Source organism: Pogoniulus pusillus, chromosome 20 (genome assembly GCF_015220805.1).
Source record: "Pogoniulus pusillus isolate bPogPus1 chromosome 20, bPogPus1.pri, whole genome shotgun sequence".
Lineage (NCBI taxonomy): Eukaryota > Metazoa > Chordata > Aves > Piciformes > Lybiidae > Pogoniulus > Pogoniulus pusillus.
Window position 1 is genome coordinate 14688959 of NC_087283.1, and position 72089 is coordinate 14761047.

General features: G+C 37.2%; 1 protein-coding gene across 3 annotated transcripts; it reads right to left on the minus strand.

Annotated features, from left to right (window-relative positions):
- Window positions 1-17381: 17381 nt before the first annotated feature.
- N4BP1 (NEDD4 binding protein 1) lies at window positions 17382-30906 on the minus strand. Of its 3 annotated transcripts, none has more exons than XM_064160334.1 (7): window positions 30410-30906; window positions 26651-28416; window positions 22666-22796; window positions 22159-22255; window positions 20387-20494; window positions 18843-18950; window positions 17382-18265 (listed from the first exon to the last, which is right to left on the minus strand). In XM_064160334.1, the coding sequence occupies exons 1-7, from the start codon at window positions 30641-30643 to the stop codon at window positions 17929-17931; spliced, it is 2781 nt and encodes a 926-aa protein (XP_064016404.1). In that variant the 5' UTR covers window positions 30644-30906; the 3' UTR covers window positions 17382-17928. The 3 variants fall into 3 exon arrangements, with proteins under 3 accessions (XP_064016404.1, XP_064016405.1, XP_064016406.1); XM_064160335.1 differs by having other exon boundaries at window positions 30527-30905; XM_064160336.1 differs by lacking the exon at window positions 30410-30906 and adding an exon at window positions 29069-29172.
- Between the last annotated feature and the right edge of the window lie 41183 nt (window positions 30907-72089).

The window sequence follows — 72089 nt, forward strand, 5'->3', positions numbered from 1 at the left end:
AAATTAAAGTACATAGCTGATTTGCATTCCCACATCATCATTTAAAAAATAAACATAGAACTGATGTTTTAAAAAATAATTTTCAGAACTTTTCTATTCATTTGTATGTAACCTTAATCCCTCAGATAAGCACAATGCTCAGATTATAATAATTTACATTATTATTCCTAAATAGCAGGACTGTCTGCATACTACTTGTTATCTAGGTCTTCCTGTTGATTACACATATGCTACAAAGCAGATCTCAAAAATAGAAGCTTCCATTTAATCTGCTGTGCATTGCACAGAAATATTTGGCACTTGTTCATAATACATTAGCTTGTAAGTAACATAATAATAGAGCTAGCTGTCTGACTCAAGGCTATTTCTGAAGCTGCTAATTTGATTTTTTTCCAATAAACAGAAAACTTTCCCCATCATATATACCATTATGTGGCTTTTCTGCTTGCAATGAATTATCCCAGATAGCTACATAACTGGATAATGTGATAAACCAAATTTTGTTTGTTTCAAATAACCTTCATTCAGAGCGCCCACTACATACAAGGATTAATGTAAAGTGAGGATATAATGACTTTTTTAATATGCTCAGGGACACATTGATGCAAGTGCACTGTGCAGAGTAGTTCTAGGTTAACATTACTCTTACAGGTACGTTTATTTATATTTTAGCTTCATTATTAGTCATTGCAGACTCTTTCAGAACATTAAAGACTGAATTTAAAATTGAATTGATGCAACTTTGCTTAAAATTGTTTTTAAGACTGGACTAACAATCATACACAATTTGGTGAATGCATTGCTATACAACAGACTTGGTGCTAAACTTCTTTCAGTTAAAAAGGATTTTGCCAGTAGGGGTGCAGCTTTACCTCTTCTCCCTGCCCCCAAATTGTCAAAGATCAAATAACCCTAGAGTTAGTAGCTCATTAAATGACATAGATTGCATAAACAGAATGTTTGATTGGGTTCCAGTTTCTCGTAGATGGAACACTTGGGCTGCTCAGTGGAGATTACCCAGGCTGTGTGCAGTGACACGCATTTTGCCTTTTAGATAGCCATAGATCAACAATGTGAAGTTTTTCATAAAAGCTTTAACTACTATAAATAACATCTCAATTTACTTCCTGGTTCAGCTGATACAAAAAAAAAATTATTTTTACCCTGAATATTCAAAATAATATGAGGATTTACTTGAGTTTGCTGATCCCACATCTCAGATTTTGTTAACTACAACCACACTATTGATTTTTCAAAGTATGAATCTGAACAATTTCTGCAGAGGTCTGATGTTATTTTTTGTCAGTCCCTTAGGAAGTTCACAAAGGTCAATTAAGAAAGACACTCATATTCTAGTCATTCCAATCCAAACCAAACATAATCACATAGTGAATCTGAATGAAGTGAATTATATTGGTATAATACTGTGTTTAATTTGATGATAATCTCTTTTGGTGTGAGAGAACTCACCAGATAAAACCAGAAGTTTTTATCTGATTAGCAACTTAAGATTTGGGCACAATCCAGATATTTGGAACAAAGTCGAAAAATGATTCATGGTTTGTGTAACAAAACAATAGAAGTGATGATGACAATGCTAGTGGGAGCAGAGAAACAATGAAGAGAGTAAAGACCTGAGAAGAAATATTTCTATAGTAAACGCTTTCTGGTGGAAGCATTTCTTTGTTAATATTGCTGGCACAGAGCCCAATTCCTAAATATGACAATTCATATGTGCAGTAGTTAGGAAACTTCCAGTACTGCTCTTTTGTGGAGAAGGACTTTGGCAGTCACAATTAGAATCCTTAGATTTTCTCCAACAATTTAAATAAGTAATATTTAAATAAATATAATTCTTTGTTTCACCCTTTGTATTTGCTTCCATGAATGGAAAGCAAGTAACAACCACTACAGACATCGTAATAGCAAGTTTCATATGATCTCACATAAGTTATTCTGATTGCTGCCTTCTTTACCACCAGTTATTTTCAAAAAGACCAATCATGCAATTACAGCTGACAATGGTGGAGACACGTGTAACTTTAGCTCTTTCTAAATCTCCAGCTCCTAGCTGGTACCCAGAGAAACCCTGCATTTGTAAGAGGCTGGCAACATTGTTCTTTCTGGGCATGAAATTTTAGTGGGGCAGTTCAGGGACAGGACTCCATAAATATCAGATTACCTCTTCCAATTCCCAAGGAGACTTAATTTACACATTTCTCCTACAGTTCTGTCTTTTGTTCTATCACCTAGAAGATATAATAGTAATATCAACATATATGCCACCTTTTAATGCAACAGCCCTCATATTTACCTTAATGACCCTAAATTTTTTATCTATCTATCTATCTATCTATCTATCTATCTATCTATCTATCTATCTATCTATCTTTTTAATATATATTTTCACATGCCACAAAGCAGTGTAGGACCTGGACTGCACACAACAATACCACCCATTGGCTGCTTTGGAATTTTTGACCAAGCTAAAAGGGAGAGAAATTTCTGAAGGGACAGAGACATGCACAAAGTAATCAAGCGTCTGGAGATGAGTAGTGTACGTTATAAAGGGAGTTGAGGAATAATAGATTGAAGATTCTTGTTAAAGCAAGAAGAATGCATGCCTTTAGGCTGCAATAAAGAACAAGACATCCTCATTGCCATTGTCCTTAAGTAACCACTGCAGCCATCTCCACAGACAACATATTTGTGGCATTAATATCATGCTGTTATTCAGGCCTTCCTTTCCCAAGTACACAGACTAAATCTTCTAGTTGCAGGTTTGGTCACCTAAGCTTTCATAAATAGAATCATAGAAGGCCAAGTCAGAAAAATTAAACTGTCAGAAACTAGTTTATTTGTGTTAAGGCCTTCAAGAATTGCCTAGTTTCCATACATTTCTTCAGTATTGTATCAACAAGAATTCTGTTAATAACAGACAAAGCAGCTTTTGTGTCATGAAAGGAAAAAAAAGCAACCATACAACCCCCACCAAAAAACTACAGGTACCCCAAGTACAGAAAGATCAGGTCAAGAATCTCTTGTATAAGATTTATTTATTTATTTGAAAAAAGAATTAGTTATCTCACAAATTGGGCAGAAAACTGGAAGTAGTTTTAGTTCTAGAAAATGCCTTGAAAAAGATCCTTTCAGGCTGGGGAGTTATAAACCATGTTATGCAAGCCTACTGCTCCAGAAGCCAAAACTCTGCCCCGTCAATTGCATAACCAGCTCCCAGGGAGATCTGAGCCCTGCTCCTTTATGAAGGAGCCTCCATGGAAATTCAGCAAGTTACCAGCCTTCCCCAGGCAATAAACAAGGCATTTACTGTCACTTGGTATTTACTGGAGCCAACTGTGCACGACTTGATTTTTTTCTCCTTTTCATTTCACAGTGTAAACAAAGAAATAACTTAGCTAAAAACAACCAACCAAACAAAAAAACCCTACCACTAGGCAGACTGCCTCCTGTTGACACCATTCCGACCTGGGAATCATATTGTCCCTTTGAAATGCTGAATAAGCCTGTAGGCTGCTGGTACGATTTTGAAAGGAAGTGGGAGAGGCCAAAGCAAAACAAGATGCTCTGCAATGGAATGCACTAAAGAAAACCAAATATTTCAACCTCTGGTGTAGGACAAAACCAACTGATCTCATTCTTTACAACTGAAACCGCTAAAAAAGGGCTGATTTATATAGACATTACAAAAATGTCATGCTTCACTGTGTTAGCAAGAGACACCTTAACCATTCAGTTACCATGGTTTTGTTGTACAATCCTTTCTTGTAGCTCTCAATCCCATTCCACGGCATCTCCATCTCTGGAGATGAAAATGGTACAGAGACATATAGCTGAAATAACAACATAACATCCATTTCCCATGTATACCTCAGTATGGATCAGCACTAATATTGTTCTTCTCTGATGCATGTTGTTCTCAACTTTAATGGCTTTTGAACTGATTTAACAGCAGGATGCTGCACTATTGCTTTTCCATTACAGTAAAAGGCAAAAGGAGAAAAGAATGATAGAGTCTGTCTGAGTCTTGATAGCCCATTGGGCAAGTGTGGTCAAAGGATGGCATTTTCCATAGCTAAATCCACACAAAGAACTCTCATGAGTATTGTAGTCTGTGAGCACTTTCCCTTATTTCTTCTTCCATTGTCCTTCCAATCTCATTGAGACTGGAAAGGATACTTAAAAGTTTCACTCAGACACCAGGATGGAATTCAGAATGTCAAATGTTGGAACAGACATGTAAAGTTTTTAGTTTTGCACGTTTTGTTTTACAAATAAAATTCTTATGGCTAGTGTTTTATTTTTCTAAATACCAGATTTGTTGACTACTGCTTAGTACAAACTATTTTTGTAGAACAGTATGTAAATTTATGTCAATTTCTCTACAGCAGCAGTTTTCAAACAATGTCTCCTGGAAAAACATTCTTGTTATTCATAAAATATATTGCTTTGTCCATACTTTTCCTACAATGTGTTCAGGAAAACTGAAAGATCTCAAAAAGTTACATTTTCTTAATAAAATTTACAGACTGAGATATAGTAAAAATAACTTCTGTGTTTGAAGAAAGCAGCTGCACAGTCACCCAAAAGAAAAATTTACTCACCATTTTTACATCATTGTGTGTCACGTTTTTCTTGAAATTATTAGCCACCATGCTAAAAATTTACTTCAGTATTTCTAAGCAATTAACTGTAAAAAACAAAGCGATCTTGCAGCTTGCAATATGAAACCCATTGAAGATCTGTGCATTAACATGAACTGCTAGAAGAAAGGCCTTTTGAGTTTTTGGTTTCTAGATTCCTTAGCAATGATTTGTAAGATTAAAACTAAGTTCACAGTCAGCACAAATCTCTCTTCCTTGAATCAGATTGCTTAACGCAAGTCATACAGGAACATATCCTAGCTACCTTTCTGATATACTCTGTTATCCTGGACATGGCTCAATGTGGACATTTTTATAAACAACTAGATAAACATAAAGATAAAAATTTTGTGAGACCTATTAACAGGCACTTTATTCCACAGGATAACACAATGTCATTACTGAGTATATGCAAAGCAGCTCTAAGGAAGTGGCTTTTTTTCTCTTCACAATTAAACCACATGAGTTTAGAGGAAGAGAAAGTTTTAACTATAGGCTAGCCTTTCATCCACCTCTCTGCTCATCTATGTGTTTAAATATACTTACTTTCATGAGTGCAGGTGTTTATATGGTCCACTGGATCCAGATAACTCTGTCTGTGTGTTCTTATGGTTGTGCTCTGTGGTAAAGGGTTGGACTTGATGATCTATGAGGTCTCTTCCAACCTTGGTGATACTGTGATAATTCTCAACCTAATTGCCCCCACAAACTCAATTACATAGGCCAAGTTTAGTTTCCACTCAGGCAACTTCAGTGAAATGAAAGAATTTACAGCTCAATCTACTTGCAGACAGGATTTGCTTAATGGTTATAATCTAGGTCATCTTCTCAAGCTTTAAAATATTATTAAATGAGTGGAAATACATATATATTCAGCTTAAGTATATTCATAAGGAAATGATAAAGAAGCAGTTTGAGCTGGGACTTTATAACTACAATTAATCTATAACTTAACAGTAGGTAAGAGTTTGTGAGTGAAGGTATTATGTGTGCTTCTCACCAACTACTACTTGTTTTGTCTTAGTATTTCCTATCAGTTAGGTTTCACTATTTTTCATGAATTCTTTTATCAGAGTAGGTGACAGAAAAATCTCTCACTCTGCCAATTACTTATCAATAGATGAGTCTTAATGACATACTGTCTCCTCATTCTCTGCTTGCAGCATTTAATCTCCCAGAATGCAAAAAAGATGGACTCGTCAGCAAAATAAGGGTATTTCCAAGATAGATTTCCCTTAAATTCTCTTTGTTACTACCAACAGTAGCACTTTGAGGCACAATTTTTTAATAAAGTAACTTGCTGCATCATAAAACTGACAGAGCAGACTTTCAGCAGATGGAGTTAATTAACAAACAGCACACTAGGCAGGCAAAGGTTGTCTCAAGAAGTTGGAGTTAAAAGCAAAATGGTAATACATGGTATGGAATTGATCAGTGTTCCATTTGCTAATTGTGTTAGCATTAAGCAGATTTTATCGCCGCCAGATTTACCTTAATGGCCAAAGAAGCATATAATATGTGAAATTTATACTCACTGTGCTAAAAAAACCCAATGGTTTTCTGTTGGAAACTTCTTCATGGGTTACTTCCTGTTTATTTGTTCTACTTAGGTATCCAGCTAGTTTTCATTGGCAGGATTTTCTGTTGCCATAGGACTGGAATTTTGAGGCTTTTACATTGATATGCAGGTTTTTTTCTGTGTGTGATCTGTTTCATAGCCTGGACTTTCTAAAAGTGCCAAATTAAACTGAAATCACAGAATCATGGCAGGTTAGGGGCTGGAAAGGACCTCAAAAGATCATCTATGCTAACCTCTGTGTCAGAGCAGGATCACCTATACCAGATCACACAGGAACACATACAGACAGGTTTTGAATGTCTCCAGAAAGGAAGACTCTGCAACTGCCCTGGGAATCATGTTTCAGTGCTCCGTTACCCTCACAGTGAAAAAATTCTTCATTGTGTTTACATGGAACTTCATATACCTCAACTTCCACCCATTGACTCTTATTCTGTCATTTGGCACACAGAGAAGAGCCTGACTCCATCCTCTTGGCACTTGCTTTTTACATATTTATAAACATTGATGAGGTCAACCCTCAGTCTCCTCCAAGCTAAAGAGCCTCAGCTCCCTCATTCTCTCTTCAGAAGGAAGATATTCCACTCCCTTAATCATTTTCATGGCTCTGCACTAGACTCTATCAAGCAGCTTCTTGTCCTTGAACTGAGGGGCCCAGAACTGGACACAATATTCCAGATGTGGCCTTACCAGGGCAGAGTAGAGGGGGAGGACAACCTCTCTCGACTTACTGACTGCAGCCCTTCTAATACACTCAGAATGGCATTGGCCCTCTTGGCCACTATTGCACATTGCTGGCTCATGGTCAGCCTTCCATCAAGACCCCCTGGTCCTTTTCACCTTCGCTGCTTTCTGCCAGGTCATTTTACTTTAAGAAAAAACAAAAGGAATAAGCATATTAGATGCTGGCTTTACTCCTTTGAAGACAAACTGTATAGGCATGATGTGGTGATATTCATGGAAACAAGAATTTCCATATCAAAGTTGATGTATTTATACATGAGGAATTATTTCTCCTATCTTACTCGCCAAAAAGTGGTTCTGGAAAATCATCTTGGCATCTGAGATCCAAGCTTGGAGCCTTATTTTTGCTTCAATAACAGAAAGTTTTTTGCAGTTACTATGTTTATGGGGAACCTTGAATCCTAATTTGCATTTATACCTTTATGAAATCTACCAACATAGAAGGATCCCTAAAGCTACACTGTGTTTTACTTCGACACATGAATATTCAAGGACTCTACAAAAGTATTTGAAGTTAAGCAGAAATAAGTTATGATAGGCTGGAAAAACAACTTATCAAAGAGTGACTTTTGTTTTAATATTTAGAACTTTACAAGCAGTGAACAACCATGGATCTCTACATGGATGCTCTGATTTAATAATTAAATTATATTCTTTCTTAGTTTGTAATTCAAGAGGTTATGTTTGACATTGTGTAGACAAACAGTGGGCCAGACAGAACTGATGTACAGAATCATCACAAACATTATCAGCATCTCCAAAAATACATTTAGTGGAAACAGTTCAGTCACTGGGACATATTTTTCCAAACTTACTAAAACCCAAACATGCAGGTAGTCCTTGTAAGATCCACTGAAAAAAAAAGCTGCAGGACTGGGTAGCCAATCTAGAATATTAAAATCTTAGAGCTTCATATAGACATTGCTAATGAAACTCACAAGGCTATAAGCAACTTCACTGTTGTGTAGTTTATTTACAAAGATTGCCTTTGTGGTCAATGATTTTATTTTATTCCTGATCTATTTTTTGAGAGGAAAAAAAAATCATTAAATAGATTACAATGGCACCTGAGCAGCCTAGCTCAAATAATAAAGTCTTACTGACTCCCCAGGTACACACACAGTCTTCCCCTTCTGACTCTTACATGTATCCCATAGATAAACTAGCTGGGAAGGTTCAGCAGCACTACACTGAACACTCTTTTTCAGACCATATGCTCCTTTTAAGACCATATGCCCTTTGTGACAGTCCCAGATTAACCCAGTTTGAGTGTACTCAAAACCTAATACATGGCACTTTTGCAGGCCATAAGAGTAACTCACAAAGCCCGTTTCTCTCTCAGCATTCTTTCTCCCCACCCCACAAAAGACAACTCCCTAAAAAACTAACAAACCTACATCCTCCCACCAAAAAATTACACCCTTCCAAAAAAACCAAGCCAACAACAAACAAAAACTAGCCACACAAAACATTTTTTCTCTTTTTAACATGTACTACAGATTTTCATTATGTAGATTTTTTGTTTGTTTATCCAGGTGAAACCGAATTGAGGGCAGAAATGTTATAACCTAAAACCCCAAATAAGGACACTTTCAAATTATATACAGACTGTAGAACATTTACAGTGCCACTAGAGCTTAAAAGGACATACTTGTCTGCAAGCTTTTTCTTCTTTAAATCCACAGCTGGCTTTGTTTCATGAATGAAACATACTACTTATTAGTGGTATGTTCAATATTGCAATTGCATTGGCTCTTGCAGCTCAATTAAATGCCTCACTAACTTCACACATCCAAGTGTTTCTGCGTGGTTGCTTCATATTAAACAATTCACAGGAAACAGAAAATGTATCGCAAAACAGATCTGTAATCAGATACACCATTATACTATAAATTATTTTTGTGTAATAGAAACTGTGCTAATAAATACAGAGGCAGCTGGTAGAGAAGCCTTTATGGTTAAAGGACCATCATCTCTTTAGCACTGGTTAAGCAGAGGGGAATTCCTAAGGAGACAAACACTTGTAAGAAGCTTACCTCCCAACTGTCAGGCTAGGAAGATTAACAGCACTGTCAGTCACACCAAATCACCGTGATTGTTACTTCACTTTTATAGGAGCATTCTGTTACTTGCTACTTTTATATTTTAAACCCACAACAACTTATTTAAAAGAACAATAAAAAAGCACTTGTGTACTGAAGTTTCAAGTAAACATTTATGCTTACTTCTATCCTGAGCAGCAGTCACAAAAGTATTTATGGCGGAGGCTGAAATAAGGGCCTAGAAACCACCACCAGAACAAAAGCTTACAAGAGGAGATATGGAGTTTGTCGAGTAGTACTTTCAGGTCTGAGATTAAAGCATCAGTACATTTAATGTGCTAGACATTCAGAATGGCTCTGTGGCATACTTCATACTAGAAATGCTCTTTCTACTGTGGAAGACACTGAAGTATGCTGTACCTTCTATGAAAGCATTTCCATGTGTCTTAGGACTTACAACTTTCTTATGGGCTAATTTGTTTTAAGCACCAAGCACATGACTGTCTAAACCAGTCTTGACCAACTACTGCATTCCCCACATACTTCAATATCCAAACTGCTTGATCCTGTGAGGCTGCTATAGAGCAACCTGATTCATGTTTATGCCTCTAGCCTTGTTCCTGCTCTTCGATCCCTTCCATCTTCATGAAAACAAGTTTAATAATAATCAGAAATGGAACTACATTCAGTAAATTTAGTACGCCCATGGTTTCATTGCTGAGAAGTTACTGTTCTTTTTCACCTCTCAGACTACAGCAGATCTTACAACAACCAGCAGCCACAGTATTTATATGTCATTTTTCCTTCTGAAATATGCACAACAGAAAACATGCACTTATTCCCAACACGTTTCATTAGCATAGTGCCAAAGCAATTAGTACAACACACAGTTCTCATCAAGGTAGTTAACACAGAGCAAATGTACAGAAGGTATAAAGTTTTAAGCCTGTTAAATGTGTATTGCACGGTAGGATATGATTTGATACTTAGATCTTTTCACCATTGAAGTTTGTAGAAGGTAAGACGAGCATTTTCTATGGCAGTTTGGTAAGTTGTTGTGACTCACAATCTATTCTAAAATGTAAACACAGTTTTCAATTATGCTCCCAGATTTTTACTCAGAAGATACAGCTACTCAGTGTGTTTTGGAGACTTCTGGTGAACATGCTTATCGTATTTCCCACCATTCTACATGCTGATATCTGATCAGACCTTCTGCTCCCTGTCTGCATTCTCTAATCACAAGACAGTCTTAAATAAGTTTCTAACAGACAGAGTGTGTTCTTGTTTCTTGACCCAGCAAGAAACTGGAAAGAAACCTCCAGAATGTCACATTTTCACAATCTTCTAAAAAATTATTTTATAGCAGAGTATCAGACTATTCATTTTATTGTGTAAGGATGTCATTCTTTGGACTGAAAAGGCCTTTCTAGATAATTTAAAGTCAGACTCCCATTTTTTCCTTCTTACTATGCATCACTCACTGTTAGTGAATTATGACACCAACAAAAGACAAGCAATGTCTATCACTGAGGAAAGAAATAAAAGACCATAACATTTTTATAGGAACATTACAAACTTATTTAAGCTGCTCTATTATTTGTATATAATTAAATATAATATTAAAAGAAATCATAACCTCCCCTCCCAAATAGCTCCTCAAGCAGCAATTACATTCAGCTCCTACCAGAAGCATTTGAATAATGTCCCTGAAAGGCCTTAAGACTAAACCCACCAGATGGGATAGATGAGATATCCTGGGCTTTTGCATGAATTATTTCAATCCATCATAATTTGGAAGACTCGTAGCTGTTGTAATTCTGGAAAGCTTAATTTGATTTCCATTTAGAAAGCAGGGCTTTGATGGATGCTATAAACCAAAAGATAACCATCTAGCTACTGTATCTTTGCATTTTTGTTGACAACAGAGAACTGAGGGCTCTGACTCATGACCTGCAGCAGTTTAAACCAATATGCCAGCTGTGACAACTGAGAAACCAACATACAGCAGTCCTGCAGTACCAAAGCTAGCTGAAATGAATCTCCTGCAAACAATACCACAAATATTTTAGGCCTCTACAACATATACTGCTTATGAATCAAGGGCCTAAATAATTTTTAGTCCAAACTAATATATCGAGTAATTTAAGCCAGAAATAATTGTGTGCACACACTGAATCAGTAGAGACCCTGCAAATTAATTTCCTGATCACATTAGGACTGTCTTAAATAATTTAATTTTTAGTGCTATCTCCTTATTAACTTACTTAAAAGTCAGCTTCTGGCTCAACCCTGAAAGACAAACAAGTTTGAACACTGTGAAACTGAGTGTTGATGTTAGATGTTTCACACCAAGTAACATTCAGCCATGGAAATTCCTCTTCAGATTAGGACCTACCAGCCAACAGACACACATGCCAAGAGAATAAAAAAATTGGTTAAAAGTGAAAATATAACAAATTATATTTCCCCATTGTAAAGAATCATTGGGCACCTCTAAATGCAATACAAAACATGAATTTGTTAACAGTGAATATAAAATATTACTATTTTAATGCCCCTTCACTTCAGAATGTCAAGAATGTCCCTACCCATATTCTTGGTGTTCTGCCAGCAGGGGATCTGGCAAAGGACTCCAATGTGCTCTTTTTAATCCAAGGCTCTTTGCTGCAAAGATCTCCCACAGAAACATATTTATAAACCACAATGTATCTTCTCTGCTCAGAAAATACTGCCAGACCTTTACGACTCTGCCTCTTAAATATTCCCAGTTTTCTTCTGTCTTTGCAAAACACACACAACTGATTTAGGTTCATCTGGATTTGAGGAGGACAAATGCTCCTCACATTAAGGAGTCAGACTCTGACTGGCTTCAGTATCATTCAATTGCATGAGCTCCTAAGTCACTATCCCAGTGAAAGGGCTGTGACCTTCCCGCCTCTGCTTTTGGATTCTGCTTTACTGTTCACCCATCAGCTCTGCTTCTTTCCTGCTAGTCAAGTCTCTGTTTTGTTTTGGTTTTGCTATTTTTTGGGGGGGTTTGGTTTTTTTTAAATATAATTTCTCATTGTGGTGTTTTGTCCCTGGTGGGGGGCCAAAAGCAGCTCAATCATCCCCCTTCCTAGATGGACAGGGGAGAGGGGAAAATACAACAAAAGGCCTGTAATAAGATAGAAGCAATTTCATAAATGCAAAGCAAAAGCAAAGGCTATGTGTGGAAGCAAAGCCAAATAAAGATGTTATTTTCTACTTCCCTCAAGCCAGACAGTGTTTTGGTCATTCTGGGAAGCCCTGCTTCAATACATATAGCAGTTGCTTTGGGGGACAGTCACCACCAACAAATGGCCCCATACTCCTTTCACTTAGCTGATATATCTGAGCTGATGTCACATGGCATGTAACACCCCTTTGGTCAGTTTGGGTCAGCTGGCCCCTCCCAATATCTTGCCCATCCCTTAGCACACTCTCCAGGCAGGGAAATGCTGGAAGAGCACAGCCTTGGTGCCTGGTTCAGCAGTAGCCAAAACAGTGCTGTGTTACCAACACCCAGCTACAGCACTGCAAAACACAGCACTAGAAAGATGCTCTAGAGAGAATTAACTGTGGCTCAGCCAAACCAAATACACTTGTGCACTGCTAGCTTAACTTCTGGCAATCAGAAATGTCCAAACAGTGTATTTATGGTTTCAATTTTGAATTCAAGAAAATTCATATCAAAGGTAAGCATGCTACTGCCAATTTCATTTGCATCTCAAACCTAAACTCTTAGCCAACAGATGTACAATCCCTGAGCCAAGAAGCTAATAAAACCTAACATACAGCAGTAACGATACCCATAAAAGTCTAAACCGATATAACAAGACATTGAAGTGCACTTCTGCACTAAATCAGGGTAACTGAGCAAACACTTAACACATCATCCCGTAATATTCTTCTTAAGACCAAGCATAGAACTGCTTACCTTTAAACCGAAACGTTAACCAGTGGCTCCCTCTACTGTTACGACTATGTCGGTACTGGTATTTCTTTCCAGAAGCAGCTTTAAAACTGTTTTGAGACCAAACCCATTATACGTAGCATTTAAGGACTGAAACGCTCATAATTTGTATCAATCTTCCCCACTGTTTTTTGAAAGGGGAATGTGTGTATTTCCATACCGAAATACACGCAAGACGGCTTTTCAAGTTTTGCTGATAGCCTCTGAACAGTATTTTGCTTAGCAAAACTTGGTCTTACAATTACTAAGACTCAATACTTCTGATATTGTATGCTCATTCACCATTTAGGGAGGAAAATAACACCTGACTTCACATTTGAATCACAGACAGCAAAACTTGGTTTGACATACATAGCTGCAGAGTTTCAGTAGTACAATGGAGTCACATTCTAAACAGAGCTGCATACACATACAAGTTAAGAAAGTACATATTTAAAATTCACTTGTTTTTTAAAAAAAATCATCGTCTCTCTGTGCCTTTTACTTAAGCATTGCAGTATTTCCCCTGGATGCACAGCATTACGTACCAACTGTTACATACAGAATTGAACACAGGCTAGCAGTCAGGGGCAAAATTACTTTGAATAGGATTAGCTGCACTGCTTTAAGGCCCTTGGGTTTGCACTCTGTGATGATAGAGAAATTGAACACAACCAGAGGCACACCTAGTTTTGCAAACGAACCCATCCAAATGCTAAAACACCCCACCGCAGGTAATAGCACTTCTCTCAGCAGATGAGGCAAAGTATTCACCATTTAAAACTGTATTTGTGAAAATAACAGGTCCTATGTAAGAATTACAGCAGAGCTGCAATCTTCCCAACAAAACAGAGCCAGCTAGAATGTAAATCAGGCCCAGATCTAAAAAATAGCATTGGATGCAACTACAAAAAATTCCAGCAAGAATTTTAGATGTGTTCCAGTGTGATCTGGTATAGGTGATCCTGCTCTGGCAGGGGGGTTGGGCTAGATGACCTTTCAGGGCCCCTTCCCGCCCCTAACATTCTGCGCTCCTGTGAAAGGCATTCATATCAGACTGACTGCAGGCTTGTAAACCAGAAGGAAACAGTCAGTTTTAGAAAGACCTTGTATCATCCAGTGTTTTTCATGGAACTTTCTCAGGCACTTTCTTCGCTGTTGCAAAATGCAGTTCAGAAATGCTCTTCCAAACAACAAACTATCCTTATATGTCACTGAAAGAGAAAGGAAAAACAGCAGCAGTAGCACTGAATACTAGGAGTCATTTGTAGCTTTGCCTGTTTGCAACCAGAATAAAGTAGTTTACATTACATAATGACTACCTTAAAACCTAGAGAAAAACAAAACAAAACAAAGAAAGAAATGCCAAACCAACAAATAATTTCCACATTAAACTGTTGAATTTATCATGAAAATCTTGTGTTTGTCCTCACACCAGGAACCAGCGTTCAAAGCCCTTGGACTTTTTCCTGGAGACAGATATTTTATAAAATGTTAAAGGGAGGGAGAGGGAAAGGTGATGACACTCCTAAGGGATGACCCCTATTATTTTTCACTCAAAACACTGCACTTTTTTTCAGAAACTAAGGTTTGAATGGCATGAAGCATGCTTAAGGAACAGATTTTAGATAAGGAAGTAAAAAAGACAACATAAATATGTGCACACATAAATACATATTTAAAATCCATCTGTACATCACAGCAGCACCTAAAAACTTAATATGTACACAACTAGAGTATACATAAGTGAAAGGATACAAGTTCTTTCAGAAGCATGTTCACACATCACAGGATCCAAGCAGTTTAAGGAAGCTTATAGCTAATATCAGACTTTCTGCAAAGAAAACAGTGCTGTTTTCCTTTAAAACCAAACACGACCAAACAAAACCCAAAAATCACACTGGAGTTCTGTCTGCTTGATTAAGTAATTGTGTGACATTCAAGTGATTTATCTATTCTTGATTAAGTCTAAGCATGAATATTTATTTTTTGCATAAAACCGTAATACTTAACATTTTTCACATGTAGCACAATCCTTCAGGACAGGAAAAACAACCCTCAAAAACCTCTGCCATCACTTGTAGTAAACAATTCGTGTGACCAGAAGCCTTGCTATATACTGAGGTAGAAAGACTGAATCTCATCCCTTCTGCTGCAGTATTCACACAAGCAAAGGCATTTATACAGCATTTGTAATGTTAAATCATAGCCCCAGCAGGAAACTTATTTGATTGTTTAACAACTATATAAGAACAGAAGTACAACCCTGACCTCTCTGACACGCCTCAACTTGTATGCAGGCCCTTCAGCACACTGTGCTGCCTGCAGTTTGCCGTCTTGGTTTAATACTGTATTTTGTCAAGGCCAGTAACGCAGGTGAAGCAGTGAGATTTAAGCTACCTAAAACATATGCCTGCAGCACAGCTGCCTTGAACTCAGCTAAGGATTTCTCTGTTACCACAGTCTGCTACTGACCGGAGGTGTAGCTTGTGCTCCCCGAACCCTATTGCTTCCCCACCAGTCATTCTCCCCCGAATGTCTCATGTTCATTTGCTCTCAACCTGCCTGCTTCAGCAGCAAAATCAATCGGGCCAAGGCACAAAAGACCAGTACAGGTGCTGCCTAGGCTACCACAGAAGCTCACAAAGAACTTCTCTTCAACACTGTGCCAGTCACCTCCCAGCCTTCACGTTTCCTCAAGCCCCTTTTCCTTCCCTTCCTGCCACAACTCACCTGAGGTGAAACAAGATGGGTGCCCCCAGAGGCCTCATTTTCCACAGATGCAGGGCTGTTTTGGTGCTGCTTACAGGCTGGATGAAGGCTGGAGTACTGGAAAAAAAAAATCTTCATGTCATCCCTAGACATCTGCCTAGGCAGGATAGATCTTGTGAGGATGAGGATGAGGGATCTCTGCCTGGGCAGGATGAGGTAGGATTTACCAAGGAGTTCATTGCTGCAGTGAGTCTTAGGAGCCCTTCTACATACTATGGTGATACCTGGTGATGATGTAGCACTAAGTAGCTAAGCGCAGCTTCTTGACAAACATGCTGGACATAATGCCACCTAACTAATGAATTGCCCACTCATTTATAGAGAAAAGAAGATATGTCTATTTCTTCATCCTTGTTCGTCTTTTTGAGGTGCTGTTCCTAAAGTTTTTCTTTCGCTCTTGCTACAACCATCTTCCAGTTTGCTCCTGTTGAGAAGAGGAAGATTTTGCCTTCCAATTCTGACTTCATAACACACACGAAACAGCCAGGCAAGACACCAGACTCAAATGCTCATTTCCTCAATGTATTTCAGTTATTTTGCCTTTAAGCAAAGAGTGATTTCAGAACTCAAGGACTGGAGAGAAAGCCACTACACTTATTCTCAGTGTTGTAGAAATTTAGCATGGGATCTGTAGCCTACATTTTCTTTATACCTTTCTTTTAAGCAGCTTCTGGTGCTGTTTACCTTAGTAAAACCAAATTAGGTTGTAAACAGACTTAAGCATGTACAGAGACACAGACACACAGTAATCCTCAGCCCTGGTCTTGAAAGCTTTTATAAATAACATTCATTTTTTAACACTTTCGGCATAGATCCCAGAACGGATTTAAAGGAGTGGAGCTGACTTACCTGCAGAGTATAAGCTGTGCACAAGACAGAATGCCATTTCTACATAAATAGAATTACACTCCATTAGACGCTTATCACAGCATGCAAAATTTTAGCAGGCTGGACAAACAGGTAACACTACAGACTAAGGATACTAAAATAACTCTAAAAGAGCAACGGCTGTCAAAAGAATTTCCAACTTAAAACTCAATGTAGGTATCTATCACAGATAGGATTCTAGCATAGATCTTTTAAAACATTATAAACATCTTCTATCAAGGAGTTGTGAATTTACACTTCTGAAACTTCCCCTCTAACTATTCCACCATAGTGTCTCTCATCCTGGATAAACAGGCAAGTGTATTTTCTAGGCTTTTGCTCCAGAGGCACTCAAATTTTATCCATCCACACAACGCTTCTCAGCTGCCCACAATACCAGAATGCTATTTAGTATCTCTAAGTTATTCAAATAATACACGATTTTACCCCTAAAACTCTATTACCCATCTTGCATTTAATCTTCCTTTATACAGGAATGATTTACTTTAGGTAAGAATGAGCATTTCAGAATGCCTCTGAAAACTTCCTGCCGATCATAACGGAAACAACGCCACCGTGTGGCAGTAATTTAGCAATACACCGGACACCTACTCCCACGGTGATTTTCAAACTGCTCTCAGTTAAGACCCGTAGGAGTAGTACAGCCTATTTTCAAAGAACCACGATGCAAGCTTAAGGAAAGCAGCTTCACATATAAACTACGCAGAATTCTTCATAAGTGAAAATCTTAAAAGAGTCTGTTTTATTTCCATGGAGAAATATTTTGCAGTCTGTAGGTGAAAGAGGGACCAGTAGAACATAGGCTTCCTAAGAATATTTATACTCCAGATAAAAAAACACCAACAATAGATAGCTCACAGGTTCATGGCTGATGTTACAGTATGTTACAGGTGTGTCTGTAAAATACATCTGAAGCCGAGTCACTTTTAAGAGGAAAGGACTTTTTAAAAAGTGCTAGCATGCTGTTTAAATTGCTAACAATTCTTTAGAATTGCTACTTCAATTTAAGTGAAGCAAAATATTTGTGGTTTGCTTGTTTGTTTTTTTTTTCATAGAAGAATCTTACTACAAATCAGTAGTAGCAGCAGATTTTAATCTACCAAAACCTGGCATCTATTAGCAACAGAACATACAGGGAAAATATCTTTGTTTATACAAATAAAATTAAGTTCTGAATATTCACAAAATAATGCAGAACAAAGTTTTCTTCACATTGATATTCAACGTTAGTCTGATCAGTGGTAATATAAAAATGCTGTATAATATTCAGTCAAGCACCATGGCAGATAGTGCATTAAGATCTCTCATGAATGGATGATCAGCTAATATTTGATCAATCTTCTGTCTTTGCTCATAGTCAGGAAAAATTTTTATCAAGGCTTCTCTTAGCTGTACTGTTTCTGAGGCAGATCTCGGTGGTGGATCTGCTAGACAAGAGTTTGTGTTTGTTTCCAGTGGAAGCCATGTTGATGTATGATCACCATGTACTCTGTTTTGAGGCTGTCGACTGCTACTGGTGGGATAGGGGCCTGGTTCAAAGAAAGGTGTCTCAGAAGAATACTCTCCACTGCTACGATAAGCATTGTATGCTGACTGGAAACCTCTAGGGAAAAAAATAAACATTTTGATTAAATGAGATGCTAGTTGTTTCTGTACAAACACAGAAAAGAAAAATGCATACAACTTGCTTGCATAATTAATCCTTAAACACAGCTTGCCTTTTCTATTGCTGATTTTTAATTACTTCACTTGTTTCCAAACAGCTTTGTCAATACTCCTTACTATTACTATTTCTAGTTCCTAAAACAGTGAAAGACAAGTAAAGAGCAGCTTATTTTCTTGTGCGGACTCATTCTCAAGTCTTGACAGTTAGTGTTTTAAAAAATGCCACTAATAAACTGGATACCAGGCCACCATAGAGCCAAACCACAGGCAGGTTTACGTGATGTTAGCAGTTTGGACCACCTTTGTGTGAAAGCCATCACAATTAAACATCAAAATAAGTTTATGTCTTTCTTATCTTACTTCTGAGAGAGATCTTGATTTGAAGCACATTACTACATCCTTCTTGCTTAATTTTACCGTGCCTTTATTATATAGATAGGTGAAGTGAATCAGGAAAATAGTTTATGTCAAATGTGAAATCTTAACTATCTCAGAAGTGAAAACAGTGCTTATACCTATAACAGCCTTCATTTCGAAGAAAGTCATTTAATCTAGGTCCATTTCTTCCCAAGGGATCATCAGGAACCATAAATATGTCACCAGCAAAAGTGTATTGGAGCAATCTGCAAAAGAGTTATTTCAATATTGTTTGCTAATTATTTACCAACAACGTGTTACACTATCACTGCCTTTCACCTCTGTAGCACAGGACAAGTTGCCTTAGAGGAGATGTTTCATGCCCATCAGGAGTCACTGAAGCTTAATCAGAAACCCATTTTAGATACTGCCCACATATCTTGTCAACGTAATTTTACAGGAGCTCATGTGAACAGTTGCCATTACACTAAAAAACACTGAAGTGGTCAGGTTTGGGTTTTTTCTTGACAGCAAAAGTTGGATGACTGCAAATTTATGCAAAGAGACCAGAAAGGAATTTTCTAGGTGATTAAAGAAGACTAATGTTGCACTCTTGTAAGGACCTTCAACTGCACGGCTGAAGTGCGTATGTTATCAGAAAGCCAAACAACTAGCACACACAAGCATCAGCTGTAATAGTTTAGACATGAAGGCTTTTTTAGGCAATAATTCTGGAACGGGGGCAAATTTGCATTGAAAGAAAACAGTTCAACTAAAATTTGCCTGAGGACAAAATCTGGTATGGTGGAAATTCCCCATAAATAAAACTATCAGCAGATGTTAACACAAGTGCTTAGAAAACCTCAATCTCTGAACGATGCGATAAATATTCCTGCAGAACAGAACCTGACTTGGACAGAATTCCCTCAAGAAACAGCAGAAATATCTACATGGTTAGCCAACTAGCCAGTTACATGTTTTACCAACTATATTGTGAGAACCCACAAAGTTTCCAATTATTTATTTACTTACACCTATACAAACTTAAGTTGTATACATCTGAATATATCAGGGATCCTCTGAGGGATTAGTGGGAAATAGAGGCAATGAAGATCATACCCTAATAGTCAAGTGACCTGATATAACTGAAGATAGGGGGAAAAATAAATAAAAAACAAGCAAATGAACAGAAAACCCAAGCCAGTTGCCTAAGAGAAACTAATTTACAGAGAAGCCACAAGTTGAAGCACAGTCAAGCTGAACCATCTAAACACAAAAGTCAACAAATTAAGGGAAATGTCTAGAAGGGTATGTTGCACATGTCCAGTTTGTTTAGGTATGCCAATTTCTTGTACTACAGTAAAGAGTGGTTGATTATGAAACCTGAAAAAGTGACATCAGCAAATGCACAAAAAAGCCTGTGAGAATGAACCACAAAGTATATCCTCTTAACAGTATCTAACACTCACCTTCATACATGACATAGTTTGGCTGCTACACCAACTGACAGATGAACATTAGAGAATTTATGAGTAATAGGGATGTTAAGCATGAATCAAAGTGGTGAAACACAGACAGTACTTGGGGTCTACCAGAATAGCATTACAGATTAATTAAAATCAAAAATCCCACACAGAGGTAAAGTGCCTGCGATTTCAAGGACAGTCATTCTTTTAAGCTTTCATCGAAATTGAGTAATTACCTTTTTTGAATAATTTCTCTCCAGGCAGGTGATTCTGTCACAAATTCCCTGAAGTTATCATTAGTCACAATAACACCTCCAGTTTTATCAGCAAGATGTAATAAAAACCTGTAAAATTTATTTCAAAGACCATTAAGATAGTCTGCTTTGCGGGAAATTGTCCAAAGATCTAGGAAACCAAACATTTCACCACCTAAGAGTAACCGACTTGAATGACAAGCGCTTTGATTACCACTGTGGTTTGACTCATGCAATTTTACTCAGCGTTTAGGTGGCAGACACTTACTTAGCACAGCATAGTCTTCATGGGCATTTGGGGTGGTTTTTTGTATGAAAGCTAAAACCTCTAAACCCCATAAGATTGTCATACTCAAAACATCTGTAAATGGTTTGCTTCACAAGAGTATAGTATTTATATGGGAACAAGTTTGTGTTGGCATGCATAACAACTCACTTGCCTAGCCTTACTGTCCATGTTCTGCAAGATGTTAGCTGTTTGCTGTCAGCACTTGCAAAGACTGCTGCTACCATTTTGTTGCTAAATTACAACATAGCTACTGATTTAAGAAAATCCCATTTTGATTGCTTTTTATATTTGTCTTTATCTATTGGTTGTTTTCAAATGGGTTTTGCTTTGTGGGTTTTTGTTGTTTTGTTTTGCTGTGTTTTTTTGTTTGTAGTTGGTTGGATTTTTTCACCCCCTTTTTTCTACCTGACTGAAAAGAAGCTTTTTGCCATTTCAAACTATGTTAGCAATGAGATAATGGATTGTGTTCTTTTAAAGAAAAGTGATGAAAGGGCATCTTTCTGATGAAAGGGCATATATATTAACACAGTACTAATTTCCACAGTAATCTCAACTTCAAATACTGCACTTGAAATCAAACGCTGGGTGTACCCAAAACTTAAGTGTGTAAACAACTCCAACTTTGCTACTTTGTACTTTTTTTTTGCTACAGTATGAGATCAGAGTCATGACATTTTAACAAGGAAGCTAAGTGCATTCTATGTATCTTTTGCATATTAAGTTTTGTAATCTGCAGAAAAATAGGCATGTCCATGATGCAAAAGCTTGCCAATGTTGTAGTCAGAAAAAGCAATTATGACTATTTATTAGCAGGAAGGAAAGAATTGATATCCAGCTAATTGTAACTAGCTGCAAAACTATTTTAAAGCCACATGCTGCTCATCCATGCAGAAACAGGTTAAAGAAAAAAGCCCTGTGAAACATGAACTTTTAACTGTCTCAGAACTGATAAAATTTAACAATAGCAATGTAAATACTAAGAACTCCCAGAGTGTGCAACAGAAGACTCTAAACCTTACTGTTGTCTTGTTCACTGAAAGATGATAAACACATTTTGAAATTGAACCTTGGTGATCAGTCACTGATTTATGCCAGTGTTTCCCAAACAAAGTCAGTCTGATAAACTGATGATCAGGAAACAAAAACATTGCTAAGGCTAACTTACTCCTCAATGCAAATGACAACATTGCAAATGGATTAACCTTTTTGTTAAAATTGCGATGAAAATTTGATATCTTCCATTAGTGTCTGAAAACTGTATGTACAATATTATTAGAGAATTACATAGGGAAACGTTTCTTAAGACAGTGCAATAACAGATGTAGAGCTCAGTCTTAAGTTGGATGCACAGCTAACTGTCTAGGCAGGTTGAAGAACTAGCAAACACAGGTCTCGTGAAGTATCAAGCTTTTCATAATCACAAGTGTGATGTTTAAAAAGGCTTTAAACTATATATATTCCATACCTGTCATCATGAGCAGCAATTCTAGCTCCTAATACCATTCTTGCAGGAGTTAGAGACAGTATTCCAACATCTTGGAGCTCTGTCAGGAAATCCTGCTCTGTTAAAACAAACATAAAATAACTGTTCTTTCTTCTAGGCAAATTATGGATTGGATAATTACTCTGAGAGATGCTTATTTTTGTACCTACTAATTACAAAAATGACATATTGACAGTTAAAAGATTGATAATAGTGCAAAATTTGGGAGGAAGAAGTTCAAACTGGAAATTAAAGTGCAAACAAAACCCAAACAAAATGCCTTTATTTAGGGCACACTGGTTAACCTGAACAGCATTTCAGATTACCTCACACTGTATGGAAACCCATTTATGCATGCTGAGCAGCCGAACTGCTCATGCCAGAGGTTTCATGACGTATTTCTTCTTCACTCGCTGCTCACAGAAGTAGCCACATAAGTAGTTACAAAGTAGTTTAATAAATAAAACATCATGTTACTATTTCCCTCACCTGTAATGTAAGGATCACGTCTTGTTCTCCACTGTGGAACAAATACAGTAATATTTCTGTGACCACGTTTCCAAAAGTAGTCAACAGCTATTGCAATTCCTCGACAGGAGAAGAATTTCCGTAGGCCATGACTGGGGTGAAAGAAAAAAGGGAGATTAAAATCACATTTCACTACTGTGAATACAAAGAAAGAGAACAAAATGTTGCAGTGAGGCTGGAAGTTATATATACAGCTTAGCCAAACTAAAAGATAAATAGATGTTACAGATCAGGAATCTCAAATGGAAACAGATCTATAGCAAAAGGGGAAAGAAACATCATGTTACAATGCTGTAACTCAGTCTCCTCTCAGTCTTGCAGGCACAATATTTGAGTAAATGAAGTGGGTTTAGCTTCAAAAACAAGCCAATGGTGATTTCTGAAATCTACTGATTATAGATAGAAATGAATGTAATTGACTACTGTGGTAGCTCCAAATACCATCTCACTAAAGTTACAACACCTTAGGTTCATCTGGTTCCCATGGATTACATAACCCCTCATTTCAACTATCTGAGCTACCTTTTTCAAGCAAAAGAATGAAACCTCTTTGGAGAAAGGTTTAAAAAACACTGTATTTTAATGGCCATTTTTTTTCCACTTAAAAAAAGTGCTTTTCATTACTTGTTTGTGCAGTTCAGTTAAGTGACTTCTCAGAAAAAAAACCAACACCAAAACAGTAAATGCCTACAGATACAGCAGTTGATAACTTTGTGAGGCCCCTCCCAATCTGATTTACTCTTACAATCCTATATGCCTCTTTAAGAAGCCCTCCTTCAGCCATTCACTAACTAGATTCTGGAAACTGTTAGCTCTTAATTCTGAATCCAGTTTTCATTCAGAAACTTTTGTCCTCAAAGTACTACAGATTAGAGGCTGAACTTAGACAAAATAGAGATACAGTTAGTTAGAAAAGACACACTGATCCAGATGGCATAAGCAGGCAAAGCATTTCTTACAGAGCAGTACATGTTCTGTGTTTCCAGTTAGATAACATGTCTCCTGAAAGTGCTTCTCACAGCAGTAGGTGACCAAGTAGTATTAGTATTTTAAATCAGTCTCATAGTTAACGTGCATTTGCATATTACTATTTTTAATAGAATCTTGAAGTCTTTCTTTAATCTATTAGGAAATCATCTGAACAGACAGTTCTTTACAACATCTCCATGACAATATTTTACAGTGCAACTCAGCCTTTAGTAGCATTCAAGTATCCTTTTCCATTTTTGTTAACTCCTTAAAGAATACATGCAGAAGCATGAAAATGTAAAGGCAAAATAGAAGTTAAATAACATGTAGAATTAAGGTGAGCTATAATGTGAATAAATGTCACTGCTTGATAAACAGCAATATGAAATGCTTTATTTGAACTAAGTAAACTTCTGAAGGACAGCAAACTACCACCACATCGTGGCCTTTTCAAACACCCATCTCAAATACTGCATCTGTTCCCCAAATGCCATTGTAAATACTGGTTTTGGCTGTCCAAGTTCAAGGTATTTCTCAAGTTAAACATGAGAAGATCATAAGCAGCACAAAGCAGCAAACAGCACATTGCTTTCCAGGACACAGAATATTTTTGTTTAGTTTTGTAACTTAATAAAGAAAAGTACAAACAATTCTAGCAAGACATAATTCCATCTAATTATTCTTCTGAGTTTCTTCCACATTTTAATTAAATTTAATTTAAAATTAACCAACAACTACCTGCCCTGAAGGCCACTTGGAGAAGCAATCTTTAAAAATACTTGTCAGGGGCTAGAATACAACCCAGCTTTCACTCATTTAACAAGCACAATGGAAGTACAGTTAGCATTAATGTAACAAGGTGCCATATTTACTAAACTGCACATGACAAGAGGAAGCATCTTTCAGTTTCTTGCAGTACTCCAGACTGCAGACTCATGGCAAGCAGTATTTCAGAGGTCCATTCAACCTTAATCCAAGCATGCAGGCAAACCATTAATATCTTAAACCCTTGCCACCAAACACATGACACTCAAGGGGCAAAAAAACCCCAAACAAGCCCCAAATCCAACATAGGCATGGAAGTGGCTGTCCGTAATGTTATAGTACCAAGAAATAAAACTGAAAGAAATTCCAAGTGAGAATAATTCTTCACTTTCTAGGATGATTTACTTAGCCAGAGGAAAGCTGAAGAATACCACCAGTAAAAAAAACACTCAGGCACCCATGCACTGATTACTAAGACAATTAAATATCTATATACTTTGAAGCAGTTCTTTGACCTTTGCTTTTCATAAGCTGAGTTTTTATTTGCTTGAGCAGCAGGCAGCAGATGCTATATAATAACTTTTGGGGACTTGGTCTATTGTACTCATCTACTATGCCCTACTCTACTGTGAGATGTGTGCACCCCAGCTGATGCAAAGGACAATCCACTGGGGTACCTTTAAAAAAAGAGTGCGTATGTGTGTATAAATATTTTGATATTAACCATGCCTGTTTGATTGAGTTTGTTTACATAGTGCCTTGTCAGCCATGATAATAAAATTATCCAACAGCCCTGTAATTGTCTCCTGGTGTTTGCATAGGTTCTTTGAGATATCAGGAGGAATAGAAAAAAAATGAGGTTTGTGCATTCAGATGGTTCCCTGCCTTGCAAGTTTTATGGAGTTAAGTGGAGTATTTTTGTTGCTCACCTAGACTTACAAAGCAACAGGATCCAAGCACTATGCTTCATATTGTTGAAGAACAAGTATGTCATTACTGTGTAAGAACCTCCACTTTAAAATTACTAATAAAGAAGTTTGAAAAAAAAAAAAAATCAAGACACTTCACTCTGATGGTAACTCAACTTTGGTTAGATGTGTGAAAAAGCAAAACAAGAAAAACAAGTTTCATGCATGAAATGGTTTGCAGAGCAGAGCTCTCTGAAATTACTTCTGACTGAAGTGTTACATTGAGCTGGAGCACTGATAATTCGAAGCAGATTGCTTTGAAACAGCACAAGCTGTAACCTAGAGCTTAATGAACTTAGGCAGAACTCTCAAGAGAGACACAAAAAGAATGTCCAGGAATAACTTCACATAACTCTAATACAATGTAACTGAGCTAACACAATGAGATTGTCGAAGTAATGGTAAAGAAGATTGTATGCTTAGCAATATGAATTAGAGTGGCTGTTATGATCAAAGGCAAAGGAACTACAATTCAAGGAAATTAAGAAAGAGACCATTCTATTCTACCTGCAGGCAGCAGAAGACAAATGAATTCCAGGTGCAGGTGGAACAAGAAGATTATGAAACTGTATAGGCAGGTAAAGTCACCCATATCAAAAATCCATTCAGGAGGCACTCAGCTCAAGATGATCCTGCCAGTATACCACTCTCTTAATAATCGTTTTCATGAGATTTGATGCCCGAGATTCTGCTTCAGCAAACCTAGGATTCAGACTACACTTCTTTAACAAAAACTGAGTCCTAAAAGGATTTACAGAAAACACTTTCCAGAGCAATTTTGAAGTCAAAATGAAGGATTTTCCTTTTTCTATTTCAACCAGTTATTCCATTCATTCAATTTCAGACTATACTTTTCAAACCAGAAGTAAATTCTACAGGAACTGTTTCATGATAGAATATCCCACAAACCATGCTGTTGTAACTGTACTTGTATACTCAAGTGTCACATGGTGCCACCAGCTAAAAACTTGGAAATCTCCTTCTATGCACAGTACCTCAAGAAAGAATAACTCCAAAAAGGGCACTCACAAAAATGAGTGCTTTGACTAAAAAGAGAATAAAAACTATCAGAACTGCTACGCGTTTTTTTTTTCCATTATCTTTTCATTAACTTTAGCTGAAAAATCGTGCTGTGTACAAGGAGTGCTGGTCACCAAAAAGCTATCTAGCAAACACATGCCAATCATTATTTGGAAGTTCACTTAACTTTCAGTATGGAGATAGCTGAAAAGAAAAATACTTACGAAATTGCAACATTGCTGCCGTCAATAATGATGTGTTTTAAATGTGGATTTCCAGGTTCATTTTTCAACTCCAGCCTGTATGGCTTTTTCAGAGAATCCAAAAATCTTTGAACTCCAGTAACGGAAGGGTCATGATGACTTTTGTGTGTTCCAGTGCTCCTGCTATCAGGATTTGAGGGACATGTCTTGGAAGAGACTATCTGGTCTGGGACAGGTTTTTCAGTATTTGAGGTTTGGGAAAGACGTTGGTTGAGCGATCTCACTTGGGCAGAGCTGCAGTGGCCTAGTTGGTCCTCGAAATCAGAATAACTGTTCCTTACAGTTGAGGGCCCTGTGGGTTTGTGCTGAACTACAGCTTTAGTATTAGTTGAGATACGCACATCTGAGCTCCCTCTGGCTACAAAGTCAATGTCTTTTAGAGCTCCATCTTGTACAGCAACAATAGTTATGTCATCATCAGTTTCTGCATCACCTGACCCTGTACTCTGATTCTTACCAGGGCAATTGAAGTCTTTTTGTTTACAGCATATAGGTGATTTTTTGCTGAAAGAAGATACAGATTTGCATATCAACATAGGCATTTTATCTTCTGCATGAGCTTGCACGCTTGGTGAATCTCTTATTTTGTCACACTCATTCTTTGCCTCTTTGGAAGTATGACTGGATTTAAGTGGACTTTTATGTCTAGAAATACCTTTGTCCCCTGGTGTTTGTGAATTATTCGCACTACTGCCTAAAGGAAGATTGATAGTTCCAGGCTTTTGAGACGACTGTTCGTGTTCTTTCTGAAATTTTACATGTTCCTTTTCAATTTCTTCTAGCAATATTAATGGTTCCACAGATTGTCCTAGGGTACCAATAACTTTTTCTACAATACTTTGTGAATATCCCATTGTTCTGAAAAAGTTCACAAGAATCTTATATTCCATTTCCTCACTGATATCATCACCTTCTTTAAGGCAGTAATTGGCATCGCCTGAATCATTGCACTGATCCAAAAGCACATCAGTAACTGCATCACTGTTTGAAGGATTACTACATGAAGTAGATTTCACTTTCTGGTTATTTTCCAAAGAAAAATGCTTTTTAGGGAGCCTTTCCTCATCATCAGAAGACCTTCTTTTATAAGATTGCCTTTCTTTGGACACCACTGCCTCTACCACAGGCAAATTTATGGGAACAAAACTTGTTTCAGAAGCATCAGAAAACACAGTGTCCATTTGCTTTGTAAGCTCAGTTACAGGTGTCCCAGCATTGTTTCTCCCTTCCTCGCCATCTGGTTTTCCATCTCTATTTGTAGTGATTACGTTGGAGGCTTTATTTTGCAAAAGCTCTTTTGGGCTTTCAGAACCTGTAAGATCTATGATATCGCTGTCCACTTCATAACATTCAGTTTCTGTGAGAGCTAGGAGCTCTCTTTTTAGCGAGCTAGGCAAAATCAGTAAATCCATTGTAAATTTATCTGCATGTGCTTCCACAAATTGTCTGAAATGCCTTTTAATCTCTGACTCATTGTCATTTAATAAGCTTTCATTATTCTCAAAAAGCTTCACAAACTGCTGAATGTGACTTTGAGCCATAACAACAGCTTCTGCACCCCCCTTAATACTGAGCAACCCTATTTCCAACACTGCTATATCAGCACAGGTATCCTGAATAAGACTGTTGAGAAACAGGCTCTGTGCCCCAACAAAGATGCAGTGCATGTCCTTTGGGTAGTACTCCTTTTCTTCTAGTTCAGGTTCACAGAGTCCCTTAACATACTCCTAGAAGAAATAAGACAGCAGAGAGAATGCTCATGAAAAGCTAATATATTAAGGCTAACTTTGGTAAGGTCAGTAACTGACAAGTACATGAAAAAAACAAAGGCAGCATAGGATAGAAATATAAGAAAGTAAATACTGCTAGTAAACAGGATTAGAAATAATGCAGATATCAGAAATTATTCTTAAGCAAACTTTCTTTTACATCCTACTGCTTCTAAATAAATTTACTTGAAATTGATAGTAAAGGAACATTTAAGTTGTATCTTCAGACAGTTTAAAAGTCAAGTCAAAAGAGATTTATTTTCCCATTCCTGTTGTTCGGTCAATGAGAAAATGCACTTCATGAACAAATACCCTGCATTAGGAAATTTTACCTAGTCCATAAAAACTGAACTTTAAAAACTGATTTCTAAAGAAAACATCCAAGTGTTCAACACAGCAGTAGGTATTCTATATTTTAAAACTGTTATTATGCATTATTTAATCTACACTTACTACTCATGAATCAAGGACATCGATTTTAAAAAGATTAATAATGGCAGCTGAGTCTTCATTCAACAATCCTACAGAAACAGTTGATTCCAAACTAATGAGCAGGGAAAACTTAAGTCACTTAAGTAAACTGCATTGGTGTTTATGAAAGCATACGTACTTCAAAGAATCACAGAAGGGACCTCCACAGATGGGCTCCAACCCCCCGGCCAAAGCAGGACACCCTACAGTAGTTCGCACAAGAATGCATCCAGGCAGGCTTTCAGAGTCTCCAGAGAAGGAGACTTCACAGCCTCTCTGGGCAGCCTGTTCCAGTGCTCCATCTGCACTGGTCCCAAAACACATCACAGAAATGAAGGGTAGGGATATCTTTTTTCTTCTCTCATGTCTACAATTTCATTGATTCAAATAAATGTAACCATTCAGCTGTTTAGTGTTTGTTCACTTGAATTTACTCCATGGGAATTCTGGAATACAGCAAAATTCCCTCAACGCTGCCCAGGACACTTTGGCAATTGAGGCGCGGCCCCGTCTGTGAATTAAGTCGCAAAGTACGTGCTAAGGATCCCCACAGCGTGTACGTGTATTTAAACAGACGCCCATAGCCGCAACCCAAAATTTGTGTTTGAAAGCTAGCTTCAGCCTAGCTAGTGTTCACATTACCATTCTTACCGTGTGATTCTAACAGCTACAGCTGCCAGGCCCACTATGAGTAATACCAGCTTCATCAGTACTGCCAAGCCCCCCAGGGTTAGCTGTACAGCGGATTTAACAAAAGAATTTTGTGAAGCTACTTCACAGCAACTAGCGCCACACTCAGAAAAAGAACAGCCTAGGCAGCTCTTCCCTTGAACGTGTTTAGCAACAAAAAAGCCATTTGCACCAGCAAACACATGGGTGAAGCAGTATGATACACTAAGTGAAGATTAGTTAAGTTGCTAGTGAGAGTTTTGTTAATAAGCTTCTAAATGCTCCAGAGTAAGTCTGCAAAGCGAAGATGAAACATGGGAACACACAAACTACTCCGAGGAACTTACTGAGTTGAAGAAAAAAAATAAACTAAGAAAGCAATATATTTTAATCGCACTTTGAATCGTAACTTGACCCGTTCTTATCGTTGTTAAACCTTCTCACGCAGCTACACGTAGACAGCAGGAAGGTTTAACAACGTGGTGACCCTAACGTGCCCTGCAAAACCTATGAACTTTGCACTTCTCAGCTGAATGGTTTCGTTTTATTCTCTACACTTATGTCAACACCAACGGAGACACCCTGGTACCTGGCACACAACTACATTCCAGGGCAGAGCAGTTTCTGTTTCCTCGTGAAGCAGTTTTTCCCTACTCCTTCTTCCTTTTACCTGCACATAGCGGCCTCGGGCCCTGCCCGGGGCCAGAGGAGCCTTTCCTTATGCAAACATGGTTCTAGTCTCTGCCTGAGCGAGCAAGCCCCCACAACACGCCTGGGTACCGCCTCCGGCCTTGCCCCTGCTCCCCCGTACCTTGGCGCTGCGCACGGCCTTCCCACTGCCCTTCAGCTGCACCCAGATCCTGGCGGGGGCGGGCGGCGCGATCGCAGGCCGCCAGTCCCCCTGCGCCCCCAGAACGGCCAGGCGCACCTTGAACAAGCTCTCGATGCGGCCCCGGCTCCGCTCCAGGAGACGGCTCTTCTCCGCAGGAACGGTGAACTCATCCACCGCCGGCTCGGAGCCGCGGGCTGCCGAGCAAGCCGCCATCAGCACCGGCCGCGCCGCCCTGCGCTGCGGGCTCCCATCCCGCCGGGCCCCGGGACAACAACACGGGGAATCCCCGAGCTCCCTCCACACCGCCCGCCAACGTCATCAGCGCCCGACGGCGACGGCACCGCGGCCTGAGCCCGGAAGCGGGGAGCGCTCCCCGCAGCCCCACCGTCATCAGCGCGCGACGGCGGCGACACCATCTCACGCCGGGAGGCGGAGAGCGTTCTCAGCCCCTACGAGGCCATCTTCAGTGAGAGCAGCGGCAGCCCCCAGTCCGGTGTCTCTGCGGGGCGGGCAGCTTAAGGCGGGCGTTGGAACGGTGTCTCCCGCTTCCCTCCCCCCCGGGCTCCAGTCCGATTGGTAGGCGCTTGAGCGGCGCCTCACGTGCCCTGCGCTGAGGGGGCTGGCGCGTGCCCGCCGTGCGCGCGCGGCCGCCCTCCCGCCTGGCGCGTCAGGGGAGCTCAGCGCACCGCTCCGCACCGCTCCGCACCGCACCGCACCGCTCCGCACGGCAAGGGGAGCCTTCCTCTCACTCTCACCACATAGCGGTTTCGTGTTAAGGTACTGTTGTTAGCAAGCTCTGTTCTGGTGCCCTCATCTTGCACTTAAAACACACCCAAGTCCGTCACATTTTATGCCTCCCGGACACGGGACTGAGGTGTAGTGCCCGCTGCCAAATCTGTTAACTTGGCAAATGAAGACACGTTCTGTAAAAGAAAAGAAGCATATTGAGAGGTTAAGGATAAGATTACTTCTTAAAAACAGCTCTGAGGCTTCACTTGACTTTCAAGTGCCTGGAGTTGGCAGTACCGACCAACTTGTACAAAGGAATAAACGCCTCTGTTTTGTCTGTCTTTTCCCATCCTATACTCAGAAAGTAATCTTCGAACTGCCCCCTAGGCTATATAGAATGACCTTGCTTGCAAAAGGTGTTTAGGATCACTGAGGCCAATCATTATCTACTTCTACAAAGTCTGGTCTTAAGCCATGCCCCTCAGAACCGCATCTCTTGAACGCTTCCAAGGCTGGGGAGTCAACCACCTCCTTGGGGAGCCTGTTCCAGTGTTTGAGAACCTTTTCAGTGAAGAAGTTTCTTCTAATATTCCCTGGTGCAACTTACAGGGTATTTCTTGTCACTGTACCATTTGTTTTTACAGAGCAGAGACCAACACCCACCTCAATACAACCTCCTTTCAAGAAGTTGCAGGGAGTGATAAGATTTCCCTTTACCCTGTTCCTTAGACTAAGCAACCATAGTTGCCTCAGCCCACTTGTTTTATCCATCCCTTTACCATCACTGTAGAGTTAATTTTTGGTAGTTGTTCATCAAATACAGTCACCTAAGGGAGGATGAGTATTTTATTGTGTTAATTATGTTGTGTTATTTTGTTTTAATCTACTTATACCAGGAAATATATAATATAAAAAGGTGCTTGTATCCCTGTTGAGAAACTTTAATCAAGTTACAGTTTGCAGTTCTTAGCACATCAGAAAATCACACTAAATGCTTATGTCCAGGTATAGCGATGTACATTTTCCTGTCTGAAGTGTTGTACCCCTGAAGTCCAATATAATTTTTGTCTGTGGCATAAAATGGAAATGTTTGCATCTGTGTACACACACATACATACTCTCCAAACAGGACAGCGTTCTAATAATGAGTATCACGTTCAGGAAAGCTGCTGTACCTCCCCAAAGATACAATTCTTCTGGCTTCATTATTTGGATAAAATTGCAACATTCACATATAAGAATTAATGTAACATTTCACTGGGCAGTTTCTTGAGATAATTGGTGCCATCAACTCTTAAAATGTCACTGCAGCCATTGTCACAATGTAGTCTTTACTGATTACAAACGACATCTCAAGGAACTTTATAATAAATTACCAGTATTTTTGGCATTGAAGTGTTCAGAAGATTAGAGATACTGATTTCTACCTATCTTGTCAACACAGCCTTTTGGAATATGTCAGGATAACCAAAAACTTTCTGCTTTCTAAATAAACTGGATAATGCATGGTGCTGCATATCTTTTCTTGTGGTCTGTTTTGCTGTGATACATATTATTAAACTTGATGTCAGCGCTGAACTATAACCTGTATAATTATATATATTTATGTTCTCTATAAATCTGTAATAAGAGGTCATTTACAGCATTATAATAGTCTGAAACTGCTCTTGGGGAGGTCGTTGTGAGCTTAAATGGATCTGTAAGAGTGTGACCGTGTCTGCTATGGTTAGGTATTATTGACTGTGTAAAATTCAAGACAAGCTAAGGCCCTTCTGAAGTGGGAAAGACCAATGCTGTTGAAAAGATGTACTTACGTTTACAAACATAGGTCAGCTATTAAAACAACTTGGAATTTTCTCCCTGCATTGTTGTGACTCAGACTAGAAAAATATTTAGATTATAGCATTTTTTTTTTTAAGTGGCCATTTGAAACTGAGTAAATCTTCCCCATCCTTAAGAGAAGTTGCAAGCTTCTTGTCACAAATACTCAAGCCATATGAAAGCCAAATCATGAGCTAGCTTAAAATAAACATGAGTAACTCTCTGACATTTTATAATAGGCTGCTAACAGAGGGTATTTGTAAAGAAAGACTTTTCGAGCCTACAGGGGTTTTGCAATACATTATCCAAAGTGATCAGCCCTGTTTAGTTGGAGGGAAAATTCACTTTCCTAAATCTTTGCTTGCCTCTTAGTGAGTTTATGTTAGGGAGGAGAAGGTGCAATAGTTAACTGGTAGCAGTCAAAGGAATGGGTTTCATCCAATGCCCACTCTTGGATTTCTGCTTGGAACACCGGTGGGGACATTTTACAGTGTTCTGAAAATGAGTGACTTGTTGCCAGGTTCCTTATTTTTACTACTGTTGGATAAATACTGTAATGTGTGAGTAGACTTTTTCTGTCATATTTTAAAACAGCTTGCTTTACCCACCTTGTGCAAATTACTGCTTACTAAAATTGTTGCAACTGAAAATTTGCTGCATAAATGATTTAATGAAACTGGCCCTTCCTGAAATGATTTGGCTTGAGTTGCATGCTTGAAAAAGAAGTTGTGCTAGTTGAAGCAACTTGGAAACAATTTTTAAATTGTCTTTCATATTCGTGTTGGTCAAATGAGCTGCTCAGTCTGTCATGATGCACTTTACAGGTGGTGCTTTGATCCTTGTTATGGTCTTGAGTGAAGTTATTCATGTGCATAAATTTGAACACATGTTCAATTGCTTGCAGGATGAGGACCTAAAATGCTAAGGTGTAGAAAGTATGTTGTGTGCATTTGAATATCAGAGACTTTAATTTGTAATCATAACACAACTAATAGCATCTTTTTTTCCAAAAATGATACCTCAAATAAATTTTATATATTTTAGAAAGGAAAAGAAAGCTTGGCTAGAGCTCTCAAGTCTATGTCATGTAATCCTAACATTTAAGACTGCCTCTGATTGTGATAGTATCAAATTATCACTAGAACACATATAGCCATTTTAATTAAAGTTTTGCTGTTGTTGTTTATTTGTTTGCAGAATGACAAACCAAAAAGCCAGAAATGGTTTGAGGAAAAAACTAAAACTTAAAATGCTTTATAAAGGCAAGCTTCTAGATCTTTTTCAAGTCTCAAGTTGTGCAATGACAGGCATTTATATTTACTTGAGGGCCTGGAGACACTTGTGATTAAGAAGATTTCCTCTTTGGAGACCTTGTTGCAATGCTGACATCTTAATGAGTTTATGGGTCAAAGCTTTGATCATTAGTATTAAGAGGCAAACACTTTGAAAATAATTCAAGATATAGATTCTGTAATTAATTGTTTCTATTAATGAAACTTACACTGTCCCTTAATTTTAGGTGAATTACTTTATTACAAATCAATTTCAAAGGCCTCTGTTGTAGATAATGGAGTTATTTAAAAAGGAACAGAAGACAAAATCGTTGCAATTATACATTCATCACTTGTTGAGAGTGGGTAATATTTTTCTTTCTATGTATTGGAGTCTGCATTTGGGTATTGAGGCTTTTAGGGTGTTTGCTGAAGTTTCTTAATTAGTTACAAAAAGCTGCAGGTGTATTGGCAAAGGCTATTATTTAGTCTGGGAAATGTTCCAGAAGACAGTTTTCTGGGGCTTTTTCAATGTAAATATTTAGCTGTATTATTACCAGTCACTTTAAAAGTTCTGAACACTGTGTGCCTGCTGTGTATGTAAACATTGCAACTTCACTTGAATGGCTGACAAAACAAATGATAACATGATAGTATAATCTTAAATGTGAGACAGAATTGAATGCTATTGCATTACTTACAGAACTAAGTGGTATTTGAAGGGGTGTCACCATCATGCATCCATCTCTGAGAATACATAACCCAGCTTCAGCTGAAGTGGTGCAAAAAGTGGGCCATGCTCAACTGCCACTCTGTGAGTCAGTTTGAAGCTGGTGTACTTTATTAAAATTTCTGCAACTACAAAAATTAAAGCAGTAGTCTTGCTAATCTGGTAGCTAGGAATTTTATAAAGCTCTTTCAAGTAGTGTTTTTAATAGTTTATCAAAAGGTAGATTTAAACTTTTGAGTGTCATTACACTTTTATGACTTTTACAGCAAATTTACTAAAGAAATAAACTCATAAACAATCTTTTTGCTCTTAGCCTGACTAGAGGAATTTCAGACCTTTTGTAAAGCACTAGCTGTAGTGACTGAGCAACCTTCTTGTATGTACTGTACCTGTTTGGTAGCTGATTGCTGATAGAATAGGATCTTATAGCTGATTTCTTCTTGTTTTGGAAGGTTTAGTAAACTATAAAAGACTTGGTGGAAAATGGCACCAATATATGAAAGGTCCAGGAGGTGCAACATACTTGAAAAATATGCTTACAGTGGCTTTTTACTGATTTTAAGAGATCTAGCATGGAGCAAACATACCTGTAGGTGATTTTATTTTGCTGTTTCTATTTGCAGAGCAGGATGAGAACAGGTGTAAAAAACTTTCATATCTGAATCATATCAGTTTGCGGAGAGGTTACACATAACCCAACTGTACAAAGTTAAGACATTAAGCTGCTAAACTGACTAAATGCTTTTCATCTGAATGAATGCAGAACAGTGACATCAGATAGCGTTTTGGGGATCTATGTAATCAATAGGGACAATCAGATGTATAGGGGCAGTTAAAATTGTAACAATCCCAGTTAAATTGAATACCAAAAATGAAGTAGTAACAATGAAAAACTGAGAAAAATAAATAGATTTAATTGTCACCAAAGACTATTGTATCATAAGTTAAAGTTGCAGCTGTTAAATACCTGCCTGGCTATGCAATATAGTCTTCAAGTGAATGAAGTTATTCTTACTGGCTGGATTTTTGTATGGATGCTAATTTACTTTGGTAAGATTTTCCAGAATCTGGTCCTAAATTTTGGGTTTAATTTGATGTCCGAAAAAGAATGGCAATATTTGACCTACTTTGGGTTGTACAGAACAATGTTTTTTTCTTCAGTTGAATTGTGGGTTTTATTTGGTATGTGTGGAGGTTTTTTTCTTTCACTGACAATAACATGTTTTTTAAACTCTTATGTGTGGACAGGAGGCTGGGTCAGACAGTACATTTTACTCTGTACTGTGACTTCTGCTTGGACAACATGTGTGAAAATGCTTCTAATATATTTACATTGTTCCTCTCTATGAAAATACTACAGACACAAAGCAGGCTCATGGACATTCTTTGAGAGCATGGTTTAATAGAGTAATACTAACATTGGTGGGACTAATCATCAACCTTAATAAATTGGAACATTTCCATCAATTTCACTTGAACTTTACTTGCACCAGTCGGGCATGCTGGGCTTCCGTAATAGTGGTGGAAAAGGCAAATTAAGCTGACTTTCTTTACCTAAAGGACAATGATGCATTTACATTTGATTCCAATGTATCTTACTGCATGTCTGAGAGTAAAGGCAGTTCAATTAAATATCAGTGGTGGGCTTTTTCTAGACAGAGACCTCTGGAAATTATTTTAACCCTTTAACATTTAGAAAGCATATTTAGAGAAATGAGGTGCCTCCTTTTATGTGCTTCCTTCACAGTGGTAGAAAAATAGTAAAACATTTTCAGAAAGGTACCATCTCATTTCATCTTATTCCACTAGAAATAATAGAAACCATCTTTAAGTTTTATTTTAGGGTAAATACTCCTACATGAAAACATGGGAAAAGTAACCTGGAGGTAATTTGCTTTCTATGACAGATGAAATGTTGCCCACTTTTTCATACTGATTTCCTGTCAGTTCAGTCCAGACTGAATCCTAAACCTACACACTTCTATCATACATGTAGAAATATGCAAAAGTCAGGACAATATAGAGTTGCATTTGATATAAATTTAAGCACAGTTAAATGCAATTTTGCCATGGAAGTAGAATGTAATTATTAGAATTCCCTGCCTGCTTAATATCTACCAATGAGTGGTTAAAAAATAATCTATGACTTGAAACATGTTAAATTTATTTAAATCTTTATATATTTATAAATCCAGTTAACACCTAGTGATAAACATTAGGTGAGGTTTGGGAGAAGATAGTTTCATTGAAATGTCTCAAAGGATTGTTACTCAGCTAGCACTGAGGATCAACCTTTTTGCCAGAAACACTGAGTGGGAACAAAATCTGATTCCTGAGCTTATTTAGAAGATATACTCCTGAAGACACACGTTGCTTATACAGTCCTTCAAGTCTGAGTAGAATTCATGTTTTGCTGAACCTCATCACTTAGCCAGCTATGGGTCTGGTTAATGTTTAAATGTGAATTATTTTTCCCACTGTTGCTCATGGTTTGTAAAGTTCCCATAAATCATCAAAAATGGATCTATCCAAATGTTTTCTAAAATTCAGGTTCTGCGATTTCAGTTTCTTTTGCTCTGAATAACAAAGTATTTTTGTTTCTCACATGCTACTGCAGGAACATCCAAGTAACAATCAGATAAAATCTAGTGTCCTTTTATTAGTGTTTGTTGAGTTGGAAATGACCAGCATAGTTCATAGTAGATTTGTCTAAAAAACATGTTTTATTTTTGTGCCATGAACACTTGTGAACTCTAGCCATTTCACTCTGCTGGCCTTGAACAGAGACAGGTGTCTTAAAAGCAATTTTAAGATGTGATGTTTTTAACAATTGTCTCAAGAGTGCTGAAGATTAGATCGTCGAAGGTAGTCAGTATATATTTATATAGCTGTTTGATTTTGAAATAGAGAAGGTCAATCTCATCAGATACCTTTAAGAATTTTGGGGTTATTTTTTCCTTACAATGGTGTCAATTAGGAGTTAATATTATTTGACCTATTGTGGCTTAAAAGAATAACAAATAATTGACTTTATTAATTGCTCTTCAGTATTTGAGCCGTCCCTTTCCTTGAAAACTATTTCAGACAGTAACTCTGTTGTTTTACCTGCCCATCAAGAGATTAATTACAGCGTTAGCTGTGATACCAGAACTAAACAACTGAGTTGGGAATTGAAATGTGGTCTTCCACAACTCAAAGGCAGTGTATGGCCTCTGTTAGCTGTTAATGAATTGAGCCAACTTGCTATCTGACAGCAAAATCAATCCTATCAACTTTACTATTTGAAAAATGTCATTACTGTAAAAAAACTATTATATGAAATTTGATACATTCAAATTTTTTTTTCTATCAAGAAAAAATACTGAATTCATTCAATGAATTCATGGTTTATTTACCCAAATAGATAACTTCTGATAAACTTAGATTATGTATTCGTTCTAGCTGTTTATGTTCCTGAAAGCTTCCTCTACAAGGCAAGGCTCTTCATATATTTTAATTAAAAGCCAGAGAAGAAATAAATTGTCCGTGACATATGTCATGCTAATGAACACTGGTTAGTTTGAAAATACATGTTCATTGGTTTTACATGATAATTTCCCTTTGAACCAAAACAACTTATTTATACAGAAACATTTTCTCAAAGCAGTAGGGGGCATCATTTCACTTTTGTAATTCTTCAGAGACATTATCCCAGTGTATTATTTTTTGTTTATGGCATTAATCCTCGGGTTAAGCTTGGCCTATGGTGAGCAATAATAAATTTAACCTTTGGCTTCGTACAATAAGATGTACTTTATCATTTCCAGACTCTTTTGTAAGTGCCATTACCCTCACTTCTGCTTAAGATAAACTGAGACAAGTGAGTACTTGATATCAGTGATCTTTACATGCAGAACATAAATCTAATTCGTTCATTGTCTGAGCTTAGTTCTTTAACCTCTGATCACATCTTTCAAACAACACAAACTTATTTTGTTTGTTTGATGTCTTAGCCAATTTTTGTAATTCATAGAATGCTCAGTCCTTCAAAATAGTCGATATAAATCCTGGAATGGCTTAAATGCATAGAAACTTAACAAAATGTGGAAACAAAGCAAGCCAGATATACATAATATTTTCTTGCTAAGTAACTGTGATCAGGAAATAATTTAAAAATGAAATTTCAAAGACAGTATAAAGGTGGCTAAACAACTAGCAGCATGTAAATAAATTGCTTGTGCAATTTATTGTCATTCACTTATTATGTATCTATCTGCTGTTTAGTAAACACTATTTTTTAATTGTATATGAAACAGTTAAAACTTTAATTTTAAGGTTCTGTCTCATAATTTTCCTTGTGGTTTGTACTTAAAGAAGAAATCCGTAGCAAGTTTGTTACTCCTCATGTTCTTCAAGCAAAGCATATACATTTTAATTGTGTAGAGTACTTCATGTTTTTCTGCATGATGAGGAAGTGCTGGTGTATCAAATATGTTTGGGTAGTGTACTCAGGTATAATAATAATTCAGGCTCATGATCGTCAGAACACTAAATATCTCTTTCCCTTCTCCAAGGCCTTATTATATTTTGATATTTGGAACTGTTTTTATCATAGCAGTGATCACATAAAAATATTTGTTAGAATTTCTGAAGTATGTTAAAAGGCAGAAAATTTTGGATAGAAATAAAAGTTGTTTTGGAAGAGTAGTGATGTTTGGTAACATTCTAAAATATATTTTCAGCTTGGATTTAATATTTTGGGAGGGAAAAAAAGTGAATGTAGCTGTAGGAACTCAATCCATTTGTAGCTTATATTGCAAATATATGTGTAATTACACAGCTTGCATGGCAGGACTACCCATGATCATTGTATTTGCTTCTCATAACACTAAGGGCTACTTGATAGCTTCAGCCCTGCTTCTAATTTTAGAGTAATTGTTTAAGAACTAAAGTGGCTGCCAGTGTCTGTAACATGTGCTGATATTTGAATTTTCACTAGTTAATTTACTAGAAATTGTCTTTTGGCTGAGCTTGCTCGCAACAAAAAAAGCCTTTGCTGGCTAGTAACAGGTAGGAGATGGGTAGAATATTATGAATCCAGCAGTACCAGCTGTCTCTCCTGACTTACAATAGACAATGACGGATTGTCAGAGTAATTGGATTCCTTACAATCTTAGAAGGATAAATTTGAAAATCTTTCTGCAGCTTGTGTTTCATAGATATGCTTTGTAATTTCCCTAAATCAGAATTATTTTAGATAATGAAGATTTAGTAGTAAGGATTGAAGATACCATCGTTTATGCTAGCTTCCTGCACTACAGCTGTGTTAAGAGGAATGTGCATAAGTAGGAGTTAAGGGGGAAGAAATTATTCCAGTGGTACTTATGGAAAGAAGAAAGTACTGATTTTTTTAAAATGTCACATGTGTGACATTAAAAAAGATTAATCTGTTTTTAATAGTCTGAGCTGCTGTATTTGAGAATAAAAGGGCTGCGTGAAAAAATGGGAGTGTGTGGTGGTTGTTTATTAACTGAAAAGAATGTATTGTATTAAGCTGTTATTCGTACTGTTAACACACCATACCAAATTAAATGTTTGCAATAGCTACCAAATCCTAAGAACAGTAATCCTCTTACAATGCTGGAGTGTCAGGGTATGATAACTTCCTCTTCAAGCTAAGGAAGATTCTTCAGCTAATGGTAATAAACTGATCAGTTTCTCAATCAGTTGTTAGAAGACCTGTGACAATTTGGAATTTGAGAAGATAGAAATACTTTCGGATGCCATGAGCATGTGTGTTTGATCCATGAACTTTCAATTAAAATATTTTCTGGGTGTTTTTTTCTTTTGTTTTGTTTTGTTTGGGTGCTGCAGCTACTTTCCCCAGAATTCTGGTTATCTGACAATGTTACCAGAACTGTTGCATTTGGAAATTCCAGCCTGGAACTTGAAAGTCTTTAATAAGGGGAAAAAATTGCAAACATGCTACATGTCACTTAAAAACAGTCTATAGATTAGGTAGTATGAGAGGTATATACTGCAAAATGCCATGGTTCCTGCTTTACAGCCATCCTCAGGATAAGTCAGGAGGCTCTTTTTGTCTGTCACATTCCCAGGTATAAATATTTAATGTGCAGTTATGATAAAACAAGATAGGACAAATTCCTAGGACTCTTCAAAACACAGATAGTACTTCTTCTGAGATGTCTGTGGTGGATGCCTCCTTATACTTAAAGGTGCTGCCTTGGCTACGAGGATCAAGCAAAATAGGGGAATGCCCTGTGTTTCATCTGTGTGGAAGAAGCTGTAAGTTGTCCCTGTGGACCCAACGGAATTGCTGCTGACATAGTTGCTGTTGTTTTTTTGCTGTGATATGTGTCTTGCCCATGCTGATTGAGAAAGGCAATAGATAGATACTGGTAGTGGGAGGGAAGGGACTGGAAAAAGGAATAGTGATCTGAAGATATTAGTCCTACATGTTCATTTCTGGACATTCATCCTTCATGTCTTTTCTCAGAATGTGTTGGATTGTAATGAATGGCAGATGCCATAAAAATATGTATTTCTAAAGCCTCTTTCCTAAACTACTTTTTTTCCTTTGACTATGAGAAAAAAATGAGAGAAAAATGAGCAAACTATCTGCATAAAAAATGATGTCTGCTGTGGATAAAAGTTATACTTGTATAAGGCATACATGCATAATATAAAGTTTAAATAGATCATTACAAACCAATAAATTATCAAACTATTGGTACGCATTTAAAGGCTAAGGTCAAATAAAAGGCATCTCTGAGCCTTGATATATGAATATAAAACCTCATTTTTTTCTTCTTGTTCTCTTTGTGCCATTTTGATGGAAAATTTGTAATCACAGAATACTTAGAAAGAAGTTTGCCATCAACAAGGAAAAAAAACCCTTCTCAGAGACAGGAGACATGAAGGACTTTCATGAGACTTCTTATTTTATTAAGTGGAAGTGCCCTCTTTCCACTTGGTGGATAGCATTTCTGACAGCTTTACAGTGTTTCTATCATGTAACATGTGGTGTATTTTTTGTTTGTTTGTGGTTTTCCTTTGAAAATAAGCCCAGGCTCAGCAGTGTTGAGCAGCTATTGAGATTTTCATTCTATCACCCCTTCCTGGAGAGTTTCTTCTCATGTATAGCAGACTTTTTTAGGTCAGAAGAATGGTTAGCCTTTAAAAATTGTGGGTTAAAATTTGGAGAAAAAGAAAGTTGTGGCTCATGTGGAGAAGAGAAGCACTTTGGTAGCTGAAGATGAATAAAAGTTTCACAGCAGGGAGCTGCTGCTGCCCTGTTACCTCTAATCATTCCAAAGGTTTTCTGTGGTGGACATTTGCTCCATCTGCAGCTGAGTCATTGTAGCCTAAACTGATGCAGCTTCTGGTACAGATGCTTTGCATGGTTGGAATGACTAAAATAAGAATAAATTTCTCAGATGAAATTAGAATATTTGTTTGTCCGTTCTAGAAATATATGTTGGTGCTGCTGGCTATAAGTGGCTTTTCATTGGGACATATTCCCTTTTATAGGCACAAACTGAAATGATGAAGAAATTCAGTGGGAAATTATAAAATGAGTAAAAATTACCTCTCATGCAAATAAAAGTGAAATGCAAAAAATTATTTTGAAATTATCTTGTATGGGAGATGCTGTAGTACTTGTGGTTTATTCTCTCATCTGAAATCTGCACTACTTTGGCCAATGGCCAGGAGAAGAATTGCATTCTGACAGTTCTGCCTTTTTATAATCCTATCAAATGCTCTTAATGACCCAATTAAGGCAGTTTCTCTTCCAGTAACATGCTTTTTCCCTTGTATTTTCTGTCAAGATTTTTTTTTCCTGAGTTTAAATACTTGAATTACTGCTTCAAAACGACAGTTGAACATTTTTAGGTATGCTGAGATCACTTCAGGTGATATTTTCTGATAGGTTGTTATGACTTAAGGGCTCTACAGATCCTTATGCAGTGGCATCTGAATGAAGTTTCTGTGCCTGTGGAGTCTGGCTTTGGGTTTCAATATGTTGTCTTTTCTCTCTGTTCTATTTGTAACACAAAAATATTTCTGGGAATTTCCAAGGAGCACAGTACACTTCATTTTTAGTTGTCAAGATAGCTGACAGTGTATTGTGCTACTGTGAATAAATTATTCAGACTTAAAATTATTTCTTTTTTTTCCCCTTAAAGCTGACATTCTGAATTTATATTAAGCATAGTATTACCTGTATATACACTGCATGAAAATGTAGACTATTCAGAATGATTTATTAACCCAAAGCTTTTACCATTTCTTAGATGCACTTTAGTTACTCTGCAGGATACTACAGGGATATGACTGTGCAAGAAGATAAGGGTTTTCTAATAAGATGTATAACAGGCTGCAGTATCAGCAGATGTCATTGTTCAGCAACTATTTTCTCTAAGAGAAAGTTCTTTATTACTAAGAGCTGTGCAGAGACCTCTGACCATATTATTAGGAGAACAGGAGCAGTTTAGGTAGTTGATTTACTTTAGGTAACCTGATACCTGGAGTAAATGCATAGCCAGGCCTGTAGTTTAAATGTAGTCATGAAACTGGTAATGCCTTGAATTTTAATAATGATATTTGAAATGTCAAAGGCCAGTATTTTCTCAGTGCTGTCTGAAGAACTGCCAGTCAGATCACACCTTTGTAAGATGTTTTGGAACAGTCAGCTTGCTCAAAACTGAAAGAATTGTCTGTATATAGGATCCATGTTTGGTGAACATGGTGATAAGTGGCTTGGAAATAGCTTAAGTGTAAAGACAGTACCTTCCTAAATAAGGACTGCTTTTCTTCTTTGATTTGTTTGTATGGAATTACAGAGTCATGGAATCAACCAGGAGCATCAGGACAAATGATATAGCAGTAGGAAGGCTACCACTGATTTCTGCAATCTTTGGATAATACTCTGAAGTCTCAGATTATGGATTGTCAGAAGGCACAGGATATTTTGGGCCCAATTCTTTTTTCTGACTGTAGACCTACTATACCAAAAGATGCAGTTGTATAATCAGAAGGCTCCATAAAAGGACTGTGACCTGAATAATTTGAGAATAACTTTCTGTCTTTCCCTACAGCTTTAATATACTTGTTTTAATGCTAAGACCTTGTTTAAAAAACAAAGTCAAAATCACACAAGTGACTAAGGAAAAAATCAGTTAATCCTGAAATAACAAAACTGCATATGGTTAACATGCAATCCTCAGACTCCCCACTTAGTAACTGTACAGAGTTGGAAAAAAACGAGGTTAGCATTGGCTGAAGTGTTTGTTTGTTTATTTTTAAACTGTATTACTTAGGAGTAGGAATTTCTGAGCGATGGTGCCATGTGACCTGTAATTTGCTCATGATCAGGCCTATGTCTAGCATATAGAATTACAAGTAGGGATAGAAACACACTGCTAATGCTGCATAGCACTATCAAGTGGTGCGATGAGTGCAGATACTTGTTTAACATCTGCAAATAGCTAAGCAATTATCTTCTTTCAAACAGTATTTTTCCACTTCTAAAAAAAGCAACTTTGAAAGTTCAGTTTAAATATTATTTGCTTTGTGTTGAACACTAAATTGAACACAGCAAAAATCTGCTTTGATCTTCTGTAGTCTAGCTCATTTGATGTGTGGCAAGTAGATTCACTTTCTCAGTATTCTCTGGTGCTGTCAGGCTTTGTAGCAAAGAGAACTTTTTAAAGGATTCTGGACTTCACATTTTTCTGTACCTTCATGACATTATTTTTTAACTGAAAAAAAAAGATATTTAGGAATTATTTCACTTGTTGAGATAACTGATGAATTTGTACTCAGAGTTTCGTTCAGCTAAAGTGTGGGGTATTGTTCTGGTTCTTCAGCTAGAATGAAATAAGTACTCAAAGTCAGGGCCTGACTGATCCAAAAGATTAACCTCCGTGCCCCTTTTCAGCTCTTGACTATAGCCCTCTGCACAGAAGCTTGATTTTTTGCAGATCAGAATGAATTAATAGCTCTTCTTCTGTAATAATAATGCAAACAGCCAGGAGATAGTTGAAAATCTAGGTGCAGCTTGTGTTGCCAGACCTGTGATTCCCAGTTTCCATGGCTGTTCACAATTTTTAAGAAAGCAGTTACATATTTTATTTAAAAGAAAATATGAGTAGGTATTTCTCCCTGTGAAAGTCCAAAATGGATGTATTACTGATCTGAGTAAAGAAAAAGTCATTCCCTTTGATTAACGAAACCACCTTTACTGTTATGGATGCAGAAGACAGTAATTAAAATATATTTAATATAAGCCACCCTCATTTTGAAGCTGCCTCAGTCTGCAGCCCTGAGGGAAGCCAAGTAATTAAGTTTGGATACAGCACTCAAGTGAAGATACATGATACTCGCAAAAACCTCAAATAATGATTTGGACAGTATTGGCATAATAATAGAAGGCTCCCAGTAGACTCTAGAGTACTATTTGTGAACCTTAGTTGATGCCCTGTGCTGAGTGATCTTAAGTTCATTACAAGCTAGAGTTGGAGATAACAATGTGGAACCATGGTGCTTCCCTAGGATATCCATCCTCTGCCTTCAGGAACCTGTTTGGAGCTAGCGATCGAAATGTCTCTGATCTCAGAATGCCCCAACTTGTTTCAAGGTCAAAAAATAAAGAGGATTCACTTCAGATTAAATAAAACTAGCAATTAGAGTAATCTGTGGATGGGTTTGGATCAGAATGCAGAAGGAATGTGATGAGGAGGGGTGAAGCTGACCTTGGAAATAATCACTTCTGTGACAAAGACCTGATTTGAATTCCACAGGAAGTGGCAGCTAAGTATACATCTCTGAGACTAAAACTTTGTGCATTTTGATATTTTCAGGGAAGGGAAGTATATATGACTGTATCTAAACCACTCCTCCTTCCAAAGAGTTTGGCTGTATTTGTCTCCTCAAGAACTGTGCAGGCGTTTGAATGAATGATTCTAAAATGACTGATTCTAAAATGACTGTCAGGTCTCAGTTCTGCTTTTCTTGATTCTGCCAGTTACATTCCAGTGTTTGCTGTATCACAGCTGTGATGTAACATATGCTGGTGCAAAATACACTGCTTGGCATACATTTCCCATTCTTCTGACTCATGTAAATTAAATTGAGTCTGCGCTGGGAATTTTATCATCTATAATATCAGCAGGATATATTTTTTTTCCAGACTCCTGAAGACAAAGTAGTATCAGCAAGACAGTGTGGATTACACTGTTTCTTCAAAATCCATTTATTTTGGTACAGTTTTCATCACAATTTTGTCCGCCCTTCCATTTTCAGTGTTCTGTTAGGTGGTGTGAAATAATGTGTGTTCTGACTGAAACCAGTTAACATATCTGATGTGAAGAATATAAGAGGATCCTTACCGTGTTGAAGTAAAGTTTGTCTCAGTTTTTTTCACCTACTTACTTTATTTTGGAAAATTATTTATTAAAAATGTGTTGCAGTGTTGTGAAGTGCCCATTTACTTGGCTATTTAACAGTCCCTTCTCTTTTTGTGCAGTCTAGATTGTAAGACTTGTTTTCTGCGAGAAGGTTTGAAAAACCTTGATGGAAAGATGCAAAGAAGTACTTAGGGAATTTACCCTAAATATCCTGGAATAAAGGGAATCTTTGTTGGTTACTGTATGTTGTGTCTTGTTTTTGTCCAGGTTTAACTGAGAACATTTTGGACTACTGATTCTGGCCTTTTAGAAAGAATGAATGTAGAGAGAAAAAGAACGCTGTCAGCCTTGCAGCATATGTAACTTCCTCAGAACAATATAGAATTATTATTGCTTGAAGGTTTACCCTCTGGCTATTTTTTACATTCAGTAAGCTTTAAGAATTCTCAGTTTTATAGAGGAAAAATGCACTTTAATGTATTGTTTACTTTTGACCATGTGATCCATGCTAACAGTGTCCAAGTTATGGAATGATTTCATGTAGATTTATCTGCCTTTGTGAAATTTTAGACTCTGAAACAAGTAATTTCTTATAGGTTTCTGAACCTTCACTTCAAGGGATGATGACTTGACCATAATTAGAAAATTCAGTTTTTCTCATTCGTTATGACTTGACTCTGCTTATATAAAGTCCCATGAAGTTGGCACACTTTGTTCACTAATCCTTCTGAAAAGTCAGCAAATACAGACTGCTCTTAGGAATCTAACTGAAAAGATACAGATAGTGGAGATATAAATGCAGAACCTTTGTGGTTTTGTTCAGCTAAAGTCTGGGGTATTGTTCTGGTTCTTCAGTTAGACTTAAATAAGTAATCAAAGTCAGGACCTGTCTGATCCAAAAGATTAACCTCCGTGCCCCTTTTCAGCTCTTGACTATAGCCCTCTGCACAGAAGCTCCACTCCTGAGGGCCAAGTGGAATTCTGTTACAGTTGCTTTTAATTAATTATTTTTTATATATAAACAAAAAACCTCCCAAAACATATATATGTATGTATGGGGTTTTTTTTTCCTCCTAATTGATTCTTTCCTATCTTGAGGTTTTGGAAATTCTATGGAGTTAGCTTATACAAGAGTGGTAGTGGGAAAGAAATCAACAGAACAGGCCAAAACTGAGTCAGACTTTTTAAAAGTCAGACTTTAGCTGTGCTCTGAGACTAAGAGTGATATTAGGGCATGCCTGTTACAAACTAAGCCCATCTGATTGTTGAACTTGCAGACCAGTTATTTGTTATCTTGAAGCACAGCTATTGCTGTGTAACTTTTCCCTCCTCATATCCTCTGTCATTCTTCTCTGTCTCCTTTTCTCTTCCAGCCTTCATTGCTACTCTCTTACTGTTCTTTACAGATTTGTCAGAAATGGTATCCAGTACTTGGTGCAACACATATATGTTCTTATTCTTTAGTCCTATTGTTTTCTTCTCTTTTTGACCTTTTCTTTGACAAGTTTTGTATTGTTTCATTTGTTTATGAAGAATGATGGGTAATAATTAACTATAATTAGCATTTGGCCAATTTCTTGTCTTTATCACATACTCTGCACTAGTTGAATTAATTTATACGGATCAGTTTTTAGATCTGTGCAAGCACACAGGATTTTCTGAGGGAGAGTACAGTAAAAATGTTGGAAATACACTTAAAGTGGGTTTTCACTGCAAAGTTTGTGAAGAAGTTAACATTTTTCAGACTTTTCTCTCCCAATTTAGTCTTCGTCTTGGTTTTCTCTGTGGCTAGTCTGTGTGATATTTTGTAACTGTACATGTAAAAGAGGGAAACAATAAATTTAAATTAAGGCCTTGAACTGGCCCTTTTTCTGTTCAGCAAGCCTTGATGAGAGTCTGACAATTTGAAATAGGTATTGTGAGCTGAGAAATAAAATGTGCATTGCATTTATGAAATGTACACTCTTAGCTTCAAGTCATTATCCTCTTGCTATTTTCAGATATTTATTGTAATTTAAAAAAAAAATCTCTCCTGTAAATTCATGTAGTTCTTCATTACCTGTAAATTTGGCAAACAGTAAGGATTTCTTAGTTTTTCAGTTGTTTCCTTTTGAATTCAGTTATATCCAGTGTTATTTACTTTCAAATGACAAAAAACTTGAATGAGATTAGGCATAAAATTAATCAAAAGAAGACATTTGAAGTGCCTATTACTGTAAAGGTATGTGTGAAGGATATGCATGGGAGATGCAAGAAGAGGAGATGAACTGTAAAGTATTGATTGGTATGTGGAACAGATGCTGTCTAAGGCTGCTTATAAAAGATCCCATCTACTCTGCTTTTCAAAAGAGCTTGAACTAATGTTATTTTTGTCCATTAGACTTTTAAACTCTGAAAGTATAGATGGTGAAGTGTGTGTATTTTCACAATATATGTTTTCCTACCTGCAAATTTCTCCAGTAAATCCACAGTACTACAGATTCACTGTTTGGTTGCTAGATTTTCTGGGCATCATCAGGGAAGGCTGAATGAACTGTCTGTGATACAGAGAACACAGAGAACTGTTGCATACTGGTTTTGCTCCTTGGGCATTGTATGAGGTGAGAAGCCATGTGAGTGATTCTCAGTCAAGGCATAAGCTTACCTAAGAAATTTCTCAGTAACAGAGCTTTAACATATTAAAAACTAAGAATATCCACAGGGAGAGTCTTTGGTTCTGCAGCCTCATATTTAGATTACAGTAGCTGGAAGTTAATTAGCCCTGCTAGCCTTTTTCTTTTAGGATAATTAGTAAGAAAACTGGATATTAAAAAGTCAAAGTCATTTTGAGAGAAAGAACTTCAACATTTTGTACATAACAGTCCCTTTGGAGGATATTATCTCCATAATGACCATAGGATGCTCTCCTTTCTGACAGAACATAGTTCTACAGTCTCTGGACTCATTTAGACAACGTTTTAGTCATTAATGATTTTAGGCCTAGCTGCTTGCAATTGCCAGATGAAACCACATGACATGTTGTTTAATTATGCAATGATCAGCAGCCTTTACATTTTAATTAGGGAGCCACTGTAATGAAGCCGTCCCACTTTACATATGGCTTATTGGGCTGAAAGGTCGTCTTTACTAATTGGTTGTTTGGAAATGTAATTTTGACACAGCAATACAGGTAGATTTGTCTTCACTTCTAATGTGTTTTCTGATCTTTTTTTGATTTGGCTAATTAGTGCTAATAATTTAAAAGCTGCATGGCATTCCAAAACTCCTGCTGTTTATTATCTGTACAGTAGTTTTGCTAACAGATTTTAGTACTGTTAATACACAGTGACATATTGATGGTGTCTACTCACAATTTTTTTTGGTTTTGCTAGAGTACATGTCACACATTTCTTTCAGTTAGCTCTATAAGACATCCCTGATGCAAGGAGTTTAAAGAACTGTGATTTAACAACCATTTCCAGTCCTCGTGCTTCATCTGAATTTAAGTTTTTCTATGATTAATTATTGAATATAGCCATAAGAATGCCAAAATCTCCAAAATAATGAAAGCCTCCTTTCACAGTTGTTTGTTTTCATTTCAAATCAAAGCTGTCTTGTTTGTTTGTCTATTTTTAAAAAGAATAGTCTGTTCTTTCTGCTGGGGTTTTGATATAATTTTGACAAAAGAATTAATTTACATTAATGAGTCAAATAGGTAAAGTTTCCGTATCACCCTGGATTATTTTATGAGATATGAAAAGCAGAACTCTTTCCAAGCTATTTGGTGTTTCATTTTATTTGTAACAATAAAGTAGACAGAGTTCATCTTAGTGGATGAGAAATGGCTGTTTATGACAATCCTATGTCAGAAATACTCGTCTCTCTGTCCTTTCTCACTTAGAGCTATTTTTGCTTATATCCAGTTGGGCAAAAAATAAGCTGCTTCAGTTAGTCAAGAGGCTCAGCAGGAGTGTTTCAGGCAAACATTACTGCTGCCCAATTGTTAGAGTTCTCTAATAGTCAGACTAACATTGATATAATCTAGGGTCACTTTCACATGACATTCACAAGTCTTCTTTTACCAGCCTTCCAAGACCACTACTTTAGTGTTTCTGTTCAGCAGCTTCTGGTAGCTATATGGAATTTAGATCCAGATGAGTGTCTCTAAAAAGATTGTTTCATTTAAACAGTTTCCTGTCCATTTCAGGAAATCAATTCCATAGCTCTATGGTTTGTTACTAATGTAATGCTGTTGGAGCAGAGACATGTTTTACTGTCTTTTTATTGTGCATAGAAAAACAAAGGTTTGAGGCTGATAATATAGTTTCACAACACTGGTGGTAGTATTCTCTCAACCACAAAAAGCCAACAAGAATTTTCAAGTGTGCTAGCTAGCTGTTGAATCATTTTGTCTCTAGTGTTACAAGCATTTACGTATCTTCATCTGAGCCATCCAGATGCCCACCTTGAAGTGAATATTTGTAGGGCTAAGGTAGAATGCTATCTTGTTAATTTCTTCTTACTCAATTTTTTTTCATGATATCACTTTTTGATACTGGCAACTTGGCTTGGTTTGTATTAGTTCAGGTGCTAGAGCACTATGGATGATGTTAAAATAAGACAATATGAATAAATTCTTCGGACAATATTTAATAATTATCAGATAGGGTGTGTTAGAATGGTGTTCAAGCAACCTTTCTTTTCTCCTGATCACTAACAATTTTTTCTAGTTATCTGTAAAAAGTGTTATCTATAAAATGTGTCTCTGATGTACTACTTACTGCAGTTACAATTAGTATCACTTTTATTAGTAAGTTGCCATTTTTTTGGTGGTTAGCTTCTATCTCATAGAGCACCCTTAAAATATAATTTATATGTCCTTGTATAGCAGGAAATGCATAAACATTCATCATATAAATCATGTAGAAGATATGGTAGCAAGCTTCTATTGCAGGCTACAGCATAAGACATAAAAGTGAACTTTTGCAAATTATTTGATTTTAAAACATTTACATCAGGCTTTTATTTTTAGCTGAAAAAATAATTGAGCATCAATTATTATGGGAGATCTAGGATTTCTGGAAAAGACTGAACATTAAGATAGTAGCAACTAAAGATTTCTGTCAGAATGGATTTGACCAATAGGTTGCTGTTGGCTTTGGCTGTGCCCTATCTTTCTGGTAGCTGCAGGAACTTCTACAGAAAGAGGAGTTATGAGCTGTTTAGATGTTTTACTCAGTGAACTGCACTTATAATTGCAGCTTTGTAAATTCATAAAATTCAATTGTCTCCTGCCAAAGCTTTAGCTTTCAGCCACATGAATTTAGTTATATGCATACAAAATGGACATAGGTCACAAAAGACAACACAGGTGCTTGTTCTGCTCACCAACATGTGAGTTGGTAAGCAGAATGTAATAATTATTGTGTATTTCTAAGATCCTTTATTTGTATAATTTCAAACCCTAAAATTTAAGTTTTAAGCATTAAGAATTCCACCTGTACAGCAGAATAGGAGCAAGAAAGGTTTGTGTCAGGCAGAAGTTCAGGTTCCCTACTCTTACTGTGCTGATGCAGCATGCCCTCCATGACTGAAAGAAAAATTGTTGCTCTTGCTGCTGAGCAAGACTGGCATACTGCATGGTGAAAATAGGAAGTTCTTTAAGCAACTGGTCAAGCCTCTGGGTGGAGATAACACTGACTGGGAACTGGTTCTCTGTCATTCTAAGCCTCTTTTGCCAACCCATTTTCCTTCTTTTTGCTAGATAAAGCAAAATATTTCTTAATATATTTTATTTTCCCCGGGTATTAAGTTGATGTAACTCAACTAATAAGGCATTAGCATGATAAAACAGCCAGACTGGTATATTTTGCTAACTCTAACAACTACTAAAAATGTGGTTTTCAAATAGGAACATCTGTCTAACTACTAAGAGTGATTTGCATAATTTAGAGATTATCACTTATTCTACAGAAACCCCTAGGTATGTGTTTGGTATGAATTATTTCATCTTTGGGGAACCTGATTGTCAAACATTAAGGTTAAACCTAAATGTTAAAAAGAAATGCTAAGAATCATAACGGTTTGATCTCATGGCATTCTGGTTAAACCCACAAGTGAATTGCCCATCCCACTTCTACAAGTTTTCTAAATCTCTCATACTGAGCTCTGTCTTTCTTTTAAGAATGGGTTTCTTATTTTTTATTGTAGTACACAGGAAAAAGATCACACAGTTTCTAGATTATAGCAACATGAGTTATTGCACTGAAATTATGACAAATTATTTTTACAAACCGCTGGGATACCTACATTGTTATTTTCTATCAAGACAGCACTCATCTCTATAGAATGAATTAGTCTTTCCTGTATGAGAATGAAATCTATTTTACAGAGAAATGCAAGCACACTAAGGGCATCTCTTTGTAGAGACATGCATCACAGAGCAAAGTCCTGAATTTATACCAGTTAAGCCTGTGCCAGAACCCAGGGCAGTGTAAATACCAAAGCTAAAAGGCAGGGTTTTCTGGCCTATTTAATGCTACCGTTCTGAGCCTCTTTGTGTATTTACATGGCAGTTCAGGGCACCAACAACACAGCGACCTCACTTCATTAAATAACTAGTACATGTCCACAGTGACTTCTGAGGCATATATAGTCCTCTCTAACACAAAACAAGGCAAAAATTTGCATGTGCACCATCTGAATTGGTACCTGGATCAGTCAGTTCTCTCTTTAAAAATATCTCAAAGTCTATAGAGTATTATTACCATGACATCTGTATACTCTGCATAACCAACCGTCAACCATGCAGATCCAACAACAAAATGCTTAAACTGAGCAAATCACTTTTCCATTACATTTTCCATGTTTATCTCCAGGTACGATTAGGGATTTAGTCTCTGATGAGAGTTTAAATTCAGCCTTTTGTTGTTCTACAGAAATAAGTCAGTCAATGCATATATGGAAATATATATTTACATTTATTTTATAGATAGAATGGGATGGGGATTAGTATCACAACTACCCTGAAAGTGATGGAGAAACCTTGAATATTTTCACTTTGTACTAAGAAAGATTCTTCACATCACAGAATTTGTCTTGATATATTGCAGAATGAATGTGTTGGATGTCATTTATTCTGAGGAGGCTTTCGGTCATTGGGATAGAAAAATGCACTTCAAACAATTCAGAATGCTCTGCTGGAGAGTCCTTGTATTGAAAGATATGTGTGCAGTGTCCTGAAAATTAAAATTCCACAGTCTGTTACTCATCAAAATAATCTACTGATGGCAAAAAAAGAAAGTACTCCTTTTTGTTTCTTAATATGAATTACTGAATGTTAACTATAACTCGTTATTCTCATTATCTGACTACTTCAGTCTAACTCGTGTGTGTACCAGCTGGTATTAAATTGCCTTTTCACTGGCTTGGGTATGGTGTGAAAAGCAGTGGTTGACAAACACGGTCAATAAAGGTTGTTTTTATTGTTTTAAGCTGCTACACACATAGTTAATTATATTCCAGCTATTTGGGACAGTTGACTTCATGTTAATTCAATTACATTTTGTAGGCAGTGACTTTACTAAAATAAGATTTTTCTTTCATTTTACCACTGCCCTGATTTTGGCAAAATAGTTTTGCTGTGCCAAGTGCTTGTACAGAGAGCAGGTACATGGCTATAATAATGCACTAGGGCTGCCTTTCTGTCTTCTCTTTGGCTTGTGTATTGTCCTCTCATGAAGTGTGGAAGTAAACGTTACTCATAAATGAACCTGCAGTGCTGACTTTTTCTAATCCATTGCAGAGTCTGGTTTTAGATGATCAGTTGCCATAAACAGGACACATTTCTCCTATTGTGTTTCAAAGAAAAGTATTAAACTGGAGTCTCTCAACAAGCTCTAAGGAAATCTCAGACACCCCAGAGTCCCCTTGAAAAACAGCTGCTGAAAGCCACAGCTCTTCCTTTTCAGCAGCCAAAAGTTTTGGGCCCTTCTTGAATCACTTCACTACTATAGCTGCCTCATTACAGAAACATCACATTTGTTAATGCCAATTATATTCTGCCATCAAAATAACCAATTGCAGTGTTGGCCAGAAAATTCTCATAGCTTTTTTTTTTTGGGTGGAAAAAGCTATTTTAGCAAACTGGTGTTGTGAAAGTGCACTAAGTTTTGGAAATTCCTGAAGAAAATATTTTAGTAGCATCCAAAAAGTCAATATTTATTTTAAGAAAATTATTTTTTTCTAATATTTTTTCTTCTATCTGCTTTATACTTTCATAGTTTTATGTGATATATAAGAGTTAATGTATATTCTTACTGTTACATCATAACAAGATGGTATAATAGGTGGTTAAAGTAACTGAAATAATGTTGAACACTTGTAAACTTATGAAAATAAGATGTTTATATTGCTTATTATTCAGACATTATATTCCTAATATTTATTGAAAGAAGAGATTTTGTAAATACACACAAAACTGTGAAAGCACCATTAAAAAAAAAAAAAAGGACAATTGAAAGTGCACTTTCCCAACAAGTAAGAAAAAAATGAGAGGGATAAAAAAATGCCAGTTTTAAATTTGTGAGGAAAGTAGAATTCTGAGATTCAACAAGATCATAAATATTTTTTTGAAAAATATGACCAAACTTGGGCTCTTCTGCCAGGCAACCAGCAACAGAATAAGGGGACACAGTCTCAAGTTGTGCCAGGGCAGGTAAAGGCTGGACATTAGGAGGCAGTTCATCACAGAGAGAGTGATTGACATTGGAATGGGCTGCCCGGGGAGGTGGTGGAGTCGCCGTCCCTGGAGGTGTTCAGGAAAAGACTGGATGAGGCACTTAGTGCCATGGTCTAGTTGATTGGATAGGGCTGGGTGCTAGGTTGGACTGGATGATCTTGGGAGGGCTCTTCCAACCTGGTTGATTCTATGATTCTATTCATGGCCTTGTTAGTGTGATCTTAGCTTTAATTATTCTTACAGTAGATCTAAAGATTCTCATGTAGATCGTGTAGGTCTGCTAGGGAAAGAAGATATCCTATCACTGAGATATATGATCTATGTGATAAGTTTACAATTGAACAGAGTAATATTTTTCTGATTGGTGTCCTTTGAAAGCCATGAATGCTAACCAAAGTACAGTGAACTACAGTTCATTGTAGCACAAGAAAGCTATAAAAGCCAAAAGAATTCTTGCCTTTTTTTTTTTTTAATGCCTGATTTTTGTCCTACAAACTGAGTAAAGAAAAAAACTTAGTCTTGATGACTATATTTATCTTTTGGAATCAAGTTGTTAGTTGGAATGCATCCATAGGACAACTTTAATATGAGTTCCTAGGTATGTTTTTTTCTCCAAACATGGAATTTCTTTTCTGGCAAAAATGAGTTTTTCACTTGTGTGTCACTCTTTGTTATTGAAGTAAATTATCTAATTTACATGTATAAAATATTAAATTGCAAGTTGATTTATAGTAACAGAGTCCTTCAAAAAGAACATATTTTTCAAAGGTGTTTTTAAATAAATAATTTTTTATATATATATATATATTTTTTTTTTTTTTTTTTTCCAGAATTCGAGTCCTGAAGCTTGGACTGTATGTCAATTATTTTGAAGCCTGGTCCAACCAATCTTTTAAGCAGATGCTGTAAGTATATTCTTAAGGCCCTTCTCAGACTTGAATAGATTCCTCAAAAGTGCTGCTGAATGGGAATAAACTTACAAATACAGTCATTTAAAAAAGAAATCCTAATCAGAACCACACTGTTCTTTGAATTGTTGTTTCTTTTTTAATGTAGTACTTTTCCATTTTTTTGCAGAAAATTAGGTTGGGAAGCATCATCAAAACCCATAAAATTTCTGCATTTCTTAATTTGGAACCTATTTAGTGAGTAATATTTTAAAGAAAATGGGTATCTTTTGCCTCTAAAATCATTATAACTTACAATTACTTCCTGTGGTTCTTTAAATCTTCAGAGGACTGCTTTTGTTGGGCTGGTTGACATCAAGGTTTAGCACATCTCTAGCAATAAACAAGCATGTTGGACATGTTGTTTGATGAACTTCAAAGATTTAAGCACTCAGCTTTAATTACTGATGGTTTTAGCAACAGCACAATAAAGATAGTCTCCTGCTTCACTAAATCAAAGAAATGTGACTGAGGGCCTTCTGATCCAATTGTTCTCATTTAGTTCAGCTCTCACAAACATGGTTGTAAAATATTATTGTGGCTTCAGCTGACATGAAACACCATTGTCATCAATCAAATAAAAAAAAAAGAGAAGTGTGAGAATCAATACATAACACAAAAGTGGTGGTTTCAGCCACTTAATGAAGCTCCACGTATTTTGCATTTTGTTCCTCTTCTGCCTCTTCTTCTCTCCATCTTCTATTAATTTATTTTTATTTTTTTGAACACTTGTCATTCTGCAACCTAATAAAGGTTAGTAGCTGTGGAGATGAAAGAATTAACATTTCCCAACCAGGATGATTTGAAAGACAGTGTTACTGTATAACATTCAAGTGCTAATGTTACTCAGTAAAGCTCTGCACCTTTTAGTTGAACAGTGATGATAATAATAATAATAATCTTTTGTCTCCCTGCTGATACAATTATGCACACTATATTGAATAGTTATGATCGTGTGGCTTGACAGCATTCCAAGGTTTTGCCAGAGACTCTGCTGTATAAACTCATTCAGAGCAGTGAGGCAGGTTTAATGGGCAAGTTGGATGAAGCATGAGGCCAGCTGGTGTCAGCTGCCTCTTAACAATGATAATATGTATCAATCACTCAGCATGGGGGGTTTGTTGGGATATTTTTAATCTTTGATGTCTAATACCAATAAAACATATTTACTGGGATTTAAAGGGACAGCATTATTTAAAGGGAAGAGATGAAATGTTCCCTACTGTCTTAATTTAAGCTTGTGCTGAATGGATAATATTCAGTCAAAATAAGCATTGCCATCTGACATATCTACTGTTGGGAAGATAATACAGAGAAAACTGATAGGATGAAGAAAAGATTCTTATCTGATGCAAGAACTTTATCTGTGCACTGCATCCAATGCATACTTTATACAAGGACAAGTGTTTTTTTATTCCTTTATTTAGTTAGTTAGTTTTAAGCAATGTAATATCAAGCAAAAGAACTGATTAAAAAAACCCCACAACATATTATTTCAGATTTATCAGACTGTCAGATTATCCTCTGAGCTTGTTTTTGGATAATAAGTATTTAATTAACTACATTTATTTTAAAGAAACCTTAGTCAAAAATCCAATTTTCTTGATCCAGAGAATCACATCCATATGTGCTTAAATACCAAGCAATACCTCCCAAGAAGCATCACAGTCATCTTTGGATATAGTTTTAAAACGTTGCATAAGGTCATCTTCAGTGTATGGTGTAAAACTTTGAAAGATGACAGGACATTTACATTACATTTAAATTACAGCCACATGATGAGAGAAAATAACAAAATTCTGTGTGGGATCTCATGTTTTTCATTGCTTAGCACATGTTCTGAGATGTAGAATTTACATCAAGGTTAAAGATCTCTAGGAGTATTGGTTAACATAAGGCCAGTAATTGATTTTTCTGCACTATAAATCTGATATCAATATAATGTGTCTCATATGGATAGCTTTGCAGTGGTTTTTGTTGTTGTTTGTTTATTGTGTGGTTGTATGAATGGTGAGGCAGTATTCTTATGAAGTTGGTTGTTGTTCTACTATTACTTATATTAGGTGTTGTTACCTATCAAAACAAATGACAGCTATACCAAAAGAAAAAAAGTCCTTTCTGAAATGTTCTTTGGACTGCCTTCTTCAAAAATAACCCACAAACTACCCCATGCCACTGTAAAAGGTATAATTTAGTGCAAGTAAGATGCTCAGAGCTTTTGGCAGTGCCATTTTGGAGAAGGGGAGGAATGGGCTACAGAGAAAGGACTTTGAAGAGAAAAATGTAGCAAATGAGCTAAAATGTTAGAACTGGTGCATTCTAAGCTTGATGGGCTCATTAAGCATTAAAACTCCTTGACATTTCCCTATTGTAGTGCTAAATAGGAATGAATGATTTGCATTTTATACTTTACTAGATTGCTTGTCTTTTTGGCTTTTTCATCTGTCGTGTTTTACATGACACTCATTTTATTTAAAAAAATCAGTATGTAAAATTACTTTTCCCCCATAATTACATCTTCTGAAAACTCCTTGTTTGGTATCAATGATATTGTTTGGTTTTAAAGCTTATTAGTTAACGCTCATTGTTAAATTGCCAAAAGGATATAGACTAATTTAGCATATCACTGCTCCTTGGTGAAAATGTCATCATTAGTGACCCATGAATTGCAGAGAAAAACAGTAAAGGAAGAAGCCAACTGTCTTATAAACACTCTAATTTAAAGATGTCCATTTTTATTAAAGGGGCTTTGAGGTGACCCCTTCAAAGCTGCCTTTCTTTCTTTGACATCGTTAAATATATTAAAGTATTATTTTAAAAGAGAATTACAACTACTTTGATTTAATAAACAGGGAAGAATAAAAAGCAGATTTTGAGCGAGATAGTGTTAGCTTTTTAATATTTCTGATATTAAACTCAGGACTACCTGTTATTATTTTTTGTTTTTAAAACTTCTTCCTCCTTTTTGTACTATTCCAAGTTCTGGAAAAAAAAACTCAGTTGGATGGGTATTAGTGGCATGAGCTGGAGAAAAAGATGGACAGTCTTTCCTTTTTAGTTTTCATTTGCTATTCGTAACTAGTAGGTTCAGAAATCTACTTTTAATGTTTCTAATGTGTTCTCTAAGAGGGAAGCTCCTGCTAAGTTCTCTCTAGGCCTTTATAGATCAATAGCAGGCTAATAATTGCTAACATCTATAGAGGGTATGAATTACAAGATTCTGGTAGAAAAGATAGCTGCAGAAGTGGCATCTGTGGAAAGAGTTCTGTGGCTGCCCTGTGCCAGACACAGCCCTTTCTAGCCAGCTTGGTAAGAGACCTCCCACTTGCTGAAGCTGAGCCATTTAGAAGATTTTTTCGATGTCTCTCAAAACATGTTTAAGAAAGGACAGAAGAATGCATGAAAGGAGGGAATAGAATCATAGAGTGGTTTAGGTTGGAAGGGACTTCAAAGATCATCCAGTTCCAACCCCCACCATGGGCAGGAATACCTCCCACTAGAACAGGTCACTCAAGGCCTCATCCAGTCTGGCCTTGAACACCTTCAGGGAGGGAGCATCCACAACCTCCCTGGGCAACCTGTGCCAGTGTCTCACCACCCTCACTGTAAAGAACCCTTTCCTAACACCTCAGCCTTATCCACATCCTTTGTCACCATCTCTCCATTTCCCTTTTGGAAGGGTCCTGCATTCTCCCTAGTCCTCCTTTTCTCACTAATATACTTGAAGAAGTTCTTCTTGTTCCCCTTAATGTCCCTAGCCAGATTTCTCTCTAGCTGTGCTTTAGCTTTCCTACCCTGAGCTCTGGTTGCACAAGCAATTTCTTTGTATTCGTCCCAGGTTACTTGCCCTTGCTTCCACTCTCTGTAGGCTTTCTTCTTGCATCTAAGTGTGTCCAGGAGCTCTCTGTTCATTCATCCAGGCCTCCTGGCATTCTTACCTGCCTTCCTCTTTTTTGAGATGCACTACTTCTGGGCCTGGAGGAGGCGATCTTTGAACGCTGACCTGCTTTCCTGGGCCTCTCTTCCTTCCAGAGTTTTTCCCATGGCACCCTGCCAAGGAGGTCCCTGAAGTGGTTGAAATCTGCTCTTCTGAAGTCCAGAGCAATGAGTTTGCTATGCACCCTTCTTTGAATCTTTGAGGATCTTGAACTTTACCATTTCATGGTCACTGCAGCCAAGTCTACCCTTCAGCTTCACTTCACTCACCAGCCTTTCCTTGTTGGTGAGGACTAGGTCCAGCATAGAACCTTTTCTTGTGGGTTCTTCTACCAGTTGGAGGAGGAAGTTACCATTGATGCATTCCAGGAACCTCTTAGATTGCTGGTGCTCTGCTGTGTTGTCCTTGCAACAGATGTCAGGGTGGTTGAAGTCCCCCATGAGGACCAGGGCCTGTGAGCATGAAGCTTCTCCTATTTGTTTGTAAAATGCCTCATATGCTTTGCCTTTGAGATCAGGAGGTCTGTAGTGGACTCCTTCTATAATGTCACCTTTAACCTTTACCTGTAAGCTCTCTGTTTTTTGCATTGCACATCTCCAGGTGGAGCTCCATGGACTCTAGTTTATCACTCATGTAGAGGGCAACACCCTCTCCCCTTCTCCCCTGCCTGTCCCTCCTGAAGATTCTATAACCACCTCTAGAGGAAACAAAAAGATCAGAGAAGTTGCACATCTCCAGAAAGACTATGGCTCACAGATGACCCTGTGCCAAAGCAGGTACTGTCCAAAGGAAAAGTCACCTGTGGATAAGCCCATACCAGAGCAAGTTAATAATTGAGAGGACTGCAGATTGTGGTGGACCTATGTGGAGCATAGGAAATGAGCAAGAAACAACTAATAATAGAGAGGAATTGTTGTAGGCTGTTCTCAACTGTCTGCGTTACTTGTTCCTTTGTTGAAGGGTCTGAGTGTGACCTGCAGCAGTAACAAGGTGGGGAGGAAATGTATCTGGATGAAAGTAATGGAAGTAGAGCCTGGCATTTTCCCTAAGTGAGTGTTTGTCTTTTTTGTTTCCAAACACTCCAATCAATAATTAAATACTTATATTAACTAGCAGTAAATTCATTGCTGCAGATTGAGTCTGTTCTGCCTGCAATGGTTACTGGTGAGTGATTGCTTTGACTTCATTCTGACCCACAAGTTTTCTTGTGTCCTTATTCTTCCTGTTTTCTCCCCATCTTGCTGCTGGATTGGGAGTAAGCTAGCAGCTGTATGAGTGCTTGGGTGCTAGGAAGGACCCATCTACCACAAATTCCTGTTTGCTTTTCTGTTTGGTATGTACGCTTTAGTTCTGTGAGGGAAATCTACCTCTTGGCACAGTTTTTAGCATGGTGCAACATTTGTCCTGTAGCTAGAGAAATATATGATGCTGCAGTAACCATTCTTTTCTGATCTAGCACAAAATTAACTTTAAGACCAGCTTGTACAGTTTTGGCAGCCTAATAGGACTTAAAATTAAGATCAGCATGAAGTCCTTAAAATCTTTTGCGTCAGATAGACCATAGTAGTCAGGGATGTGCTGCAGAGACTGCAGCTCTAAGGATAAGGTTGTTCCCATTCTTTGTTTCTGTGCTGAGGCCTTTAGGTTCTCATTATACTCCTGTGTATTATTACATATGTTGTACTCAGATCATACAGTTGATCTCATTCAGGTATGTGGTAGTTGGTAACCAGTATCCCTTCCAACACTTTGTGGCAGATACAACTGCCCTGACAAACACAAAAGCCTGGCAAACACTGGTGTGCTAGTTTGATAGCTGGAATATTTTGGTGAGAAGAATTAGATTATAGTCTGTGAAAAGGAAATAATGATGATGTCTACTTCACTCATGGGCTTACTGAGATGTGTAAAAACAAGAACATACATAGATAACACAGTTGTTGCTGTGTGTCTCTGGCTGTCTGCACTTTTCTCCCAAACCTCATGCTTCCTAACCCCCCCTAGATGATTCTCCAAACTCACCTTGAATGTAAGGCAAAGTCTGGGATAAGGAAGAGGGGTGGAAAGGAGGTGGAAAGGTGGTTGGGAGCCCCTCCTGGGGACTCTGGTTTCTGGGAGGAGTGTTGTGTTTCTGTGTTACCTTTTTAACTTGTGTATTTCTGTCTATAGCTGTTTATATTGTAAATACCTGCTTGTATATTGTGCTAAGCTATAAATATAAAGCTCTGTTCTTAATTTCCAGCTTGGCTGAGTCAAGTCTGGTTGAATTCATAAGAGTGGAGAGGTGGGTAACACCCAGACCATCATAACTGGACAAAAGGCTGAGGTTTGCTAGAGCCGATGAAGGTCTGCTTGAGGTTTCACAGACATTAAATGGCACCTGTGTGCTCAGAAACTCTGACCCTGCTTTTGTGTGCTTGGAGGACTCAGTCCACCAACTAATTAAGAAATTGACCACTGTGCACTCTAAATGGAGTCCTGCTATGGAGACATGAGAGTTGGTCTTCACACAGCAAGCAGCCTGTAGGCTGGATCCTTTCCTCTTTGACTGGGACCTCATCCAAGGAGTCCCTCACTCCCTCTTTGGTGAGTATATTAATTTTGGGTACCCGTAGGGAGATCTTTCCTTTCTGAGTGAGCACACATTTTGGTTCATCTCTTTCTACACAGCTTAATTGGTTGTGCATTAGTGTACTCCTGACAGACATCTGAGCCTGGAATTTTATTGTGTCAGAAGGACTGATGAGTGTTTACAGTACATTCACACTTTCAGGTGGCTGTTGCTGTCCGTTTTGTGGGTGCCTCTGCAACACAATTATAAGATAGATGGAAGAAAACTTCCAGAGAGTACTTTCAGGGTTACTCTTCATCCACTTTCCAAATCCCCAGCACCATGTGCTCCTGTAGTGTAAATGTCAACAAGGCCTACAGCCATATTTTGTGTAGTTGTGAAATGATGTGTTTGTACTTTGACATAAATAATTGCATATGAAAATGGGAGGCAGGTAGCTACACTGGAGAATGTTTTTAGTCGCCATAGTTTTCAATAAGTGTAAATTTCATTTTTAATGAAGAAACCACTTGTTGCACTATTTATTTTGCTTCTCCTTCCTCATTGTCTCAAAATTCCTGTTAATGGGCACTCATGTTTCAGACAAGAACTCTCTCTAGTAATCATAACATTGTGAAAAGAAAATATTTGAAGGTTATTTTCTCTGCTTTCCTATTTTAAATGGACTTTTCCTTAGTGCTGTTTTCTCTTTTTTACAGTGGCTGTCATTTTGCTTAAGCAGTCACTATTTAGGTCTTGATTACCCTTGCTTTCGGCAATGCCTTCTCTTTCAAATAATATGATGAAAGCAAATCCAGTGAGGCTTACACAATGAGACCTTTAAGGTGCCGCTCAATCCTATTTAGTCTTACTGAGACAAAGATTAGTCTTTGCTTTCATAGAATTCATGATCACAAATACAGTTGTTACTGTTCTTATATAAAGCAGCTTTTGCATGCAACATTTATTAACTCTACCAATGCAAGGCACTGGAATGGTTCTTTCTGATGCTGGTTGATTTACTATTAAGAGAAATGTTTGTCAGTTGCAGTGGATGAAAACATTTTGACTGGTTAATTTTGGTTAATTTTAACAGAAATTATGACACAAGTGAAAAGAATGGTTATTGGTCTCTTCCAGCCTAAATGATTCTCTGACTCTCCAATTCTATGAAATTAAAATTTTAACTGAGTTTTACTTAAATTGATAAATGCCATTGTAATTCACTTTCATAGAATGGTGGAATCACAGAATGGCTTCAGTTGGAAGGGATCTTAAAGATCACCTAGTTCCAACTCCCTGCCATGGGCAGGGACACCTTGCATTACACCAGGTTGCTCGAAGCCTCATCCACCCTGTACTTAAACTCTTGCAAGGATGATCAATGCAGATGAACCCTGTTTACAGTACTGAGGTCTTCAGGCTAGAATTATAACTAATTAATAATGGAAATAGGAAAAAAGTCCCCAAGGTTTTACTCCTAGCACTCAATGAAAGCCAGTGGCAGTTGTGTGCCTCTCTAGGTCCATTGGTTAAAAAAATCTAAATACCTCTGAAATGTGTGCTATAGATTGTTTTGGTGCTCCATTAAAGTGGCTTCATAAGTAGTTTAAATGGGTGAGCAGGACACCAGAAATGCAAAGCTAGGCTTTATAGAAATGGCATGTCTTTTGCCTTGGCTGTGAGGCGTTTGTGTGATATGGACATATACTTCTAATCACAACAGCATAACACTCCTCTGATAACACCTGCCATCAGCTCCTGATAGTTTGTTTTATCTCTGCAGTGGCCTTAACTTTTAAATAGTTCATTCATTGGAGAGGAAGTAAAGGTCAGTGATCTCTCATTGTTCAACAACACCAAGGGGTTTTCTGAGATTGGCAGCCAGCAGAATGTTGCAGTGCAAGTACTGTATAGAGCTGCCAGCACAGGCTTGCATAGATCAGCATTTCATTACAAAAATAGCAAATGACATGTATTTTCTAGGTCAAGGTGGAAGAAGTTAAATAAGGATACTGATCACTTGAGTAGAGAAAGGTTATTTGATGCAGCATTCCATCAGCTGTGAATGGACAGTGTCTAGGAGTATTTAGAGACCCAAGAACTATAATGCTAAATATGATTTTAACAAATTGCAGGTAGTACTGTGCTTATCTTAATTTATTTATCTCTTAAGTGTTATAACACTGAAATAGTAGTCATCAGTATAAACAGAGTTGATGTATCTTCCTCTCTGGTTGACTTCATTTGGATGAGAACCTTCAGATAGTGAGGATGGTACCTAGAGGAGATTTTACATTTCTCTTCTTCCTCTGAAACTTGTGTGTATTTCTATACAATAGTAGCCTAGCTACAAATACTGACAAGTCTGCATTATTTAGAGAAGGAAAAAAAAAAGTAAAAGCTGTAAAGCATTTACTTGCTTCCAAAATGTTCCTTGTAACCATAGCATATCTCAAATTAGCTGGTGGAATGGGAGGTTTTCAGGGATGCTGCTGAAGAGACTGAAGACATGGAGAGGAAGAATGACTTCTAAGGCAATAGGCTCCAGATCTATACAGATCTGACCCTATTCTTCAGTGTAGAAATATATGAGTAAGGCCTGCATGTCTGAATTAAAATTGATTAAGAACAGACTCGAAAAGAAAAAGACCATTGAAAGACCATTTCAGGACTTAAGACAGATAATTAGATTCCATCTTCTCATTAATTTCCAGTTTTAACTATTTCTTGGTTGTTTTAGTTTATTGAAAGTAAAAAAATAATGCCATTACGCAAGAGTAATCTTTACTGGAAGTGTCTCAGCTTTAGTGCAATGCTGAGCAAATTTCTAGTTGGCTTTTGGCAAAATTTGATGAAAATAATTTCTTTTCCAAATATATTACAAACAATTGCCTTTCTTCTATGTCCTCTTCTCTTTTGCATAAAGAACCACATGAAATTAAAATAACTTAAAAACAAAATCAGATAGTTGTTTGAAGAATTCCATTTAGAATTTGCAAAATTCAGAAAGAAACCTGTGTAAATATGACTTAGGAACAAGTGACAGGGGCTGATACTTCACGTTCAGGATGCTCCTTTAAAAGGAGTTTTGATGCAGAGCAGGTGGCCTGGCAGAGAGAGCTCCACCTGCATAAACCATGGGACATCAAAGTAGCCTGTTACCTACTGGCATACAGGAACCACAACAGGAAATTGAGATGAAGTATGAAAACATTTTTGCTACAAATTCAGACACATCTTCTGCTACCTAAGGTGGAGCCAAAAAAGTTTCTATTTTGGCTTTATAATGATTTTTTTCTTAATTTTACTAATTTTTATTTTAGGGTGGGTTGTGGTTTTTCTCTTTTGTTTGGGTTTTTTTTTCCTTCCTCTTACATTTTTAATCAGTTTTGGATTAATGCAAAACCAAAATATGGACAGAAAATTTAGAATGCATTTATGTATTTGTGTATTTGTGATTGTAGAAAAGGGAGCTTTTAAAGTATTAATTCTGAGGTCATCTTACATTCCTCATGAGGTAAAATCTGACAGGAAACTCAGTTATGGATGTGGACTTTTGTCCTGTCTTTGGGATAGATTAAAATAAAACTTTTTTTTTCTTAATGTTGAATGTATTTCAAGTTGTTTTGTTTTTTAAATCACATTTTATTTTCAGGCTTTGCAAAAAATCTGATTTTTTTATCTACAAGACAACTCAGACTTGTCACCAAGCTGTCAGATAACAAGCTTATATTGTCCAGGAGAATTTATTACAATTTTATCTACTTGTACTGTTCAATAAAACATTAGTATCTCAGCAATTTTATTTAACAATTGGCAACCTTAGGCCAGTAATTATGCAACAATTATAATCATAAAAACTGTCCCCTGCTGCTCACCTAGAAACAAGAATATATTAAACTAGTACTAACCATCTAAAAGGAAAGCAACAAACTACACTCATTTTTAATGCCCCTGCAGTGCACCATGGGAAGCTAATAATTCACCCTCTAATTAGTATCCCTTCTGCTGCTGTTGGCACAAGGACAGACAAAGAGGTATCCGCTTCATTACAAACTTGCCTAGGTAATCTTTAAATGTCTTTCTTCTCTGCAGGTTGAATGCATGCAATAGGGGCAAATAGAATGTGCAATTAAAAAAGGTTTGCTAGTATCACTAGTCTGACCATGCATTCTAAGTCTAAGTACTGAACAAGGAAAAAAAGCTATCTGAATGTACTTTTTTCTCTCTCTTTTTTTTTGCTATGTTATAATTTTTCCTTTTTGTCCTTCATTAGGTTCTACAGTAGCAAAAAAAAACAAACCAGAGGTATAATAACTTCACAGCATACCTGCAATAACAGTATGGTTTAGAAATTTGGCACTTGGTAAATCTAGCTAGAGAAAAAGTGAATGACAGTAGGCCTTAATGAATGCTTTATAAGGCTGACTTTAATTGTTTCAAAGGGAGGGGATCCATTTTAATATATTTCTGGTTTTAAGACCAGCATGATTTTGCCACAGGACACTGTGGGTTTGAAATATACAAAGCACTCCTCCATAATTTTTAGTACTGTAGAGATGAAGACTGTAGTAATAATACTACTGCTAGAAAAGGCTTTCCTTTAACTGTCTTGTTTACATGTGCACAGTGCATTCATTGATTAATCTAAGTTCATATTAAAAAAAAAGTTACTTGCCCAAGGGGATTTTCAACTTGCCAAGACACAGCTGATTCTAGCTATTAGAAAGAAATTTTAGCTTTTGCAATATCCTGCTGATACAGTAAGAAGAAAGGCCAACAGCATATTGGACAGTACTGAGCCTGTGCTCAGATTCAAGCGTAGCCTGAATCAGTTGCATTATTTCCATGTCATAGCTGTGTAGTGATCTGTGTGGGGTCTGCTAAGTAGTCTTGTGACAAAAGTAAGGGTAATGTTGCCTCTTCAGTTAATGTGGAGGATTATCCATTGAGTTCCAGTAGACCTGTCCCTTTTCTTCTGTATCAAGTCCTGTCTTCTGTGAGATTCTGCTTGTGTAATCTCTAGGACAGTTGTTTGTGCTTAGGGGAATCCAACATCATGTCACGTTTTTATGAACAGTCAGTAGAAAATTCAGAAGTGAAAGACTACAGTAACTAGGTTTACCTTGAACCTTCTCTTTTGATATAGATCAGTAATGCTGTCTGCTGAATAGGTATTTTTTGTAATAAATAGATAGTTTGAAGAAAGTTAATGGAGCCTTATAATTTTTCCATTTGGATATTGCAAGCTAATGGCAAGAGATGAATGGATTATCAATATGAAAGGATGTAGCACTCCAGTTCAGCAACCCTCCAGCCTCAGTGGCAGAAGTAGTGTTATCCCACAAGCAGTGCAGGTCCTTTAATCATTTCTGTCTTTGCATGTACCTGTTCTTGATTGACTTGTGACCCTCTCCAGAACTGCTAGGCAAGCTATTCTTTCATACTAGCTCACATCTGTCACTACCTGTGATCCTCTTCCTGTCAGCCTTCTTATCATGCTGTTGTTTTGACAGCTTACCCTACCATTTTTGTCTTGTAAAGCTCTCTTATCCTTCCTACTATTTTGCAAAGAATCATAGAATCATTTTGGTTGGAAAAGACCTTTATAAGATTGCTGAGCGCAATCATTAACTAACTCTTCCAATTCAGGTGCTAAATCATGTCCCTCAGCAGTGCATCTCTGCATCTTTTAAACACCTCCAGGGTTGGGGCTTTAACCACCTCGCTGGGGAAGCTGTTCCAGTGTTTGAGAACCCTGTCAGTGTAGAAGTTTCTTTTAATACCCCCTGGTGCAACTTAGAGCCATTTCATCTCATCCTATTACTTGATACTAGGGAGAAAAGACCAACACTTTAATTGCTACAACCTCTTCTCAAGGACTTACAGAAAGTGATAAGGCCCCCTGTTCAGCCTCCTTTTCTTCAGACTAAGCCACCAGTTCCCTCAGCTGCTCCTCGTAAGACCTGTTTTCCAGACCCTTCAGCAGCTTCATTTTCTCCTCTGGACGCACTCAAGCTCCTCAGTGTCTTTCCTGTAGTGAGCAAGACAGTAATCACATCTGTTACTACTGCTCTTTCTCTGCTCAGGCCAACCTGTCCTAGTGCTTCCTCTCTACTCATCTTATGTGTTTCAACAAGAAAACTCAGTGGTTATAACAGAGAATAGAACACTGCTCTGTAACAGAAGAATGTATAAATTAAGAGGCTGATCAAGCATTCACTGAGTCTTTCCAGTATTCTCTAGAGTACTGGATCAGTTGCTAAGTTAGTTTTCAGTTTTAATTTCAATTGAAGAAGCCACAAGGGAAGAGCAGGAGGTTGCCTGTAGAACAAAATAGAATCCTGATTTATTGTTTCCCCCATTTAAAGTAATGATTACAGATTTTCTTATGGGAGAGTAAAAGGAGATATATATTTGTGATGGAAATATAATTGCATTTCTTCCATTCAAACAGTGCTTCACTGTTGATCCAAATTTTTCCTAACATGGTCAAATTCAGAAACAGACAAAAAAATCCATTTGAGGCTCTGTGCACACTTAAAAATGAAGTTGGTGCCATTGTAGGCTATCTTAGGACTCATGTAGGAAAACAAATTGTCTGAGGTTGTCCTAATTTAAAATCAAAGAAATCTGAGGAAAACTTTAAAGGTCTTATCAGTAATGTATCTGTCCAGAGAGGTGATGGAGAATACTGAATTGAGATAAAATGTCAAAATTTGATTTGGTTGGCACTCAGTGGCATCAAAATTGCTTTCTAAACAGGTATGCACAGTTTCTATTATTGAAATATCTTGAAAATAATTAGCTATAAACTGTAATATTGTTTTAGTGCAGCATGAAGACATGTTTTGCATTACTAACAGTGGAAGTCAAAATATAATAAAATAGTGATAGTATCTTTAGAAACAAACATGAGTTTCTAATAGTGACCAAACCACAGAGTGTTTGCTTAAATGCTAATGACAGGTAGTTGTAGACATCAATTAGGTCACCCCTGAGCCTCCTCTTCTCCAAGCTAAACAACTCCAGCTCCCTCAGCCTCTCCTCATAGGGTTTATGTTCCAAGCCCCTCACCAGATTTGTCACCCTTCTCTGGACATGTTCCAGCACCTCAGCATCTCATTTCAATTGAGTGGCCCAGAACTGGACACAGTACTCAAGGTTAATGCTGTCTGTCTGATAAAAAAGTTCTTGAAATAAGATTTTTGGAGCACTCTATCTTCTCTGGAGGAGGCCAGTGCCTAAGAGGCAGAAGCATTAACTTGAACCAGCCATGCCACAGTTGCAGTGCTAGAACTGGTCTTTTCCTTAGAGAAAATGTTGACCTTTTGTTCTGTAAGATTTTTTTTTCCCTTGAATTAAGATGATAAGCTAACCATCCACAATTTTTCTTAAAGTTAAAATTCTGTTTGTGAAAAAAAATTGGTCTATGTTCTCTGAGATAGTTTACTTTCTTCATCCTCTGAGCATAAGTCAACCTAGACAGCTGATTTCATAGGAAAATGAGCAGACTAAGAAACTGCATGGTCCAAAACAATTGTTAGGGAGTCTAAAGACTGAAGAAAAACTCTGTGAAAGCAACATATTATTCACAAATAATTTCTTTAGGAGCTGTCTAGGCAATCAGTTGGCCATGCAAACCAGAGGATCTAGGAAATGTGAAAGGCTGGGACCTACAGAAGCATAACAGATGGGCAGGATAGGAAAAATCAAGAGAGCAGACCACTTGACATTTTTATTGCTCTGAGCATATTGTCAACAAACTCCCAGTGTTTGACACACTTTTTTTTTTTTTTTCTGATGGGCAAATATTTTCTGTCCACTCTGGAAGTGTTTCCTGTGCTTCATTAGAAACAGTAATGACTGGCCCAGCACAACTGTATAAGCTCACAAACTGTGTGGATAGGGCCACAAACTGTGCCCTTGGCCAGCTCCCAGCTCCCATAAGGAAGGAAACCTGCAGTTAGAGCAACTCTTTATGGGACAAAATTGAAGGAATGAAGGAATTCATATGCATTTTATTTTTCTCTTGTCATTCCTTTATACAGAATTGTGCCTGGCTTGCTCAAAATGATCTGTTCCCTATTGAGTCTGCTCTTGGACTTCACTTTCCCAGAAAGGTTTACACTCTGGAGGAGAAAAAAATATATAAAAATCAAGATACAAACTTAATTTTAAATATCTTTAACTCTATATTGGGTCTCAAATGAGAGCTTCTTATTGTTGGTGCCTGACATTCTAGCCAAAGAGCACACTGTGCTTCACTCATGTTCTGTGTCTTTAGCTACCTTCAAAGTTTAATGCAGTGAAATGGAGCTACATACAAAAGGTGTCTCAAAGACAAAACATCTCTGATTTTGCTTGGTTTTGTAATGAATGATGCTAACTTGAGGAATTATTATCATAGTAAATATATTAGAGTTATTATAGATGGTAAATATGTACAGATCCCAGATTCATAACAGTGATATTGTAATTCTGTTACTTTGTTTATTTTTTGCTTTAATTCTCAGAAATACCACTATTTCTGAAAAAAATTAATAATGTAAATAGAATTATCATTGATCATTTTTAATCTAGAGAACATTTCCCCTAAATTTATTTCTAAAGATTGATCAAGATGAAGAACAGCTTCAAGAACATTGCAGATCAAAATTGGAGTTCAATTTTTAGTATGATTATTGGCTGCTCTGAATTTCTACTGCAAATACAGTATTATCCTCAAACATACCACATGTTTCTGTTTGATGAGATGTGAGATTTTTGCTAAGGCAAAGCACAAGCCTAGAACTGCTAATGCCTAAAACAATCATTACTTCCAGGAAATTAATTTTGTTTGTTGATGAAAACCTTGGCATGGCAAAAAGGACAGTAGAGAAGGGGAAGTTGTATACTTGTGAGACAATTTTATTGTGTGCTGTCCCATATTTAAAAGGCCTAAAAGATAAAAAAATGGTTTTGGAAAGAGAGAAAGGAACAATAAATTCCACATCATCAACATTCTAGACTAGGTTCTTAGTACATCTGAAGTTTGCTAGATTGCCTTCAGCTGACATGTTCAGTTTTGCCTCCCATGGGCTTTAGAACATATTCTTGTACCTAGTAAATCACTGGCAGTTTTCTCTTGTGGTTTCAATGCAGTTGGCTTCAATTTCTAGTTTCTGCGGGTGAGATTAAAAGTAAACAAAGAAAGGAGGAAAATAGTATAAAGAATAGTAACAAATAGAACAGGTAAAAGATAATATTTTGAAATATTTTTAAGGACCTTTGAAAAGAGGTCAATACTCTGCATAATGTTGAATTATTCCATCTCATATGTCTCATTTATGAAGTAATTGTTGGGGATTTAATATATAATATACTCTCTCAAAAAGAATAACTGAAAACATAATTACTGTTTCTTAAGGTGACCACTGGCTGATCTGTTCCTCACCAGCAAGAAAATGTACCATTAGGCTACCTTTCAATATACTATAGCTCCTACACACCTTATATATTTTCAGAAATTATCTAGAGATAATCTTTATGTTGGCCTACTAC

Excerpts from the sequence above, each read along its gene's own strand:
- N4BP1 (XM_064160334.1), bottom strand. The coding sequence starts at position 30,643 with ATGGCGGCTTGCTCGGCAGCCCGCGGCTCCGAGCCGGCGGTGGATGAG. Across the intron at positions 28,417-30,409 it reads AGGCCGTGCGCAGCGCCAAG|GAGTATGTTAAGGGACTCTG; the intron begins GTACGGGGGAGC and ends TATTTCTTCTAG. Across the intron at positions 18,266-18,842 it reads CGAAATGAAGGCTGTTATAG|AGGTTTCCAGTCAGCATACA; the intron begins GTATAAGCACTG and ends TTTTTTCCCTAG.